A 72089-nucleotide genomic window follows, 5' to 3' on the forward strand; every position below is an offset into this window, starting at 1 on the left:
AGACACTGCTTCTATTACATTGATACATTTCAGAATAAATAAATGATATCATAGATTTGCTTCAAAATAATCCAGGGTGGGAGGAGTATATGAATAAAACAAAATTGGTCACACGCATGTAATTACTGAAGCTGAGTGATGAGAGAATAAATTCTCTCTACTTTGTTACATATTTGAATTTTCTGTAATGGAAAAATAAAGAGAGAAAGGGACTTAAATGTTTATTTCAAAAGAAGTCAGGCCAGGTAAAACAGAGGAGCAGAAATGTATAACCTTCTTACCAACCATTCTAGAATGAAGGGGGTTTCTAAGTCCTTCTTTGCTCTTTTCTACATGACCACAATATCTCTTTGGTCCTCTTATTTCATTTTAAAAGTACCTTTGGCCTGGCTTTTTACTCGTTCAAGGAGGTTATGAAAAATGATTTAAGAACAGTAAGACAAATGTTGACTCTTGGTTAACATAGGATATGTCACCATCAGTCACTTGGGCTCCTCCACTCTCTGCTTTAGGGCTTCTTGACCAATCAGATGGGACTCCTAAGACACGTTGCTAGGAAGCAACTCGTTCTTTGATATCAACTTCTCACACTGCCTGCTGTCCTCCCTGTTTTCTAGACTAACTCAACCTGAGCAATAAAGAGCACAGATGCCAGCTGATGAACAGTGGCCAGAACGTCACAAACTTAGAGCCTCAATTTTTTTAACTTCCAAATGAAGGAAAGTCCAAACTGATCTGCTCAACAGGATTATTTCAAACTACAAATTAAACAGTTAAATGTGGCAGTGACTATGGCAGCTGTTTGTAAATTCTAAAGGGATTTGTTTCAGACTGTGTTGATGGAGTTGCTCCAGGGGTCTCTGAGAGCATAGTGCTCCCTCTGGCCCACCCCAGCCTCCTCCAGAGGAGCTCTGTTTCAATCTTTTCTTGTATATGGGGCTCTGTGGAGAATTTCAATTGAAAAATTGTTCTGATGCTAACAAAGGTAAGGTTAAAAGTTGGGAGCTGCTTCCAGCTAAATAGTAGTTATGAGAAAAAAATCCCTGAAATCACGAATCTTGTCAATGGAAAAATACAATTTGATTTGACATATAGGTTCTATCTATTTGCTATTTTATAGGTACATACATGCATATATTTAACAAAAAAAAGTCTTTTAGGAATGCATCTATTAAAGAAAGCAGGGTAGGTTACAGTGTCTCAGAAGAGGGGATGCATGCAATGGAAGCAGCAGCATTCTGGAACCAGAATAAGAATCAGATAACCTGGGTTTGAATCCTGACACCACCTTTTAGTACTGGTATGATTTTGAATAAACAATTTTATGAGTTTGTTCGCAGTTTCTTCAACTGCGACCTGTTTAAAATAATGTTTGTCATGTTGCAAAGGTTACATAAAAATTTTAAATGCCTGGTACTCCTATCAGAGACTCTAAGAAAAAAAAAATCTCTGCTAGGATAACTTTGCTTCCCCTGAGAAACTGTGATACTTCTTTTTTAAGAGAAGAATTATGTAGCCATGCTTGTCTTCCATTTTGCTTCACCTGCTAAAAAATTCAGAGCCAATTTGGGGCTCAACTGTAAGAACTGGGCTGACCCTGATACTCTGTGAATGTGTGTTCTTCCTTTCCCTGGTATTGAATTTCCAGCTTCATTTAAAATTTCCCTGATCTTTATTTTAATTACCTTTTTAACATGTGTGTTCTCATCTAAGCTGTTCTCAATTCTTTGTGGAGAGAAGTAGTAGAGTTGAGAGGAAGAAGCAGGGAAGGGAGGAAGAGGAAGGAGAAGATTTGAGGAGAATGGATAAGAGAATGAATCTAATATTTTTTTCCATAAATGCTCACAGGCAGTTGTAAAAAGAAAAACATAATATTCTCTATCTAGTTGATCATAGCTTCTGGGAACTGCTGTACTGGGATGTTTAATTAATAACACTTTATATCTGCAGTATACCATTGCTTTCCCAAGTCGCTGTGTCTGTGATGTGAGAGTGTCACAGACAACACAGTCTCGTTACAGAGTGTCTTTTCTGGCAGTTTCAAGAAGGCACCAGCAAGGACTGAGAAGCACACAGTCTCTCCTCTTCTCTCTCTCTCAATCTCTCTCTCTTTTTTATTACAGTTTGGGTTAAATATAATACACCGGAGCCTTGCTATAACAACCAGTCTTTGCCACCAGCCACATAATTTTATTTATGTACCTAGAAATATTCCTGTAAAATATCTATGTACTATAGATGGATAGATAAATGGTAACTGATAGCTGAAAGAAAAATAGTCTAGACCTCAGAGGAATCTAATAATTCAAACTTACTACAGATAGCCTGAAGATAGTTAACATACATAGTATTGATTATGTCAAGATTTAGTACTCTGGAAAAACCTCATAAAACACAACATTTTGCTATCACAGGGGTTTGAGAGAGAGAGGCAATTAAAATGCAAGAAACACCGGTCTTGTTCATATGGAATTTTACAAATATTTCCAGGAATAATTTCATTGTCTCCCAAGAATAGATGTTTGGTTACAAATCTATCTTCTGAAAAACCAAAGAACACCTTTTGTTCATTAAAAAACAAAACAAAACGAAAAAAAAGGTGTCCCCTGAGAGCAGTATGCTCAGGGCTTACCCCCTCTGGTGTTTATGTTATAGCCCAAATGCATTCCCATTGAAGAAGGTGTCAGCTGTCAAGCCATGTGACACCTCTAACTGAAAGGGTGCTTTGGCATTTCTGTAGACAAATTGTTCGTACACAGAAAGATGGGATGTTACTGTGAAGCATGATGATTATAAATGGACACCACACATTCTATCAGTTTTTCGCTGCTTATTTCTCCTTACTCTATTCTGTACCTAGGTGATCTCACTTTTTTCTAACTCTTCAAATATTGCTGATCTGCTACAGCTTCCAAAGTTACAGCTTTATCCTTGATTGTTTCTCTCTTGAGCCCCCTAGAATTTCAAGGCTTCCAGAGAATACTCCATTTGGGTGTCCTGATGGCATGACAAATTAAATTTTTAGAAGACAAATTCCTCCTCCTCCTCGTCCTTCCTGTACTCCATCCCCAACTCCTCCATTAGGTAATTCATGTTCAGAAATTACTCTTCCACTCCCTGCCTCATTGCTTTCAATGAATCAGCCTGGCTGCCCTGCAGACTTGCGTATGCATGGAAGAAGTTGATGGGATGGTCAGAATTGACTCAAGATATGAGATCTCACCCTACAGCTCTCACACAGTTTTTTTTACAACCTCCTCTCTGCTTGAAAAGCCCTCTGCCCATGCCTTTATCACAGATCTTAGCTCATCAATGTGTAACTAGTTGATTTATGTCTCTCCATTTTTGGTATTTGAACACCTCAAGGGTACAGAAAATGTAATGTAATCCAGATTTTTAGAGTATGTTTCTGAATAGGCTCCACTTAATTCATTTGGAAAATAGTCATTAAGCATCTACTGTGTACTATGTGCTAAAGATACAATTGTAAAGATGATAGAACTGTCCCTCAAGCAGCTAGGGACCACAGACCAGAAGGGCAAAATGCTGTTATAGTGTAAGTTCAGATACCATATATAAAAGCACATGCAAAAGTGTTTAATCACCAGGAAGACAGAATGAAAAACAAGGCAGGGACTAAGGAGAGACAAGCTAAGTGCTTAAAGCACAACATTTAAGGAGACATAAACTCTTAGAGCCATGCAAGTGTAGGGTGAGCACCTGAGATGAGCACATCCTTAAATCTTGTTTCCTAGGCACCTCATCCTAGCCCTGGCCCTGACAGAAAACTTATAACTTGCCCATATATACTAAGAGTCATTTGTAAAACTATCCCAGTGAAGATTGGTAGAGCCTTAGGGACCAGGATCCTCTCTAATGGGAAATTAAATATTTTATGGGATGTGAACAGACTCTGTTTTATTAAAGGGAGCACTTGGGAGATTAAGCATAATTACTTTAGATAGGTTGGTAAGTAAAACCACCATAAATCCAAGAATGATAAAAATTAGAGTAAAACATGTGCTTACACAGTTCCAGTAAGGGTACACATTTGAAAGAGAGATGGTATAGAATAGTGGTTAGGGCAACGGCCTGTAGTGCTCTTTTACTAGCTACCTTTCTATTCCTTAGCAGTTTCCTCATCTGGAAAATGGCAATAATAACTCCCTATTTTATAGGTTTGCTGCAGAGATCAATTAATTAAATTTTATAGGATTGTGGCAAAGAGTTAATCTATGTAAAGAGCTTAGAAAAGTGCCAGGCACACTGTGAACATCCAATGAATGTTAACTTGTCTCATTATTCTTTCATTCCTCTAACTCTTCTTAGTGTGTACTCCTATAAAGAACAATAGTTAGAATTTTAAGGACTCTTGATTTGCTATCTGAGGGCATCTTGAGGAATTAGGTGAGATATTTATACAACTGCCCTCAGGATATCCTGCAAAGATACCTTCAACTAGCATGTTTCTCAGTTATCCTTTTCTCCTTTCTCAACCTTCCATTCTGGAGTTTCCTATCATAATGAATGACAATAAGATTTATTTGTTTTTATTTACATTACCCAGTTTTAATCCTCTACTTTGCAACTGGTATCTATTTATTATATGTGTGTGCATATGTGTGTATGTGTGAGTGTGTTTAGCAATTTGCCTCTCAATGAAAATGTAAACTCCCATGAGGTCACAGTCTTGTTCATGCTGTATTGCCCACACTTAGTACAACAGCAGGCACTCAAATATTTTTAAACAAATGATCAAATGAGTTCATGAATTTTCAACTTCTCTCATTCCTTGCCTCTTACTCTACATTAACTGATATAAATCCTGTCAATTCAATCTCCTGAATATCATTCACACTTGGTTCTGTCCACACCACCACCACTGTATCTCAAGCCATCATCATCTTCCACCGGTATTACTAGAACGATATATTGCCTGTTCCCCTTCCTCAAGTCTCCCATTTCTCCAAAACAGTCTTCTTAGTGCAATCTGAGTGCTGTAGTGCTCTTACTAACATGAAAATCAACCACATTCTTCCACTGCTTACAGCACTTCAAAGCAATCCAAAAAGCTCGTGTGCTGGATTATTCTATTTGTATAATATTCTAAAAATAAATTACAAAACTAAAAAGAATGAGAACAGATTTAGTGGATTCCAGAGGACAGAGATGGGGTGGTGCAACTGAAAGGGAGCAACCTAAAAGATTTCCTTCATGGTAATGAAATAGTTCTGCATCTTCATTGATTAGTAGTCCCATGGATGTATACAAGGAATCAAATTTCATAGAACTGCAAACACACACACACACAAACACACACACACACACACCATTAGTGATTTAAAAACAGGTCAAATAAGATCCATAGTCTAGTTAACAGCATTGTATCAATGTCAGTTTCCTGGTTTTGATATTGTGCTATAGTTACATGGGATGTCACCATTGGAGGAAGCTGGGTGAAGTTTATGGCCTCTGTGCACTATTTTTGCAATATCCTATAATTTTCTTTAATTCTAAAAAAAAAAATTTCAAAGAATCATCATTGCCCTTAAGGAAAAACAAATCCAGCTGCATCATCCTGATTCACAAGACTGAAGAGCCTGACCTCAGATTGCATCTAAAGCTTCATTGTTTGCCACTCACGTGATTTGGTTGTAAGTGGGCCAGTGAATCCTAATTCATTTTATCCTGTTGTTTTATTCATTTAAAGATCTAAAATAGTTTTAAATGAATATTTAAAAACAAAAATAAATACCATGCCTTATATTCTTGGTGGTTGCATCATCAGTTAGCTATCATAGCATAACAAACTACCCAAAACTCAGAATCTTAAAAGAACAGTCTTATATTATCACTCAGGTCATTGTGTCACCTGGGCTCGCTTATGCATCTGTGGTCAGCTGTGGATCACTCTTTGCTAGCCACTGTTCAGCTAGCTATAGGCATTTCTAAAATGGCCTTAGCTGAAACAACTAAGCCCTTCCACATGGTGTTTAATCCTCGGCAGACTATTCACACAGCTGTAGCAAGGTTCCAAGAGAAGAAGGAAGTGCTCAAAGCCAGAATGGTGTGTGGTCACTTTCACCAAGTTCTTTGGCCAAAGTATGTTAAAAAGCCAATCTATATTCAGGAGGTAGAAAAATGGAAGCCATCTCTTGGGAGGAACCACAAAATCACATTGCAAAAGATGTGGACACAGTGTGAAAAATTAGGGCAACAACTAATAAAATCCTCTAAGTCATCAAAACGTGAATAATGTACTTCCCACTATAATACAAAATGCTAAGGTTCTGAATGAAATCACAAACGTATTTCTATCCTGAATTCAATGTATTGAAAGACTGCATGATAAGGAGCAATGGAAAATTACCATCATTTACAGACAAATAAATGTTCTTCATCCTGCTAAGCTTCCGCACTTGGCAAATCTTTAAAAATCTGGTGCTTTCTTCCTTCAGCCCTCTTCTAGATTTAGTTTCTTTTTTATTTCTTGTTCAGTTTCAGTCTTACTGAAGCAGCTTAGCATTCAATCTGCAGCCACCTACTCCCAGGGAGAGCCATTGTTTAATATTAATGTTCACCTAAATTGAAGCAACGCCCTGCTGCCTTCACAGCCATTCAAGGAGAAATTCTCACCCTCAGAGAGAGGTAGGTAAGGATGACGTTGCTGTCCTCATTTTGTCCTTAGGGTGCAGCAGACCGAAGAGGGAACTGCCAGATGGAGGTGGGGAATTTGATTCTGCTGCCTGAGTCAATGTGAATTGCAAAACTCTAATCATCTGTGTGGGCAGGAAGTCACCTAGGCACTTCAGCTGGTGGGCGCCCATGTGAAAGGGAGATAATTATCAATGTCACTTCTAAGACAGAAAGGTCCTATGGAAAGAGATAGATTCTACTAGCACATTGCACGGAGCCTATTGAAGTGCAGACAGTGATTTGTAAAATGTTATGGGAGCAGTAGAGCAGGCTTAAATGAAATTCAGCGGCAGGCAATTAGTTGATAAAATAACTATTTTCTTGTGCTTTGGACTCTATGAAGTAACATGAGTTTAAATTTTGGATGACAAGTCATTTCTGTGTATTAAAATGAAAATGCTACTTTTCCCAAGTAGCATTTACTCTGTGAACTTCTTTATATCAATGTTACAGGTAAAGAGAGAAAAAGAATAAAGTGTGCCTGCTTGCTTACCCGCCTGACACGATGTTCTGGGAAAGGAAACAATGTTCTCTCCCTAAAGAGTCTCTTTCCAGGATCAACTTCAGCTGCAAATAAAGTAAGAAAAATTGTGGATTATATAAAGTCAAGTCTACTAGGACTAACGTTTGTCTTTGTTCCCATCTATATTCTTCAATGGTAATTTTTTTTTTTATCTTGACTAAAGATAGACTTGCGGCAACTAGTGCAGTTTTCATTATCTATACAATCATCAAAGCTATCAATACTGCTATATTTAAGCATATCAAAAATTTATTTATGTGGAAAACAGAAGCCATATTTTACCTTGGTATCTAGATCTCTTTTGGTAGAGGAAGAAGGTGCATTTTTTCATATCTTAATAAGATTTCAATACTCAAATCATGATAAAATCTCAACTACTACTCTTATACTTCCAAGCGTTAGTACATAAGTATTATACAAAATGCCAGGAACTCAGTAAATGGAGACATTATACAAATAAATGGATTTAGGATTATGGACTGCTTCTCAGTGTTTTGTTAGGCTTGACACATGACAGACACACCGGATTGTTCAAAGAAGGGCAGGATGTGATTTATGGGCCAGCCTATGTTGTGGCATATGGACATCTTGTTCCTGTTAAATGAGTCAAGCTAGACACAAAAATCTCTTATAAATATGAATGAGTGATGCAGCTCCTGATAAATAGTTCAACAGGATCTGAGGCAGTTTATTACCCTAAACTCTTACACTTCCAAGCGTTAGTACATAGGTATTATACAAAATGCCAGGAACTCAGTAAATGGAGACATTATACAAATAAATGGATTTAGGATTATGGACTGCTTCTCACTGTTTAGTTAGTCCAACAGGATCTGAGGCAGTTTAGGGTAATAAACTTCCTCAGATCCTGTTGGACTATTTACTGGGAGCTAGGGTAATACAATTGCACAAAAACAGCTCTATATATCATAGCAAATATCAGTAGTTTATAATTTTCTTTTTTTTTTAATTTTTTTATTATACTTTAAGTTTTAGGGTACATGTGCACATTGTGCAAGTTAGTTGCATACGTATAAATGTGCCATGCTGGTGTGCTGCACCCACTAACTCGTCATCTAGCATTAGGTATATCTCCCAATGCTATCCCTCCCCACTCCACCCACCCCACAACAGTCCCCAGAGTGTGATGTTCCCCTTCCTGTGTCCATGTGATCTCATTGTTCAATTCCCACCTATGAGTGAGAATATGCAGTGTTTGGTTTTTTGTTCTTGCGATAGTTTACTGAGAATGATGATTTCCAATTTCATCCATGTCCCTACAAAGGACATGAACTCATCATTTTTTATGGCTGCATAGTATTCCATGGTGTATATGTGCCACGTTTTCTTAATCCAGTATATCATTGTTGAACATTTGGGTTGGTTCCAAGTCTTTGCTATTGTGAATAATGCTGCAATAAACATACGTGTGCATGTGTCTTTATAGCAGCATGATTTATAGTCCTTTGGGTATATACCCAGTAATGGGATGGCTGGGTCAAATGGTATTTCTAGTTCTAGATCCCTGAGGAATTGCCACACTGACTTCCACAATGGTTGAACTAGTTTACAGTCCCACCAACAGTGTAAAAGTGTTCCTATTTCTCCACATCCTCTCCAGCACCTGTTGTTTCCTGACTTTTAATGATTGCCATTCTAACTGGTGTGAGATGGTATCTCATTGTGGTTTTGATTTGCATTTCTCTGATGGCCAGTGATGGTGAGCATTTTTTCATGTGTTTTTTCGCTGCATAAATGTCTTCTTTTGAGAAGTGTCTGTTCATGTCCTTTGCCCACTTTTTGATGGGGTTGTTTGTTTTTTTCTTGTAAATTTGTTTGAGTTCATTGTAGATTCTGGATATTAGCCCTTTGTCAGATGAGTAGGTTGCGAAAATTTTCTCCCATTTTGTAGGTTGCCTGTTCACTGTGATGGTAGTTTCTTTTGCTGTGCAGAAGCTTGTTAGTTTAATTAGATCCCATTTGTCAATTTTGTCCTTTGTTGCCATTGCTTTTGGTGTTTTAGTCATGATGTCCTTGCCCATGCCTATGTCCTGAATGGTAATGCCTAGGTTTTCTTCTAGGGTTTTTATGGTTTTAGGTCTAACGTTTAAGTCTTTAATCCATCTTGAATTGATTTTTGTATAAGGTGTAAGGAAGGGATCCAGTTTCAGCTTTCTACATATGGCTAGCCAGTTTTCCCAGCACCATTTATTAAATAGGGAATCCTTTCCCCATTGCTTGTTTTTCTCAGGTTTGTCAAAGATCAGATAGTTGTAGATATGTGGCATTATTTCTGAGGGCTCTGTTCTGTTCCATTGATCTATATCTCTGTTTTGGTACAAGTACCATGCTGTTTTGGTTACTGTAGCCTTGTAGGATTGTTTGAAATCAGGTAACGTGATGCCTCCAGCTTTGTTCTTTTGGCTTAGGATTGACTTGGCGATGCGGGCTCTTTTTTGGTTCCATATGAACTTTAAAGTAGTTTTTTCCAATTCTGTGAAGAAAGGCACTGGTAGCTTGATGGGGATGGCATTGAATCTGTAAATTACCTTGGGCAGTATGGCCATTTTCACGATATTGATTCTTCCTACCCATGAGCATGGAATGTTCTTCCATTTCTTTGTATCCTCTTTTATTTCCTTGAGCAGCGGTTTGTAGTTCTCCTCGAAGAGGTCCTTCACATCCCTTGTAAGTTGGATTCCTAGGTATTTTATTCTCTTTGAAGCAATTGTGAATGGGAGTTCACTCATGATTTGTCTCTCTGTTTGTCTGTTGTTGGTGTATAGGAATGCTTGTGATTTTTGCACATTGATTTTGTATCCTGAGACTTTGCTGAAGTTGCTTATCAGCTTAAGGAGATTTTGGGCTGAGACAATGGGGTTTTCTAGATATACAATCATGTCATCTGCAAACAGGGACAATTTGACTTCCTCTTTTCCTAATTGAATACCCTTTCTTTCCTTCTCCTGCCTGATTGCCCTGGCCAGAACTTCCAACACTATGTTGAATAGGAGTGGTGAGAGAGGGCATCCCTGTCTTGTGCCAGTTTTCAAAGGGAATGCTTCCAGTTTTTGCCCATTCAGTATGATATTGGCCGTGGGTTTGTCATAGATAGCTCTTATTATTTTGAAATATGTCCCATCAATACCTAATTTATTGAGAGTTTTTAGCATGAAGCATTGTTGAATTTTGTCAAAGGCCTCTTCTGCATCTATTGAGATAATCATGTGGTTTTTGTCTTTGGCTCTGTTTATATGCTGGATTACATTTATTGATTTGCGTATATCGAACCAGCCTTGCATCCCAGGGATGAAGCCCACTTGATCATGATGGATAAGCTTTTTGATGTGCTGCTGGATTTGGTTTGCCAGTATTTTATTGAGGATTTTTGCATCAATGTTCATCAAGGATATTGGTCTAAAATTCTCTTTTTTGGTTGTGTCTCTGCCCGGCTTTGGTATCAGAATGATGCTGGCCTCATAAAATGAGTTAGGGAGGATTCCCTCTTTTTCTATTGATTGGAATAGTTTCGGAAGGAATGGTACCAGTTCCTCCTTGTACCTCTGGTAGAATTCGGCTGTGAATCCATCTGGTCCTGGACTCTTTTTGGTTGGTAAGCTATTGATTATTGCCACAATTTCAGATCCTGTTATTGGTCTATTCAGAGATTCAACTTCTTCCTGGTTTAGTCTTGGGAGAGTGTATGTGTCAAGGAATTTATCCATTTCTTCTAGATTTTCTAGTTTATTTGCGTAGAGGTGTTTGTAGTATTCTCTGATGGTAGTTTGTATTTCTGTGGGATCGGTGGTGATATCCCCTTTATCATTTTTTATTGCCTCTATTTGATTCTTCTCTTCAAAGCATTTTTTATTAAGGTAGAAAATCTTTACAATAGCCCAGTGAGGTAGATGATGAGTTAATTGTAGGTACCTGAGGTTCAAAAGATTGAGGTTGCCCCTGCCAGACCCCTCAGTTTGCAAATAAGTGGTTAAGCCATGATCCCAAACTTGGTTTTCTTTCCAAATTTAGTTTTCTTTCTACTGATATCATCCTGGTAAAATAAGAAAAACAAAATTCAGCCCTTCCCTCCCCACCCACAACCCTCTAAGAAGCAGTTGAAAATTTAAAATGGTATTAAAATTAAATGGAATTGACTGGATTAAAAGGCAAAGTTCATTGTAACAGAAATGTTTGTCTAGTTATTTTTATTTTTATTTTGAGACGGAGTCTCACTCTGTCGCCCAGGCTGGAGTGCAGTGGTGCGATCTTGGCTCACTGCAAGCTCCGCCTCCCGGGTTCACACCATTCTCCTGCCTCAGCCTCCTGAGTAGCTGCAACTACAGGCGCCCGCCACCACACCTGGCTAATTTTTTGTATTTTTCATAGAGACAGGGTTTCACCGTATTAGCCAGGATGGTCTTGATCTCCTGACCTCGTGATCCGCCCACCTCGGCCTCCCAAAGTGCTGGGATTACAGGCGTGAGCCACCGCGCCCGGCCTGTCTAGTTATTTTTAATTGTCACTAACATCCTTTGAGGCAAGGAGGATAAGGAATATGTCCCGCATGATGAGGAAACAGTCCTGCTGGTGAAGCACTGTGACACTTTGGCGACTTTGACGCCACTCTGCTCTTCTTGCCAATTCAGAACTAGGAGGCCTATCCTGCCTTTTACCATAGAGCAAACCCCAGAGAGTGCTGGGGTGAATTTCTCTGGAAATGAGATCCCAGGACTGTGTTGTATAGGTTGTAACTCTGAAAGTGATATGTGCTGCCTAAAAGGGCCAGCTTTCAACTCTCCACTTCTAAAAATACTCCTCCTAATAGAGAAATTTAACTGAAGTCCAAACCTTCCATTCCACAATGAAAGAACCTGCAGCTAATACCTCTCTGGAGTTCATTTACCCATTGAGGTTGAGTTTCTGGCACTTTCTAGAGCTCTTTGGGTATAGGCATCTCTCCCATGTCTCACAGATTTGGGTGGAGATAAAGTGAAATAGTCAAGTGCCTGACTTTATATACTAAGATTAGGTACCCGATAAGTGTTTACTCCCTTCTCTTCCGATTCCACTCAACTGTTCCTTGCTACTCCTCTCTTGAAAATACTCTCTAGCCTGGGGGCCATTCACTGATACCTAAACTCTTCAGGAACATACCTCATAGCCTTTGCCCATGCTGGTCGATACACCTGCAATGTCCTTCTTCCTGCCCCTGCTTGGAAATGTAAGTCGTGTCTCTCACATTCTGTATGAAGTTTTTAGAAGCTTCTCCCATTATAAGCACAAACCCCCAGCCCCTAGCCTTCCTCCACTGGTCACATCCTAAGAGAAGTGCATCGTGTTGGTTAATCACATATCCGCCTGTAAAGAAGTTCTGAGCTCAATAAGTATTTATTGGATTAAATTTAGGGGAAGTCATCAAGTAGGCTAAGAGTTACCTGAGGAAAGACAAAACAAGGGAATGGTGGAAAAAACAAAAAAAAATTTCATCTACTTAAACCATTGTCTTGAGCCATGTCTAAATGCATATTTGGACCCATTTTCATAAATTTCTATAAAGTCCTTGTTTCCATGACAGAGTGAAATAGCCACACACAGTAAGAAATATGGCTTCTGTTAAGTATTTGCACGTAAGTGCTTTGACTAGGATGCTTAAAGTTATCTGGGTGGCCCAGGAAATACATTTTTATTTGATTTTGAGAAAAAATAATTTTAGGAGGGTCAATGTGTTTTATTTTCCTTTGTTTCATCTGTTGGATGTTTAGTTTTGCTGTTTGCTTTTTCTAGGCAAAGAATGGCAAACACAAATACTTCTTAGACCAACTATTCTGGATTATATTATCTCTGCTATTCTCTAAGTACTGTCATAACTACTGGCTATCAGGGACACAGAATTGAGGCAAGGCTCCTGATAAATAGTCCATCAGGATCTGAGGCAGCTTAGGGTAATGTTTAAATATATGGGCTTTGGAGCTCATACCATCTGGTTCAAAACTTAGCACAATATTTATAAAGTGTTTGACCTTGAGCCTCTTTATGCCTCAATTTTCTCATATGTAAAATGGGATGATAATGGTACCTAATTCATAAGCCCATTGTGAGGATTAAAAGAGTTATTACATGTAAAGCACATAAAACAATGTTTGGCATGTAATAAGTACCATAGAATTATTCACTATTATTAGAAAAATATAATGGTTTAAATCAGATGTCCTAGATAATGCAATACATACGGTAACCAAATCAGTTATCCATTGCTATGTAACAAACCACCCAACACTAGTGACTTAAAACAATTATTTGTTTTATTTGCATGGTTCTGGAGCTGACTAGGCTTAGCTAGGTGGTTCTTGCTAAAGTTCCCCCATGTGGTTGCAGTCAGACACTGGATGATACTGGAGTCATCTCAACGGCTCCCTCACTAACAGGTCATGCAGAAAATCCATGTCAGCTAGGACTTCTGCTGGGGCTGAACACCTATGTGTGGCTTTTCCATGTGGCCTGAGCCACCTCATAGTATGGTGACCAAATTCCAAGGGCAAGCCTCCTGAGAGAGCCAGAGGAATGCCATCTTGCTTTTTTTTTTTTTTTGGTCCAATTATTATTATTGTTATTATTATTATTATTATTTTATTATACTTTAAGTTCTAGGTTACATGTGCACAATGTGCAGGTTTGTTACATAAGTATACATGTGCCGTGTTGGTTTGCTGCATCCATTAACTGGTCATTTACATTAGGTATATCTCCTAATGCTATCCCTCCCCCCTCCCCCCACCCCACAACAGGCCCCAGTGTGTGATGTTCCCCACCCTGTGTCTAAGTGTTCTCATTGTTCACTTCCCACCTATGAGTGAGAACATTCAGTGTTTGATTTTCTGTCCTTGTGATAGTTTGCTCAGAATGTTGGCTTCCAGCTTCATCCATGTCACTACAAAGGACATGAACTCATCCATTTTTATGGCTGCATAGTATTCCATGGTGTATATCTGCCACATTTTCTTAATCTAGTCTATCATTGATGGACATTTGGGTTGGTTCCCAGTCTTTGCTATTGTGAATAGTGCCGCAATAAACATATGTGTGCATGTGTCTTTGTAGTAGCATGATTTATAATCCTTTGGGTATATACCCAGTAATCGGATCGCTGGGTCAAATGATATTTCTATGCTGTAGTCTCAGAAAGTCAGATGGTGTTACTTCCACCAGATTCTATTGAGCCAGGCAGTCCCATCTTAAGGGAAGGTGACATAGACTCCAGCTGTTAATAGGGGATGGCAAGGTCACATTGTAAGAAGATTGGGTGGGATGGAAAGTATTGTTTGGCCATCTTTTGGAACTACAACCTGCCACAGTCAACTATGCACATAGTAAGCATTCGTCAAGTACTGTGGAATGGCAAAGACTACAGAGTCTTTGGTAAGATTTTTTTTACTGTAAGACAAAGAAAACAGCTCAAACTAGTTAAACAAACCAAAAAGTAATTTTTAGAAATTTTTCTGTGTCTTCTCACAGAACCCTGGGGAAGTTAGGTCTCTTGAGGGACAGTTTCCAGGAACTGTATCTCACCACCTCCACAACTATCATTTTCATCCTAGCCACCATCATCTTTTACCTGGGTTGTTGCCATGTCCTAACAACTCTCCCCATTTCTTCCCTCTGGTCCCTACAGTCTATTCTCCACATGGCTACTTGGGGTCCCTTCAATTTGTAAGTTGGATTCTATCACCTATTTGCTCCAAACCTCCAAACCTTGCAGAATGCTCCCATCAAATTCAGACAAACCTCCAAAGACCTTACCTTGGCCCTCAAGGCCCTCTATGATCTTTCTTTTGGTGTCTGTTTGCCACCATCACCTGCCATGCTTGTCTTTGAATCCCCTACTCTCACCTCTTCCTTGAACATCCAAGCATGTCCCACCTTGAGGCCTTTGCTATTGCTGTTCACTCTGCCTGGATCACCATTTTTTCCCCGATGTCAGCATGGGTCTCTGTGTTAGTCCATTCTCACACTGCTATAAAGAAATACCTGAGACTGAGTAATTTATAAAGAAAAGAGGTTTAATTGGCTCATGGTTCTGTGGCTGTACATGAAACATGATGCTAGCATCTGCTCAGCTTTAGGGGAAGCCTCAGAAAACTTACAACCATGGCGAAAGGCAAAGAGGGAGCCAGCACCTCACAGGCTGGTCCAGGAGGAAGCGAGAGAACAGGGGAGGTGCTGCACACTTTCCAACAACCAGATCTCATGAGAACTCACTCACTATCACAAGGACAGTACGAAGAGGGACGGAGCTAAACCATTCATGAGAAATCTTCTCCTATGATCCAGTCACCTCCCATCAGATCCCATCTGCAGCCTTGGGGATTACAATTTAACAAGAGATTTGGTGGGAACACAGATCCAAACCATATCAGTTCCCCCCTTTATTCTTTCCAGACTTTATTCAGGTATCTCCTCTCAGGGAGAGTTTCTCTGACCCATCATTTCCAAAGTAGCATGTATCTCAACACCTCCTGAAAGACAGACTTGTTTTATAGCCCCAATAATGAATTCCAAAAGGAAGGAAACTGACTGGCTCATCAGAGCTTGAGTATCCATCACGGTCCATCCGTTACATCTTGGTTGGGATGTTAGGGTTGTCACACAGTAAAAGGACAGACCTGCTAAAACTAAGTCTTACGCAGGGAACAGTTCTCAAGGACAAGGGGCACTGGGAACTGTGAAATTATGCCAGCAAGTCTAATGGAGTTGAGAAAGAGGCGATCATAGCTCTGCTACTAACTCCTCGGGTGACCTTAGGCAAGTTAAAAGTATGGGACTCAGCTTCTCCTATCAAATGATGATAGTATTATCTGCTACAATTACTTGCAAGGAGATCACTAAAATGAAAAGATAAGTCAGGATAAGGTCTTAGATGTGCTTTAAAATATTTCAGTCCCAAACAAAAGATAGATGATGCAAGTGTGAAAAATCCGGATTACCTGAGTGATAGGTATATGCTGTTCATTATACTGTTTTCTGAACTTTTGTATTTGTTCAAAAACTTGCATAATAAAAAATACGAACTACTTCATAAAGATAAGGAATAAATACCACAGTAATAAGTAGAATCTATATACTGATGGTCCCATGATTTAGCCTTTTTATTTGCTTTTGTTTATTGGGATTATATTATAGTTGTCTTCTTTTAATCTGTTTCTAAAATAACCCAAATTTGAAAATTACTTGCCACCATTATCATGACAACAATAGTGCTTTTAAAATGTAAATTATGTGGGGTTTTTTTTTTTTTTGAAGATTTTGGTATGATTGGAAACTGCACAACATTCTGAAAATAACTTTAAATAAAATCTTAAGGAATAGGGACGCAATTTATGGGCATTTCCATGGTAAAGGTCCAGGCTACATCTCAGCTCTCATTTCTACTTTGTGTCACATTCCTTTGGTGGCTGTCACATCACCAATTCTATCATCAAGAGTGGCTCTGAAAAAAAATAAACAAATAACTTTTCATCACTCCTCCTCAAAACTAACATATCCAGACCTTTACATTCCAATGATTTCACTGCTGATCATCAGAGGAAATACATAAGATGACAAACATAACCAAAATAAATTACAAACATTACAGTATCTTACTAATTCATGGTCCACAGATTGATTGCTGAGATGATTAATAAGATCTCCATTGAATTTCCACCCACAGCTTTCATGCCTGACAATGAAACTCACAAAACCTGTCTTTTCTTCTTCCTCTCAACTTCCAGGCCAAAGATTCTGCTCCCTGAAAGAACCCAGTGCATTAGTCTCAATGTTTCTTTGCATCTCTCAAGACCTCCAGATCTACTTAGAGCAGCTTCCCTGGGCTTTTGCCCTACAAAGCAACCCCTTTAAAGAATTCTCAAAACAGATTATATAATTATCAAAATCTGTCCTGGACATTTTACACATCTATCTAAACCCCTTGATTCTGCCCAATTTATTTAAAGTGCAGAAATTTTCATTTTAAAGTACCTAAAAAGTTTTATTATTTTCAGTTTTAAACCAGTAAGTATTATCCAAATTTGAGAATTCAGGATATCATCAAGTATAAACATAAGAAAGCTTGCACATGAGTGATGTTCAACAAAACCTTGGAGCAGACAGGGTTGGGGACAGGATTCTGCTATAGGATTTCCAGGGCTGACTAACAAGTCACCTCTAATAACTGGCTGTGAACAGTATGCCTGGTTGCTGGTCAACAGAAAGTACTTGTTGCACTGCAGAACACTGAAAATATAGGACGTATTCAGTGACAATTCCTCAAAGGACAACATTGTTAAAAACCAGGATGTGGTCCCAAATCAGGTTTTACAGGCGTCCCCCTGGAGTTTTCATGAACCACAATAACCCATTAAACCTTGGAAGTCAATAGGCCCCTTGGAACTAGTTTAATTATATAGTAACAGATTGTAAAATTAAGTGTTCTATTCCCAGCACTTTCCCATTTAACTTAAATGCATTCCTCAGGGAGGGAGGGGGGAAACAAAGATCTATAAATGGAATGGAAGTGGGGGATTTGTAAAATCATTTTATAGCTTGAGAGAAATATCAACTCCAATAATCCCTCCGCATATTCAGTCGTAGTTGACACGTACGGAAAAGCAAAGGGCAGAATTCTCTATCTTTTCACCTGAGTAAATCTACCTTTTTAGAATATGGAGAGTAATTACTGTAGCTCCTCTGATGATTTACAATCATCTGATGATTACAACAATAATTTCAATTTTGTTCAATTCTACTTTTTCTGTTTGCCACCACTAAAGTGGGGGTACTCTGCCTTACCTCTGGTAGAAATGAATAATGTCAGTGGCTACTATAGAAATGCTGAGTGGTAGATTTTTAAATGGCATAAATTAATACTAAGCTTCTATTTGTTAATCTGATTTAGAAAACTGTCAAATCCAGAAGTGCTCTTTTTCCCTATTGTTTTACAAGTCTGTACCCAGGTGTTTGGATGAGATCATGATGTCACATCACTCAAGAGAACTGACTGGCACTGCCATCTGGCTGCTCCTGGATTAGTCATGTCTCACCAAGCAGGTCACAATTTCATTTGTTTTATAACTGAAATAAAAGTCATTAACATTTGAGCAGAACATGTATATATATATATATATAATGTATATATGTATAATATAAATGTATATATATTTATGCATTTTATATACATACTTATATGTGTATATATACATATATACCTAATGTGTATGTATATGTGTATATATATACCTAATGTGTATATATGTATATATACATATATACCTAATGTGTATATATATGTATATATACACATATAAGTATATACATAAAATGCAGAAATATAGGTGTATATGTAACCTGTAATGTATCCATCAGAACCCAAGGAAAGCTTTCATTAAGAAAAAGATTTGGGAGATAGTTAGTTACAATTGGACACACTTAAATTGTTTCTCTTAGAAATATGTATTCCTTGTTTTTTTTTTAATCTTCTTACTTTCAGTGTGTTTTACTCTCCTAAAAATCTAATTATCTAGTGTGTTTCACTTTCACAGAAAAAAAGCAAATATTCTGACCCCCCATCTCAGGAAACCAGAGCAGGGGCTGGTGGTTTCGGGGTTTTTTACTCCCTTGAGTTTACAAGAAGGGATAATGAAGACATAATGCACATAAGGCAGGCCTCAGGGAGGCTCTGCAATAACACCAAACTTGCCACTGAAAATCTTTAAAAGTTTGTGGCCAGTATCAGATACCCAAGATGAAATTAACCAAGAGTATTTTATTCCCTTCCATCCTGTAAAATTTATTAAGCATCTAGATCTAATATGTGCCAGCCACTCTGCCAGGCTCTGTCACATAAAATAGCTCATTTAATCTTCACAACATATTATAAGTGGTATTATTAACGTTACAAGGTGAGCAAAGAGATTCTTCAAGGTTAGGAGGCTTGCCCAAAATCACACAGTAATGGTTCAGGCATTTACCTCAAGGCTACTGTTATGAAAGCCAGTGTTCTTTCCTTTCTTTTAGAATTGATTGACCATAGAATAATCTAACAGCATCAGGGTTGATACAAAAAGAATGGCCTATCCATGGACAGGAAGAAAATATTTGCAATAAACATATCTAACAAAGAACTCATATGGAGAATATAAAAAGAGCTTCTATAAATCAAGCAAGTCATATGGAGAATATATAAGGAGCTTCTACAAATCAATAGGACAAAGATACACAAGAAAATAAAAGAATGGATGAAAGATTTGGATGAGTACTTCACAGAACAGAATATCCAAATGTTTAATAAGCATATATAAAAGCATTCATTCATTAGTCATCATGGAAATGCAAATGAAGACTGTGATGAAATAATATACACACACCAGAGTAGCTAACATAAAGAAGACTAAGTGGGTGAGGGTACACAGCAGTAACTCACTGCTGGTAGAGTGTAAATTGGTATAACACCTATGGAAAACCATTTGGCAGTAGCTACTAAAAGTAAACATGTAAAAGGCCTATGACTTAGCAAATCTATGCCTAAGTATAAAACCAAGGGAAATGTGTAGATACGTGTACCAAAAGATATGTTCAAGTGCATTCATAGCAGCACGATTTGTAATAGCCAAAAATTAAAAACTGTCTAAAAGCCCAGAACATTTGGTCCATTGAATTAAGTGGTGTGCTTTACTGAATATTACCTACACATACATTAACTAAAACATGTCTTTAGTTTATTTATCCTGAATAATCTGCCTACAATTTATTTTCAAATGATATAAAATTCACTTCCCTAAAACAGAGGTTTGTTGTGTCTAAGTTTTAATATTCGTGTGTGTATAATACATATGTGTATATGCATATGTTCAATTACACACACTCATATATACACATGTATTATATATACACGTGTATATGTATGTCTATGTGTGTGTAATTGAACACACACATATATGTATTATTCCCACAAATATTACATTGAACATACACACATATATACACATATGTATTCACACAGAGACACACGTGTGTGTGTGCATGTGTGTATGTAATTGAACATAAGTATGTATATACATACAACTCAGGAAATAAGAAGAAAAATATAATTTAATTTTGTGCAACGAAATTTTGTGTAAGGTTTTGTGCAAAAAAATTAATTCAAAAACTCACATTTTATATAATAAAGATCTAAAAAGAAATCACAGTGCTTGTATTTTTAAACCAAGGGGGCTACTGACTTGACGTTTTTAAAATAAAGGAGCAGTTGTTCCAGATTGGAATTTTTATAGTTAATATGTAGGCAGTTAATATGTAGGCTGAAAAAAAATCTTTTTAGAAATTCCATTCTTGTCGATTCCACTAAGATGAAGGAAGAAACTGTTTTCTATCATTTCTTTTTGAAAAAAAATGAAAAGAACAGTTTGATTATTTTCTTCTGTAATCTCTAGAGAAGGCTTGCATAGAACAGGCATTAATTAAACCATGATAATGTGGCTCAAAACAAAATGCTTGCTATTTAATAGTAAGAGCTGTTTTCATAATTACATATGTGGACTAGTTTATCTATATCCTCATTACCTCACAGTTAGTTAATTTTAGCTCGACTGGAGTGCCAGGTAAGGTGGTTCATAGTTCTGAATACTAAAGAAGTACCAGAACACATTATCTTCCAATCATCCCAGTGAGCATCAGACATTACAATTTTAATACTACTTTCGAGTAACCAAAAAGACTAAGATTTGTGAATAAATAATTCCTAATTGATCTCTCTAGTCTGGGTCTGTGGTATACTGTAACAAAAAGAATATTGATCTAAATGTCAGGTCGGGGGAGGTGGCTCATGCCTGTAATCCCAGAACTTTGGGAGGCCAAGTTGGTCGGCTCACCTGAGGTCAGGAGTTCGAGACCAGCCTGGCCAACATGGCGGAACCCCCATCTCCACTAAAAATACAAAAACTAGCCAGGTGTGGTGGTGCACACCTGTAGTCCCAGCTACTCAGGGGGCTGAGGCAGGAGAATCACTCAGGAGGCAGAGGTTGAAGTGATCCCAGATGGCGCCACTGCACTCCAGCCTGGGTGATAGAGTGGGACTTTGTCTAAAAAAAAAAAAAAAAAAAAAGGAACCTGATTTCAAACTGGCTGTAGCCAAGACAATTTATCTGAGTCTCCATTTCCTTACCTATCAATAAAGGACCCAGAAGACATTGGGTCTCTGGAAGCAACACAATTGTGTTTTGCTTTTCTGACCAGTTCAGCACTGGTCAGACAAGAAGAAAGCCTTAGGTACCCTTGATTCTTTCATCTGCATAGGTCTAGCAGCCCTGAGTCCTCTACTTACCTAGCTCAGTGGATTAACCTTTTGTGTTGTCAAACACAGTGATGTCTGCAGCTGCTAAATGATTGCCCCTTGTGAGCTACGACACTCCTGATGACTTCTACTCATCTAGTGGGTTTACACTTACTTGTGTTTGTTCCCAAACTTAATTATGCAGGTTTTATACATAATTGTAATTATGTTATTGAATTAAATAGTATGTAAACAAATAATATGAGCATGTAAGGAAAATAATTGTTACTATGACTAAGTTGAATGCTCTGAGGGAATTAGTAAAAGTGAGTCTCTAAAATTGCTCTGTATTTAGATGTGGCAACACAAGTGTAAAATAGTGTTTAAAATCTGAAAACATTATGCACTCAGCCTTGCATTCTATATTTAGGTTCTCAATCCATTTAAAGAAACTCAAGAATCTCAAGGTTTGAGAGGTTGTGCAGTACTCAATGGGCATACACATTCCAATTAATACAACTGTAGAATATATTTAATAATTGAACAATTGTATTAATAACAAAAAAAATTTTTCTTTCCATTTATGTGTATGATTTTTTTCTGAAGAAGCTACTCAGTTGTTAGAACATATATCTTTATTAAGTTTGGGAGCCAAACTACGTAATCAACAGTGCTGTTAGCTATTTCTTTTGGCTTAGGAGCACTGTGAAAAAAAGTACTAGGGGACAACAAGCATTCTGTGAACTGAGAATGTTTGGGAACTTCTCCACTGCAGGATGGCAGAGGTACAAGACAGAAGGAACCCATCTAACACCTGTATTGGCGGTTCTGGAAATTTTTTGTTATAGCAGCTAATGTCACCTTAGCAGCTAATGTTGCCTACAGCAGCTAATGTTACCTGTAGCAGCTAATGTCACTAATACAATGATTTAAATTAATACAATAAATTGAATTTCTATTCGAAGGCAATCCTTAGGATGGAGCTGTGATTAAAGATGATCAATTACGAATTACAATTTATTCACAAATCTTAGTCTTTTTGGTTACTTGAAGGTAGTATTAAAGTTGTAATTTCTGATGCTTGCTGGGATATTTGGAAAATAATGTGTGACATAGTGCAGAACCAGAGGATGGGAGCTCAGGATTAGGAAGCAGTTGCTCCAAGGATGTGACTAAGTCTCAAGCCTGTCTCTCACTAGCTCTAAAATCCATACAGATCACTTCGCACTACTGAGCACTGATTTACATATTTGCAAAAGAAGGCATTCATCTATTGCTAGTATCTCTTCCAGGCCTAACACTGTACGTATCTAAACATAAATTGAGCCTGCACCCTGCTTCCCAAGGCTCTCACATGACTTCTTTCTAATCTGGCTCCTATTTCTTCCCTCTCACTTCTTCACAAGAGTCACCTTGCTTTTCTTTTCCTTACAGCTGGTACAACTACTGTATTTCTTAAGTTTCTGTCCAACCAAAACTAGGTATAGAATGGAAAGCCACCCCTAGTACTCTACATTTATGTGATCCAGGAAACTAAGTACACATTTTGAGAGATTTTGTACTAACATCATTGGAATTTAAATCAGGGATAAACCAAAGCAACAAAGAAAATTCACAATGTTTTCAAATACTATATTACAAATTGTAAAACAATATGGTTTTTGTTACTTTGCCATAAATCCCATTCCTTACCGGCCATTCTTCACTATTACCCTGGAGAAGGGAACAGTGAGAAAAGTAGATGTCGCATCTGGAGAAAAGAAGACATAATGTGGAAAAGCTCTTGAAGAAAGTCAGCTGAAGAAGAAAGTCCATACTTCTGGCCCCCAGAGAAGCATAGAGGGGAGGAGAAAAGTCATAAGGAGGCACAGGTGAAAAGATGTGTGTGTTTTGACTTTCCCTCTGGGCTAAGGGCTGAGCGAAAGGAGAGAGCATATGGGATAGGCTAAGGGACAAAACAGAAATAGGAGGAGCTTTTGCTCTACTTTACAGGGCTCTGAAAGGAGACTGCATTATGGATTGACATCAACCAGGGTGGCTGTAGCAGAGGACCACAGGTGAAGTGGCAAGGGTGGGCAAGAGAGGATCTTAGAGCCTTCACTGGTGCTCAAGTATCCAGAAAGAGATGCAAAACATCCTACATATCTCTTGAACAATGTGGAAAGGACTTTATAGGACTAGCTTTCCAGATGTTCTCTGGGCAAGAAGACCCTGTAACCCCAGGCTGATGGGAGGCATCAAAGCCAGGCCTCAGAGCTGACATGGGCTTAGTTAGTGGTGGTGAAGCCTCAGGTTTGATGCCTAAAGAGCAACAAATGAGTTCACCAGTCACAGATGTGAACACCAGAAAAAGATCATCTCTTCAGAGGCCAGAGAATTCAGAGGACATTACAAAATAATAGCTCCTTTGCCTGCTACCTGAAGTCTTACAAGCCATTCTCTCCCAGTAAGATGTTACCTTGGAAAAATGCAAAGGGAGGAGAAAATCCTTTTAAAATGAGGTTTTATTTAACAAGTGACAGAAAGACAAATATTTAACAACATTATTTAAGTAAACAAATCAGATTCGATGTATTGGATTTGACCAATACTTTTTCTCCCTTACTCCATTACTACCTCCATAAGGAACACTAGACCAGTTATGAAAAATAAAGATGGTATTTTTTTTGCACATCTGAACATAGCATACAATATTTTAACTATCCTACACTGACACTAATCAACATGCTGTGCCAGATACTATGCTAAGTACTTTGATTAGGGTCCTTTTCTTTTTTTTTCTTTTTTTTTTTGAGACAGAGTCTTGCTCTGTCACCCATGCTGGAGTGCAATGGTGCAATCTCGGCTCACTGCACCCTCTGCCTCCCAGGTTCAAGCAATTCTTCTGCCTCAGCCTCCTGAGTAGCTGGGACTACAGGTGCATGCCACCACTCCCAGCTAATTTTTGTATTTTTACTAGAGACAGGGTTTCACCATATTGGCCAGGCTGGTCTCAAACTCCCGATCTCGTGATCTGCCTGCCTCTGTCTCCCAAAGTGCTGGAATTACAGGTGTGAGCCACCACGCCTGGCCTATTAGGGTCCTTTTCTTAATCAATGGAAGTCCAATGGCCTTTAATCTCCTCTTCCTTGAAATCAAGCCTCCTCTCTCCCCATCCTCTGGTTCTGCACTATGTCACACAGGAACCCTCTTCCATGGAGGTTCCATTCTCTAATACAATGTTTTCCCAACTTCACTGGTGATAAAAAGTCTTCTCTGATGCTTCTTAAAACTAGGGCTTCTTAGACCACTCAGTGACAGACCCTGACTCAGAGTGCCTGGAATGGGGTCCAGGTATTTTTAACAAGTACCCCAAGTGACCCATCACCAGAGAAATTTAGAAAAACCTTGTTCTATCATCTAATCCATAAATTGCAATCTGTCCTTACAATCATCTACATTTCAGTAAGATGGTGCCACCGTTGATCCTGATGCATAAGCCAAAGTCTTAGAAATGCTGCATTCTCCCTCGCTCCTATATACAATGCACTACCCACATCTTTGATCCTGTCATCAATTTATATCTCAAATAATCAATTTCTTGCCTTCTACTCTGTTAACGCCATCATCTTCTAGCCAAAATTTCGACAACTCTTGACAATGTGTATGCTTCTACTCTTCTGCTTTTTCACTATATTCCATATTTAGTAGCCAGAGTCATCTTCTTAAAACATAAATCAAATTTTGTCAAGCTCATGTTACACTTCTGATTAAATCTTTTAAGGGATTATACTTCAGGTAGAACTCAAACCTCTTTCTCGTGGTTCACAGATCCTGCATGTTCTGGCCTTGACTGCCTCACCAGCTTCCCTCAAGCCCTTTTTCCTCCCCACTCATCATCCCATCCACACTGGTTTTCTTTGAGGGTTCCCAACACAACAGGCTCTTGCTTGACTCATGGCTTTTTGTACAAACTCCTTTTTCCCCTACATATGGCATTGTTTGGATGACTAGTTGCTGCTCATCCTTTGGCTCTCACCTTCAATTTCACTTCCTAGGGGAAGACTGCCCTGCCACCCTATAAAAAGCAGACTGTTATCTATCTATCACCTTATAAATAGTAGAATTGTCTTCTCAATCTCAGGCTATTGTTCTTGTTCTTCATAACACTTATCACAATTTATAAATATTTATGTTTGTTTAGTCTTATGTGCATTCATTTATTCACTTTTTGCTTTCCAACTAAAATGGGAACTTATGAATATAAAGCGTGCATCATTTGTGCACAATATAGCACATGGCTCTCAGTAAATATCTGTTGAATTAATGAATAAATAAATAAAACCTGGAATCATTAGACCTTTGAGCTGTCTTTATGTTTGTGAGAAATGGAATCTCTTTTCAAACTTCTCCCTGGAAAACATAATTTGTAGAATTTTCTCACAGACATGATAGAAAAAAAAAAGTATAAATATACCAATTCTCCAAAGTGAATAAAATCAGAATAAAGGGGAGGTGGGCAGAACAAAAGGAATCTAGGTAACTTTCTAGAAAAAGCAATATTCTGGCTCCTTAAAAACTTGCAAGATAATCCACATTCTGTTCTCAAATTCTAATTACCACCATACATGAAGATTCTAATCCATAGAATTATGTCTATAGGTCTATTTCATAACAATTGAGTTAAAACACACAAACCCCCATTTGCTATTCTTTTCCTCTGTTCTCTGAGAGATGCACCACAAAAGGGAATTGTTTTATGTTCATATCTATGTATCAATAATTCTATGGTAAGTTGCTTCATCTAGAATTTTGAAAAGTCATATTTATTCCCCCCTTAGGAAAACTGTCATAATTGAACATCACTTTCAGGAGTTTGTGACCATCCATGATGGTCTTTATACTCAGACTTTATTTTTACTGCTTCTGAGCACATATCATGGTTGGTCTTCTGAGTTCCATAAGATTCTTTTTCTGTCACTGTTTAAATTCACTACCATAAGGCTTTTTATTAATTTTTGTGGCTTTGCCTTTTTCATGCTTCTTAAAATTAAATTGTTTAGTACCATTTTATATACAACTTGAAAGCTTAAGTGAATTACTTTCAAAGAGTTCATGGACTTTTTGAAACACTTGGACTATACAAGGAACAATCTTATTTCACACATTTAAAGGGTCATATTCGAGAAAGAGTAAATTACATCCTCTCTTAGTGTCAAAAGATAATTGGAAAAATCTCTTCATTTCCATTTTTTGATCATGAATTTTCTCTTTCTCTGCCAATGAAGAATTCTGAAATTCTCCTATCACCACGATGGTTGGTTGATGGCTATTTCCAGATTCCTTCTTTGACATTAATGAATGTGCCGTAGTTCTTCAAAATGCTGTTATTTATGATTTACCGTGTGGTGTTAAATCCTTTCTAACCTGACACCTCTAGGACATATATTATTCCTCCAGCTGTATTTACTTTCTAAAATGAGATTTGGGATGAGTTACTGATCTTCACAATCCAATGAAATGACTTCATCTACTGAAATTTTATTCAACTGAACTGACAAAGGAGTTGGGCTTTCACTAACTGAAGAGTGGTCTTTAAATGACACTAGTATCTAACGGCACTAGTGGTATCCACTGAAAATTGACATTCAAAAGAGGATCATTTTAATAGCGTTTACAATTTACAAATTTGAGGATATGATTCATTTCATAAAATGTACACTTGAGAAAAATAAAACCTCATTAAGGAGTAAATGCTGGTCAATTAGCCTTACTCGCTACTTAGATTTTTCCACATACTTAGAGTCAAAGACCTGCCAGTTAGGAAAAGTGGAAAATAGTCATTTTCATATATTTATAGATGCCAAAGGAAAATATTTAAATACATTTGGTGACTTTGTTGATAACAGGTATCAAAAATGATATATTTTTGCTTACTCTTCACACCAACGATTCCAAAGATGTCAAAGTGGACTTCCAAGAAAAGATTTCACTATGTGAATGTTTACTCCCACTTAAAATAGTGAAAAATCAGTAACCTCTTTACTAAGCAAAAAACAGGAATTTAGCTAAATAAATCACAATACATCCATGGTATGGAAAACTATGAAGTCATCAAAAAGATGTGGTGGAATATGCAATGATACAGAAAGATCTTAACATAGTTATTCAGGAAGTATGTTATGTTCTAGACACTGTGTTTAGTATGTTCTAGACACTGTGCTGTGCTGGGTCCTAGATTCTCAATGATGATGAAGACAGAACTCCTGACCTGGAGATTAAAAAAAATACAAGAAATACAAGAAAAAGGCATCTGTTTAGTAAATTTTAATTTTTTATATCCTTTTATATAAATACACACTGTTAAACAAAAGTATGGGAGGCCATTGTTTTGGACACAGCTCCTACACTAGGCCCCTACAGATCAGACCAAACCAAAATGGAACACTCATGCTAAACGCCACGTAATCAAACTGAAACTTTAAGAAAGCAGATAGATTCCCAAACAGCACAGGTTTTCCGGATAAACAGGAGATTCCAGTCTACCTGGGTCAGTGTAATAAGAAAGTCCTCTCTGCTTTAACATCCTCCCTCAAAAAAAAAAAAAAAAAAAAAAAAAGCAACTGAAGTAACCTAACATTAACCAATTTGCTTTTTTTTCTATTGCTCTGTTTCCTTGCTTCCACCTTACAAAACCCACGGCTCTCCATTGCCCAGTCATATCTCTCATTCAGTTTTGTAGAATGAAGCTTGCTCCAATTCATGAATCACAAATAGAAGCCAATTAGATTTAAAACTAAATTTGTTGTAATTTTGTCTTTTGACAACACATAAAAACACTGGTGAACACATTATTCTCGATGATAGAACTGCAAAATTTTTCTTCCTTTTGCTACATTTGCTAAAATAATGATGCTTTTTTTTTTTTTTGAGACAGAGTTTCACTATTGTTGCCCAGGCTGGAGTGCAATGGCATGATCTCGGCTCACCGCAACCTCCGACTCCCAGATTCAAACGATTCTCCTGCCTCAGCCTCCCGAGTAGCTGGGATTACAGGCATGCCCCACCACACCTGGCTAATTTTGTATTTTTAGTAGAAACAGGTTTCTCCATGTTGGTCAGGCTGGTCTCGAACTCCCAACCTCAGATGATTCACCCACCTCGGTCTCCCAAAGTGTTGGGATTACAGGCATGAGCCACCGCAGCCGGCCGCTTTACTTTTATTAAAAGGACACAATTTTCAGCAAAATGTAACGAGTCTATATATCATGGTCATTGTATCACTTGAGAATGTTGAAACTATAAATGCTAAATAAGTAGATGCCAAGATATTCACAGCATCTAAGGCATAATGTGATTAAAAACAAGAAAAGTGTTCACTTCTCTTCAGCCAGTCATCTACCTTCATTGAGTGCTTGTATGCAAAGCATCAGATAAAATACTATCGTTTACTTTCTAGCTTATTCTCCCTTTTATAAAATGCTTTGAATGTGAAGCAAAAATTGGGAGATAGTGCATGATCATAACTTAAGCTGAAGGGCATATATAAGCAGTAATTTTAATTATCTTCTAATGATGAATACACTTGCTCACACCCCATAAAAATATTTGGCCACCAACCGATGTGACTTCAGGGTAAGTTGATGTTCGCTTCACTCCCACATGGATTTTATTAAGATTCATTAAGGTATCTTGTTAACTACACCTTCTCATTTACTGGGAGATCTATTTTTTTCCTTTCATAAATCCGAAGTGAATTCAAATGAATAAAATAATGTAAATTAAAGAGCTTGGATGTTTAGTAAAACCTAAGGGAGATTATATTTATTGTGTGGCATAACGCTGACTATAATGAAGACAAGACTTTCTCCCTAGTGTTCATTTTGTGTGTTAAATGTTTTAATCATTTTGAGCATAAGGGCTTTCCTTCATTATTATTGCAATGCAGGGAAGGTCTAAGGTTGTGTTTCTTATACAATCAATGATAAGAGCAATTTACATTTAGAAAATGATTTGTATTCAGATGTTTCCAAAGCTCTTTGTATGCAATTTTTGGTTGCTCTTGCCTATTTGTTTATTATAAACTTCTTCCACCTGACAATTTAAATAAAGGTCACAGTTTTATGAACCCCACTGGCTGGCTGTTTTAGATTTTTAAATATCAGGACTCAGTGTGTAGGTTGGGATGAGGCTGGGAGGTTGGGAAAAGTATGCTTAAGCTGTAGTTTAATGTTGCATTTTTTGTTTTTATTCTTTTGTGTTCCAAGAAATATTTATGAAGTTTTTTGCTTCAGTAAAGATTGTTGTTTAAAGCTTTTTAATTCTTCATTTATTTGTTTAAATCCACTCTAACTTTGGGGGCACAGTAGTTTTAAAAAGCCTGAAGGCACATTGAGTTTGGTTTAAATCCTAACTCTTTGATCTTGAGCAAGTTATTTAATCCAGGTCTAGATTTTTCATGGCTAACAGAGGAACTGAATACCTACTTCACTGGGTTGTCATTTGGAATGAATGAGACAATGCACAGAAAGTGTCTGGTGTTTAATTAATGATAGTTATTGGCAGCATCACCCATTGCTTAGTGTGAAATCATGCTATTATAGAAATAAAGACAATGGCAGACAGTATCAATCTATTTTCAATGATTATTTTATTACCTCACTGAATCTGAATTTCACCCTAAAACTTAAAAAAATACATTCTCCAGAGAGAAAAAATAAACTTAGTAATCCCAGCCTGTGCTTGCTTTGGGGACAACCAATAACGGGGTAACAAGTGATTCTTGGTGATCATTCCTTATGAAACTTTATGTCAACCAAAAATGATATGCTAGGCAAGGGAGTCTAGCCAGCCTGCACCATCTCACCCAGTATGACTCCCACTCTGCTCGGGGATGGAGGATTAGAAAATACAAAACAGAATATTCTGAGATTTCTTCCAGTGATGAACATATATTGCTCTTGAAATAAGAAAACAATCGTTTTTAAAAACTAAGATAATCTTCCAAAAAAAAAAAAAAAAAAACTAGAGTCCCATCTATGCAAGCTCTTTTCCAAGCAGAAAATTAACTATGAATCAAAAATAGCAAAAACAATAATAATAGCTGTCAGTTTAATAGAACACTAACTATACGTCAGCAATGTTTGTTCTGCTCAATTCCTGACCTAGATTATCTCAACTGACCTTCACTGTAAGTGTGAGTTAGAGACCATAATTATACCCATGTTACAGATGGAAAAACAGAATTTGAGAGGTAAAGTACCCAAGTCTTCTTATTCCAGAACTCCTGTATCTTTCTTATAGACCCTCAGCTGTCTTGGCAGAGCCAACATGTTGAGGATAAAGTATTCAACTTGACAAATTCCCCAGTACCAGATCCAGAGGAGTACAATGAACCCCATGTACTTCTCATCCATCTGTAAGGATAAGGATTCTAATGTAAAGTCCTGTCCAGGACCATCTTATGACCCACAATCAGTAGCACCTCCGGAAAAAGGAATTCAGTATTTATTACTTAGTTGAATATTCTAAGTACTTTATTTGCCTTATGTCCTGTATTTCTAAAAAAAAATCTATAAAACATGAATTATTATTATTATCTTCATTGGAGGAAACTAAGATTTAGAAAGATTAAGTAACTTGCCCAAGGTGACATAGCTAATGAGAGATGAGATGGAGCGGGCTTTCAAATACAACCCCTCATGCCAAAGTCAGTGCTTCACAACAGCACATCCTGCAAATACCTGTATATTGGTGATACTTAAGTGCAAGACCTGTTTTGTTTTTGTTTTGTTTTGTTTTGAGATGGAGTCACGCTCTGTTGCCAGGCTGGAGTGCAGTGGTGCGATCTCGGCTCACTGCCACCTCCACCTCCCAGGTTCAAGCAATCCTCCTGCCTTAGCTTCCTGAGTAGCTAGGACTACAGGTGCTCACCACCACACCCAGCTAATTTTTGTATTTTTAGTAGAGACAGTGTTTCACCATGTTGGCCAGGATGGTCTTGATCTCTTGACATCGTGATCCACCCACCTCGGCCTCCCAAGGGACCTGTGTTTTTAATGTTTGTATCCCTAGATCCTATAACAGGGCCAGACATAGAGTCAGTATCAATAATAATTGTAGGCACCTTAAAAATGCTTACTTTGGGCCAGGCACTCAAAGCACTTTATACATATACAAAGTGCTGTCAAGTTATTTAATCCAGGCAATAACCCTATAAGGATGATACTGTTATTATCTCTCACTTTCAGATGAAAAAACTGATACATGAGTAAGAAATGGAAGAAGAGAAGGAAGAAAGGGATGGAGGGAGGGGAGAGAGAAGGAGGAAAGGAAGACTATTTCAGAATATAGAATTTGGCCTCTTTGAAAAGATTCCTTTTGTGACCCTTCTTGTCTGTGAAGCCCAAACATGTGCCATACAAAATAGATCCCATTGCTTCAGCTCTGCCTGGTGCAGAGACAATTAATGATTTTGTATGATTCAGACTTTACATCCCACTTGCATCATTAGTCACTGTTCTGATTTAAAATGTCACCAAAACTCGATGGCTTCTCTGGGCATATAGGCACAGCTGTGCCATTCTGTTTCTGTGATTTTTGAGGTTGTTTATATGACATGCTGCACAGTCACTCTGTAGGTAAAATTTCAACAAAGCTGTCTGAATGTCATCTCTAAAAAAGACCAAAGTTGGCAGCTGTAATGACACAAGGGACAGCATTCTAGAGACAAGCAGGCAACAAGTACTGGAAGCAAAAGAGCAGAGACAACCAGGGAGCAGAATCCATCCAGGTGGAAGCTTGGGTCCCAGCAAGTCAGAGAACCTTGAAAAGGGATTAGACAGGAAGGTTGAACTAAAAAGTTTGCCAAGCAGGCTGTGGTTCCCCAGTCGTAGAGCGGCTGTTCAGGGTAAGATCTGCAGTCCTTGGGAGTCAGGAAAAACTGGAAGGCGAAGTGGGAAGTTGGCCCCAAGTACAGGCAGGAACCCAGATCCTCATTTTGGAGTACAAAATCAAGCCAAAATTGTCCATAATCTCCATTTGATCTTAGTCACTTAAACTAATGAGCTAAGTGGGGCTCCTCAAATTCTTCTAACTATGAGATTAGTCCCAGAAGGTAGTGTAGGCTGGATTTTTGATGTGCATGTTTACTTTGGGTTCAGGTATCTTATTTATGTCTACTTGCTTTTCAGTTGATTCTCATGGCTCTTTCAGTTAGCATATGGCATCTTTTGCAAATGATAATCATGCTGTCTCCACTTTCCCAATTATTATAACCTCCTTTCCTCCTCTTCTTTGCATTGTATAGAACTTCAAGAACAGACAGAGCCACGTTCCCTCACTCAAAACTCTTGGGACCAGATATGTTTTCGAATTAAGAATTTTTAAAATTTTAAATGTGTTAATACTATTTCTCATATAAGGTATAAAGCAGGGCTCCTTAACCAAAGATATTAACATTTCTTTAATAAAAATAAAATGAATGTTCTAGGGATGAATAAACACTCTATAGCACCTCATACCAATTTAGGGCAGGTTTTGCTGCCAAATCAGTTATTGAAAAAAAAATTCTGGTTTTCAGAGCATTGAGATTTCATAATTGCAGATAGGCAACTGTGAATACAACAAAGGAAGAAACAGTGGCTATAATGGGCATCTTTTTTGAAAAGAGAAAAACAGATGATACTGGAGACTGTTTACATGTAGAGGAAGGAAACGCTAAAAGAGAATGAAATTGTATGGACAAGGGAGAAGGGAAGCCTGAGGCAGCATTTCCCAAAAGGGTGGAAACACACAGACCCCCAGAGCCCACACATTCTGGACAAATGAAAGAGGAGTCCTAGCTTTGTGTTAAAATGACAAATTATAGGTGTATATATGTATGAGGTACATATGTTATGATTTTTTATTACAATCTTCAATGGTTAAATCAAGCTAATGAACATATTCCCCACCTCAAATATTTTACATTTTTATACCAACATTGAAATTATTCTTTTAGTGAAATTTAAATGCACAGTGCTCAATTGTTAATTATATTCACCATGCTGTGTATTAATCTCAAAAAAGGAAAACTGTAAAAATCAAACTTATTTTGAACCTGAGGCTTTGTACACTTTGGCCATCATGCCCCCATTCTCCCCACCCCCAGCCTCTGGTAATAACCTTTCTACTCTCTGTTTTTGTGAATTCCACTGTTTCAGATTCCACATATAAATGAGAACACGAGGTGTTTGTCATTGTGTGTTTGGCTTTTTTCACTTCGTATGATGTTTGCCAATTCCATCCATGTTGTCACACATGACAGAATTCCATCATTTTTAAAGATGGAATAGTATTTCATTGTGTATATCTACATTTTCTTTATTCATTCATCCCTTTATGGATACTTAGGTTACTTTTGTATCTTGGCTATTGTGAATGGTGCTGCAATGAACATGGGAGTGCAGACATCTGTTTGACATACTGATTTCAAACCTTTTGGGTAAATACCCAGAAGTAGGATTTCTGGGCCATACAGTAATTCTATTTTTAGTTTTCTCGGGAACCTCCATATTGTTTTCCATAATGATTGTACTAATTTACATTCACACTACAGTCTTTTCTTACATCCAAGCCAACATTTGTTTTCTTTTGTATTTTTGATAACCATTCTAACACATGTGAGGTGATATCTCATAGTGGTTTTAATTTGTATCTCCCTAATCATTAGTAGTGTTTAATATTTTTTCATATTTGTATGTCTTCTTTTGAGAAATGTCTATTAGGTCCCTTTCCCATTTCTTATTTTTTTATTTCTTTTATTTTAGATCCAAGAGGTATATTTGTAGGTTTGTTACATGAGTATATTGCATGACACTGAGGTTTGGGCTTCTAACAGTCCCATAGGCCAAGTAGTGAAAATAGTACCCAATAGGTAGTTTTTCAACCCTTACCCCCTTCATTCTCCCCTTTTGGAGTCCCCAGTGTCTATTTTTCCCATATTTTTGTCTGTGTGTACTCAATGTTTAGCTCCCACTTATAAGTGAGAACATGCAGTATTTGGTTTTCTATTTCGGTGTTAATTCACCTAGGATACTGTCTTGCCCATTTCTTAATCAGGTTGTTTTCTTTCTATAGAGTTGTTTGAGTTCCGTATATGTTTAGATATTAGTCTCTTACACTAATTGGGATGTAGGAGTTGCAAATATTTTCTCCCAATTGGTAGGCTGTCTCTCCACTCTGTTAATTGTTTTCTTTGATGTAGAGAAGTATTTTATTTTGATGTAATCCCATTTGTCTAGCTTTGCTTTTGTTGCTTACATTTTTGTGGCTGAAGCTAAAAAAATCATTGTCCAAACCAATGTTGTGTAGGTTTTCCCTTGTTTTCTCCTAGTAGGTTTACAGTTTCAGGTCTTATGTTGAAGTTTTTAACTCATTTTGAATTGATGTTTATATATGTAGTGTGAGATAAGAGTCCAATTTCATTCTTTTGTATATGGATATTGAGTTTTCCCAACACCATTCATTCAAGAGACTGTCCTTTTTCCATTATATATTCTTTGTCCCTTTGATCAATTGACTGTAGATACTTGGGTTCTTTTCTGAGCTTTCTATTCTGTCCCATTGGTTGCTGTGTCTATTTTTATGCCAGTACCATGCTGTTTTAACCAATTCTTCACAAACGATTCCAAAATATCTAAGACAGTGAAACAATTCCAAACTCTTTTTATCAGGCCAGCATTACCAAAGCCAGGCAAGAACGTCACAGAAAAACTAAAACTATGGACCAATATCCCTAATGAACATAGATGCAAAAATTCTCAACAAAATACTAGCGAACAGAATTAAACAATACATTTAAAGGATCATTCACCATGATCAAGTGGGATTTACCCCTAGGACACAAGGATGGTTCAATATTTGTAAATCAATAAACATGATATTCTATATTAACACAATGAAGGACAAAAATTATATGATTATACTATTAGATGCAGAAAAAGTATTTGACAAAATATTAAAAGTAAATGACAAAAACAACAATTACTTTTGCACCAACCTAATATAATATACTTTCATGATTAAAAACTCTCTCAACAAATTAGTTATAGAATAAATGTACCTCAAACAATAAAGGCTATATATGACAAATCCATAGCCAACATCATACTCAACAGGGAAAAGTTGAAAGCTTTTCCTCTAAGATCTGGAACAAGACAACAATGCTCACTCTCACCACTCCTATTCAAGACTGTGCTACAGGTCCTAGCCAGAGCAATAGGCAGGAGACAGAAACAAGAGTCATTCCAACAGAAAAGGTATAAGTTAAATGTCCTTGTTTGCTGAGGACATGAGCTTATATACAGAAAACCCTAAAGATTCCACCAAAAGACTGTTAGAACTGATAAATTTAGTAAAGTTGCAGGATACAAAATCAACACACAAAAATCAATCAGTGTTTTTCTAAAATACCAATGAACTTTCTAAAAAGAAATCAAGAGAACAATTCCATTTACAATAGCTACAAAAAAATACTTAGGGAGGCCAAGGTGGGCAGATCACGAGGTCAGGAGATCGAGACCATCTTGGCTAACACGGTGAAACCCAGTCTCTACTAAAAATACAAAAAATTAGCCTTGCGCAGTGGTGGGCGCCTGTAATCCCAGCTACTCAGGAGGCTGAGGCAGGAGAATGGCATGAACCCGGGAAGCGGAGCTTGCAGTGAGCCGAGATAGCACCACTGCAGTCCGGCCTGGGCGACAGAGCGAAACTCCATCTCAAAAAAAAAAAAAAAAAAAAAAAACTTGGGAAAATAAATTTAACCAAGGAGGTGAAAGACCTGTGCACTGAAAACTATAAAACATTTATAAAAGAAATTGAAGAAGGCACAAATAAATGAAATGATATTTTATAGTCATGGTTTGGAAGAATTAATATTGTTAACATGTCCATTCTACCCAAAGAAATCTACAGATTTAATGCAATCCCTGTCAAAATTTCAATGTTATTTTTCACAGATATCGGAAAAAACAATCCTAAAATTCATACAGGACCTTAAAAAACTTGAATACCTAGGATAATGAGCAAAAGGAACATGAGATGGAGGCATCATACTATCTGATTTCAACTATGTTACAAAGAGCCCTCTCATTAGATGTATTTGTAAACCTTTAATTCCTATGACCAGAGAATGCTGAAGTAAACCATACCATAGCACTTATCACACCTATTTGATTTTCATCCTAGGCATAAACTCTACCAGGCCTATATTACAGCTTTATTATATTTGCATCCATGAAAACCCCTAGCATATGATCTATATTTATGCCTGCTTAATAAATCAACTTTCACGGAATTCTTTTGCATATGCACAAGATATTGAGCAGAGAAAGGAGAAAATATTTTCCAGAAGGCAGCAACTTTGTTCATATCATATGCAGCATGGATCAACAATTTCTATGATAGCATTAGCTAATGGAGATGTCTGAAGAGTCAAGGCAGCCTGGAAAGAGTCTATAAAAGATGGAGTATGCCTCTGTTAGTCAACCTAACTACTGAGAGAGAATAAACACTCGATCTCATTGGTTTATAGGGCCACCACAGAGGAGACTGCTCCTGGAATAAGTGGGCTTTCTCATAAAATAGCACCAGGTCCTCTGAATTCCACGTTTAAACACCATTGTAAAATTGCTCCTGTGCAACCCGCTCAGCAGCAATCCCATAACAACAGTTAGCCCTTTATTCTTCTCCAGGTTTCTCTCTCCAGTTCAACAATACACTCACAATCATCCCTTTCTCCTTCTCCTTTTATTTTGCCAATCCTCACTCCTGCTCGGCTTCCACTGCCAATATCCTAGTATCTTCACAGGCAACTTCTCTCCTGCTGGATATACACATCTAGCTTATGTCTAATTAATCCTCACGGTCAATGCGCCCCAAACCAAACTCATGGCATTATCACAATCCCACTCCTCTTCCTGACTTCTAATGTTTATAAACTGTATCACTATTTTTCCAGGAACAAACATAAAAATTACCACATTTTCAAACAAACTCAGATTCTAAATACCTCTTCATTTCCATTTATGTTCTCCGAATGCTCTACCCAGACTATTTTAATAGTTTCTGCACGATTGCCTTTTCTCCAATTCATCTATCACATCAATAACAATCTTAACCAGTTAGGAATTGCATTCGGCTGTAAGTAATAAACCTCTGAAAAATAGTGGCTGAAATAAGATTGGTGTTTATTTTTCTTTCTCTTTGGCTCAGGTTCCTTCTAACTTTGTTCTCCACCATATTTAGATAGGGGCTCGTCTCCTTAAACTTTAAAGATGTCTTCTGGAATTCAAACGATTATGTTCATTTCTAGGAAGTAAGAAGAAAGACCTAAGGAAAACGAGGACAAAGAGCTTTCATCTTAGGGAGCTTCCCTAGAAAACCCTCAAGTTACTTCAGTTTAGAATATAGTCTCATGGCCCTCTCACCCACAAAGAAAACTAGCAAATACAGTTTTTAGCTATCATTTGCATTCCCCTACAATTAAGATTGAGGTAGTAAGAAAGGTGAGAAGAATATTGAGTAGGCAATAGTAGATGACCAGTCTAGTATTTCTGAAATAAATTTGTGATAGAAACAAAACATTCAATATAGCCCCATTACCTACCAAATTCATTTCAAATGTGTAGCAAAACGTTCAAGTCTTTCTATAATCTAACCCCAACTAAAATTACAAGCCCTTTCTACTACTGTTCCTCAGAGTAACAGTTCTCAGATTTTAAAAGTATATGAGTCCCTAGAATAGCAAGGTTCTTGAGCAGTGGTTCTAAAATAGGGCCCATTTTGCCCCTCAGGAGACATTTGATAATGTCTGGAGAATTTTTATCTATTATAACATGGGCAGTTGGGGAGCTGGAAGGTGGGTGCTTCTGGCATCTAGTGGGTAGAGGCCCACGATGCTGCTTAATGTCCTACAATGGACAGAATAGCCTCCTACATCAAAGAATTATCCAATTAAAAATATCAGTATGAATGAGGTGGAGAAATCCTGTTCAACAGGTAGCCTATGCTCCAGAAAAATTGGATTAGGTGTTATTCCAGTATGCCCTGCATTTTCCTATCTTTGCTATGGTACAATTAGTTCTGATCCTTCCTCTCTATCAACCGGCTTCTCAGTCATGTATCGAAGCCCTGATGATGTACCAGCTGCCATGAATGCAGCCTAGATCCCCTTCCCATAGGCTCTGTCCCTCCTCCAAATTGCCCTATATGTACTTCTCTTCCCATACACCCTGCCTCCATTTATATTCCAGAAAGAGACTGTTAACTGACCAAGGTGGATACCATTACTTCATTACCTTAGTCATCTCCATGGTAGCTAACATAGTGCCTGCACACTATTGAATAAGCTCTCTTTTCTATTTCTATAGCATATATAGATATTTACAATAATTATTGAAAACATATGTATAATATGATAACATATATAAATTCATATTAGGCCTTTTAAAAGTTGCCCTAGTGCAATTAACCATGGCTCTCTCTTTCCTAGTCTCTTCCTTATGCCAAACTCCAAAGCAGATTATAACACCTTCCAGTCCTCATAAAACCCAAATGTGATTTCCACAGACAGATTTTAAATGCAGAAAAAAAAAAAGCTTGAAACCTCTCATTTAGGGCCACCGTCTGGCTTTCATTAAGCCTTCTCTCATTTTTTTCATAGCCGGGGTTCATGGACCAGTGCCGATCTACCTGGTTGGCTGAGATTAAAATGAGTAATAGATCCTCCTTGCCATCAGGATGGCTCCTAATGCATTTTTCATTAAATTGAACTCCCACTTGGGTCCTCTTTCTGAGGTTCAGACAGAGGTAAGAGAGGTATGTGCTTGCTTGTTTACTAGCATTTAAACAGGGTTGCTCTCTTCTCATAAACCATAACAATTTTGTGCTTAAGATGATTTCTGGGAAGGTAGAAACATTGTGTTTATTTGACCATCTGTTAAGAGAGTACTGGTTCATTACAATATACTTCCAACTGATTATTTCAGAACTGTAATAAAATATTTTAGGCAAAGTTCAGACAGATAACCTACTTTCCATAAAAAATACACATATACGTACATACCCATCACCCATTCACATACATATATACATGCATATACTTACACATATGCATATTTATATACCAACACACACCCATAATGCAGAAACACATGCATGTATATACATGTACATATACACATCCATAGCCCCCACACACATGCATATACACATGCATATATACACACACATGCATATATACACACCCATGGCCCACATGCATGCACATACACCCATCACACATACGCATATATACACCTACACTCACATGTTTACATATGCTCACACATGCATACACACACATACCAATCACACATATACCTGTACATACTCACATATGTACACCTCCATATGCCCCCATACACACATATGCACATAAACATAGACACCTATAGTGGGCTGAAAAATGCAACCCCCCCAAAGATATCAGGTCCTAACCCCTGGTACCTGTTACCTTACTTGGAAAAGGGGTCTTTGCTAACATTACTAATAACCTGATGAGGGGGAAATTATCCTGGATTATCCAGATAGGCCCTAAATGGCATCACAAGTCAAGTGTCTTCAGAAGAGAGAGACAGGAAGAGATTTCCCACATACACACAGAAAAGACAAGGCCATGTGAAGACAGAGGCAGAGACAGGAGTGATGTGGCCACAACTCAAGGACTGCCCACAGTCCCCGGAAGCTGGAAGAGCAAGGATTAGATTCTCCCCTGGAGCCTCTACATGGAGTGCTGCCCTGCCAACACCTTGATTGCAACCCAGTGACACTGATCTCAGGCTTCGGCCTCCAGCGTTGTGAGAGAATAAATTTCTGTTGCTTTAAGCCACCAACTTTGTGGTAATTTGTTATAGCAAACTTATACAACATCTATCAGTTTATACACACTTATACAACATCTATCAGTATATACACACGGAAAACTTATACAACATCTATCAGTATATACACACAGGTTCATACACTCACAGATTTACACACTCATCCAACCATGCACACACACCCAGAGCCATCACTCATTTACACAATCATGAACATGCAGTCACACTTACACACACAAGGATCCATTTATGCACTAGCAGTTAAGTTGGTTATCACCAAAGTATCTTTAAGGAAACAAAAATCTCGAATCACACCCTTCTCAAATAAATATATAAGAAAATAAGATGTCAACATATTAATAACAATTGGAAGAGAAGACAATAAGTGAATTTTCTCCATATTTAGTTTTATACATAAATAATTATAACTAACACTAGATGAAAGTCTTTTCTGTGCCAAGCCACTGTGCCAATTGTTTTCTAGGTATAATCACACCAATAGTATACACATGAGAAACTGAGGAGCAGTGAGGATGCATAACGTGCCCAAGGTCAGAGTGATAAAGCTGAGATGTGAACTCGGGCATTGAGTAGGATTCTGGAGGCTACATTTTAATCAATAAGGAAAGCCTTTTGGAAAAGCCTCACACGATTGGGGCGAGCCTTAAAAGCCTTTTTTAAAAGCCTTTTAAAATCTCAACATTTTTCTTTAATAAAAACCTATGTATTTCATTATGCAACATTTCACCAGTGCCACTTCCTACTTTATTTCAGTCATAGCATCTGTGCACATGCTGGAATCAAGGCTAATTGGGTCATCTTCATCTGAAATCCGCTCTCCATCTGGTAAGAGCCTTTTCTTTACTCTGTGGAGCAACCCCCCCAACCCGCTGTGTGCCCCCCACACAGTATGAGGCCTTCTGCCGCTGGAGGCAAGACATGGCCATGTGCACTGTGCACACAAGGCGTGAGCCCACACCAATGGCATCGTGACTCAGCTTTCCAGGTGCCACACTGAGTCTTGAAGCTCTTTCTTGCGACTGTGATTCTGGAAATAATATTATTCTCTTTTATGCTCCATATATAGGTCACATATTCTGATGTACCAAATCAAAAACCATGCTAGATAAACATGTTTTCTTTTTTAGGACCAGAATATTACAAACTGAGGCTTCCTGAAAATAAGAAATGGTCATTATACCTACATCCCATCTCATAGCGTAGCCATGAATAGCAAACTATTTTCAGGCTAGATATTCTGATTATAGCACAAACTGTTTCACCAGAGGCATGGGGGAAAATATAGCATATTTTTACATAAAAATAGGCCATTCTAAGAGAGTAATTAAAATACTGCTTTATTCATCTGAGTCCTCACTTAGGGACTCCTTATTTTAAGTCACTCTGGACAATCACCTGATTCTGTTTCTACAGTAGTTCTGTAAGTCCCCAAATCATCTCTTTTCAGCTATCAGTCCTGGCTGAGTGTCCACTCAATAATCTTGGCATTCACAATATCATTTGTCCAGATTCCCTCTCCTACCTTCTCCCAGGTTGAACTGCTTCCTTCCTTGCCTAGGGCACCCTGTGAACAGTTTTTGTCCTGGTTTCTGTGTCTACACTCCACTCTGCATGGGTAGGTGGATAGTTATTTTAAGGTAGCCTTTTATACTCACCAAAATACTTGGATCCTGCCTTTTCCACATTGTTGTTCTTACAATTGTGTTTCTTCCTTGAGCCTGTGAGCTTATCCTCACCATGAAGGCACTTGCTTGTAAGGCACCTCTCTTCACACCACACGCAGGAGGGCAGGAAGGTGGCTTCTTTCTCTAACTTCCCTGACAAGAGAAGAACTGGCCAGCATGGGCCAGGAGGCTTGCAACAGGCAGGGCACTGAAACAGATGGGATACCTGAGAGGAGGCAGGAGCCCACCACTTGAGGAGTCACAAGAGAGGTGAGAAAAGTCCAGCCCCACCTGCGGCTAAGAGGAAGGGCTAGAGCAGCCTCAGGAGCAGTGAACCAATTTCCTCTGTCTTTTCTGGGCATCGAGGGACCAACAAAGACAACATCCATGCTCAGAGGCTATAAGTAGCTCTGGCACAGGGCTTCAGAGCAGTTATATTAGTGGAGACAATCAAAGGTTTAATTTTTTTTTAATATCATATAAATAAATGAGGAATCTGGCCTTCTCCTCCAACATCTTCCTTGGTGTCTCCCCCTTACATGTTCTCATTTGTTCTGGGAAGGACATCAAGCAGAGGTGACAACCCTTATCAGGGACAGGGTGGGGGTCATACCAGCAAATTGAGATGCCACCTTCACCCAGACCTTGGAGGAGAAAATACAATTGCTGCCTCTCACAGGAGGACATCAGCCGGGAAGTACCAGTTCCCTGAGACAGAAGCAAAAAGCCTTCCCTGTCTTAGAATCCCTGTGAATCCTCCTGGATTTCCTCATTCCCAGAGGGCAGAGCAATGACAGTAAAATTAAAATAAGAGAAAATGGAGAAGGGATTGGCTAAAGGGGTGGTGGTGTCCTGCATGGGGAGGAGGTGTGTCTACAATCCTTGCATGTGCTTCTGTACATTTTTCCCCTTTTCCTAAAGCAGAATGACGTACAGCACTTGGACGAAACTTCCCTGTAGATAAAATGACACCCAGTGGTCCTGTTGGAATGCTGTCTGCTATCTCTCAGATTTAAAGCAGGGTTCTCTGCTCTCCAGGTTTGTGCTTCTCTTGATTTAAAATAGTTACAGTGCTGGGCTGCAGGTGTTTGATCTCATGGTATTTTGACTCTGTAAATATGTCTTGAATTTGAAGGGAAAAAATCCACACAATATTTACCTAATATTTAAAATGAGAAGTGAATAAAAATTAAAATAATTTGAGGTGGGAGCCCAGCAGAAAGCTTTCCTTTGTGTTATGTCTATTCTTTCTCCCTCCTTCCTTCCTTCATTCCTACCTTACTTTATTTCTTCCTTAATTGTTTATTAGCTGAACAACAATTTGTTTAATTTTTATTCACTTCTCATTTTAAAGATAGAAATAGCAAGTCTAGAATAGCAACCTGGATAGCTTGCTGCTGTTTTGAGAGTAAATATATTTCAATTAAGAAACATATTAAAAAGGTAAAGAAAATTCCTCTTTTACAAAAAAACAAATTAAAACTGGGATTTAATTTGCTTTTCTTTTTCAGCAAACTTACAGTTGTCTGTTTCTGCAAAGTATATTATTAATAGTGAAACTGTTTTTAAATCCAATTTATATTGTATTTAATATAATTACCACTTCATAGCTAGAGTTTTAAATCCGAAAATATCTGTATTCAGCTTGATGTTTGATTTTAATACTTGTCCATTTATAGTCAATTCTCATTATTTATGGTAGTTATGTTCTATAAAGTTGTCACCAACACTGAATTAGTGAATACTGAAGCTTTGCTCCAAGGGGAAAATAGGGTTAGGTTCCTGTTGGTCTCTGGGCGTGACATTTTTGTCAAGCAATCTCAGCTCTGGCTGCTCTCACTGCAATTGGGGACCCATCTGCCTGTGCAGACATCTGCTGGGAAGCACACCTGTCTGAACGACCAGGGCAGTCTTCTAGACTCAGGACCTTGGTCAGTGTTCCCATACAGCCCCAGTACCCTCTTTGCATCTTCCTCGAGTCCACCTGAGCAGAAAGTCACATCAACCCCAGAGCCTTCTCAAGGCTCTCAGCAAGGCTGGGCAAGGGGTATCCTCTAGTGCTGTGATGACTGCAATAATGATCTTGGCCTCAGGAAACACAAATCAGTCTGATTAGAATCCCTGGAGGCCCTCTGAACAAGGACAGGCACAAAGACAAACCATGAAGACTCAAATAAATACCTAATCCTTCAACGTGTAGACATTGTCACATGTCCACGAGTCTCAAGAACATTCAGGGAAATGTGACCTCACCAGATGGGCAATAACGCACTAAAGCGCTATCCTACAATAATGGAGATGTGTGATCACTCAAAGAATTGAAGACAACTGTTTTAAGAAACCTCAGCAAACTTCAAGAAAACCATTTACTGTGGGGCCTTTTACTGACTTTCCTAGAAAGAAAAGAGCCTAGTCCCTGTGGTGTTGCTGCAAGATGCTCATTTTTCCCTCCCATTCTCTTTCTCTGAAGTAACTCAGTTACCCATTTTGTTCAATATTATTTTTAAAATAAGAATTTCCCAAATACTATTATCTATCTCTCTTGGTCTCCTTCTCTCTTTCTGTCTTATAAGATGACACATTTGGTTTTCTAAATAACATCTCTACTTTAATGTCTTGTCCATTCATTTTGTTATCAGATACAAAGGTTTTGTCAGGACCCAGCCCAATGTCCCCATGAGCATCACGATTAGATCACAAACATAAAACTTCATTACATCGTTATTCTTCTTCATGGTCATGGGCTATGTCACATACTTACCTTTCTTTCCTTTCTTTCTTTCTTTCTTTCTTTCTTTTTTCCTTCCTTCCTTCCTTCCTTCCTTTCTTTCTTTCTTTCCTTCTTTCTTTTTTCTTAATGGGGTCTTGCTCTATTGCCAGGCTGGAGTGCAATGGCACGATCTTGGCTCACTGCAACCTCTGCCTCCTGGGTTCAAGTGATTCTCCCACCTCAGCCTCCTGAGTAGCTGGGACTACAGGGCACGCCACCAAGCCCAGCTAATTTTTGTATTTTTAGTAGAGACAAGGTTTCACCATGTTGGCCAGGATGGTCTCGATCTCTTGACCTCTTGATCCACCTGCCTCAGCCTCCCAAAGTGCTGGGATTACAGGCGTGAGCCACCACGCCCAGCCTATTTCTTTTCCTTTTCAGTATTATATACGTAATTGTATTTCAACACTCAAACTTTCTGCCTGTCAGTGTTTACTCATTTTCAGGACTTTTTTCTCAGCTAAGAAATGATCGAGAACTCCTTCTTACCAACAATAACTGGCAACATCAAAACTGTCTACCAGCTTGCTCACTTTCATTGTGAGCTAACATACCTTTCTCTCTATCCTAAAGTCCTTTCCCTCCTTCAACGTCAGGCGCTCCTTCTCTTGAATAAAGATGCAAACACTTAACATGACTTAAAATTGACCTCTTCAATAGAGTCTTTCCAGATAAACTGCATCTCACTCAAGATCTCATAATAACTTCAACAATTGTTTGGTGGAGGACACAACCCCCAAATTATTGTGTGTACATTTTTCTGGTGATATGCTTATGTATGTGTTCCTACTAGAAAAATATCTCCAGATAAGGAACATCTTTATTTATTTTGCTATTGGTACCATGTACAATGTTCTCTTTGATTTTGTTTTTGAGATAGGGTCTCACTTTGTTGCCCAGGCTGGAGGGCAGTGGTATAGTCACAACTCACTGCACCCTTCACCTCCTGGGCACAAGCAATCCTCTTGCCTCAGCCTCCCAAGTAGCTGTGACTATAGGCAGGCACCAAAATGCCCGATTTTTAAAATTTTTTGTAGAGATGAGGTCTTCCTATGTTGCCTAGTGTAGTCGTGAACTCCTGGGCTTAAGCAATCCTCCCACCTCAGCCTCCCAAATTGCTGGGATTACACTGCACCCGGCCCCCTAAAACTGCTAAAAGAAGATTAGCAGTATCTTCTTTTTAGAGATGAAATAATGTGACACAAACACTTTGTGCAGGAATAGCAAGTGGTTACTATGTTCTGTCCAACCTCCTGAGCCACTTTGGCCTGTGTGATGCTGGTGCTCTATCCCTGCATTAATGGGAACATTATCTTCATGGGAAAGTACCATCTACCTGAATCTGTAGTACAAATTACCTTGGGTTGAGAATCATCAGAGTATACAATTATTAAGACAATTTATGTAAACTTGATAAAAATTCAGGGTTTAAATAAACATGGATGTATAATCTATCATTTTTAGATGATAGATACATGACAGGAAGGTAGGTAGGTAAGTATATACAGACAGAAAGATACACAGACAGACAGACAGAGGGGCAGACAATCCTACTGAATTTTAAGAAAAATAAAGTACAATATAGATACATAAAATAAACCTAGAAAAGGGTGTATTGCATTTCTGTCACCATCTAAGCCAAGGAAATATAAATTTAGTTTTGTAAGCTTAAGTGAAGAATGAATCAGGCTTCATCATACAATGTTTGTTGATTTTCTTAAGTACACATTTTGTGCCAGATACTACGTATGCTGAGAGACAGTCCTCCATGCCTCTAAGGCACACACTGTCTAGCAGGCGATAAAACAAACTATAATACAATGTGTCAAGTGCTTTAAGTCATAGAGTCAGAAACTTGATTGCAGGTTAATGGTTGATTGGGAAGAGACAAAGTGAGTCTAGACCATTTTTTTCAATGTGTTTGGTGAAGACCAAAAGGTGTAAAATGAAGTAGTAGAATAGAGAGAAAGGAATGTTCTTTTTTTCTTGATTTTTAAGTGAGGTAAATGAGATGGTTTGTAGGCTGCATGGGAGGAGGTAGTGAAAGAAGGGATGGAGAAGTTGTAGGAGTGGGGAAATGGGTGGAGAGTGACACAGTTGTTGGAGGAAGGAACAAACAAAGGAATGAGCTAACTGGATGGAGAGGGGAAGGAAAATGCATCTAATTTGTATCTCTGAATATCAGCAAGAACAAAACACAAACCACTTCAAAACATTATTCCGCTTTACATGGAGGCAGAATAACTCATTTCTTCCTGCTATTTGCTTAATTCATATTCACAAAACACCATAATGCTTTAATTGCCAAGGCATATCCTGCTGCTTCTTGCTTTTGTGCCTTTCTCGCCACTACTTTCCTTGCCTAAATATTCTCCCATCTACCCTTCAAGCATGCATGCCACTTCTCAGGTAACCTTCACAAAAGCAGAAGAAATGAGCATGGGTATCTAATCACCACACCCTCCCCAAGAGAACCAAACATATAAAATAAAGAAAAACTTCTATTAAGCCTTCAGACTACATTCTTTTAGTTGTAACAAAATCTTATCTCAAGAAATTATGTCAAGAAAATAAACGAACAAATGTGTAAGTAAAGTAAATAAATTAAAAATAAATGCTTATATTAAGCATTTTCATGGTGTTGGACCGTAATGACACCAGTAACTGAGACAACGCTATTAACCTTACTTGTTCTACCTTCTACACAGGTGGCAAGTTCTCTCTCGTGCAGTATGACCTTTAGTTACCAACTGGTGTCCTCTACTTACTCTTACATTCTGTTTCCTCTTTACTTAGTCTGTAAGGCACCACATCAAAACTGATAGAATTCTGATTCTTCTTTATGAATTTTCAACCAACTATTGCAAGGCTATCTGGATTATTTACTTAGATTTTCTTAGTTCATACTTGCAAAACAGATAAATTGGCTCAACTCATTTTATTTTTCATGCCACCACATAGATTGGTATTCAGTCTATAAATTTATGAGTTAGTTTCAGACACCTCTAGTCCAAACAGTTATGGCAATGGGACCAAAGTCATACGATAAAAAATACAATAACATGTAGATTGCTAAAAGAAAAAAAAAAGATTCTATGCTATTCCCATTGAGCTACCATTGAATTTCTTCACAGAACTCGAAAAAACTACTTTAAATTTCACATAGAACCAAAAAAAGAGCCCATATAGCCAAGAAAATCCTAAGCAGAAAGAACAAAGCTAGATGCATCACACTACTTGACTTCATACTATACTACAAGGCTACAGTAAGCAAAACAGCATGGTACTGGTACCAAAACAGATACATAGACCAATGGAAGAGAACAGAGGCCTCAGAAATAACACCACACATCTGCAACCATCTGATCTTTGACAAACCTGACAAAAACAAGCACAGATTCCTTATTTAACAAATGGTCCTGGGAAAACTGGCTAGCCATATGTAGAAAACTGAAACTGGACCGCTTACTTACACCTTATACAAAAATTAAATCAAGGTAAATTAAAGACTTAAACATAAAACATAAAACCATAAAAACCCTAGAAGAAAACCTAGGCAATACCATTCAGAACATAGGCATAGGAAAAGACTCCATGACTAAAACACCAAAAGCAATTGCAACAAAAGCCAAAATTGACAAATGGGATCTAATTAAACTAAAGAGCTTCTCCACAGCAAAAGAAACTATCATCAGAGTGAACAGGCAACCTACAGAATGGGAGAAAATTCTTGTAATCTATTCATCTGACAAAGGGCTAATATCCAGAATCTATAACAAACTTAAACAAATTTACGAGAAAAAAACAAACAACCCCATCAAAAAGTGGGCAAAGAATATGAACAGATATTTCTCAAAGGAAGACATTTACACGGCCAACAAACATATGAAAAAAAGCTCATCATCACTGGTCATTAGAGAAATGCAAATCAAAACCACAATGAGATACCATCTTACGCCAGTCAGAATGGCAATCATTAAAAAGTCAGAAAACAACAGATGCTGGAGAGGATGTGGAGAAATAGGCATACTTTTACTCTGTTGTTGGGAGTGTAAATTAGTTCAACCATTGTGGAAGACAGTGTGGCCATTCCCAATGATCTAGAACCAGAAATAGTATTTGAACCAGCAATCCCATTACTAGGTATATATCCAAAGGATTATAAATCATTCTATTATAAAGACACATGCACATGTATGTTTATTGCAGCACTATTCACAATAGCAAAGACTTGGAACCAACCCAAATGCCTATCAATGACAGACTGGATAAAGATAATGTGGCACATATACACCATGGAATACTATGCAGCCGTAATAAAGGATGAGTTCATATCCTTTGCAGGGACATGGATGAAGCTGGAAACCATCATTCTCAGCAAACTAACACAGGAACAGAAAACCAAACACTGCATGTTCTCACACATAAGTGGGAGTTGAACAATGACAATACATAGACACAGGGAAGGGAACATCACACACAGGGGCCTGTTGCAGGGTAGGGGACAAGGGGAGGGAGAGCATTAGGACAAATACCTAATGCATGTGGGGCTTAAAACTTAGATGACAGGTTGATGGGTGCAGCAAACTACCGTGGCACATGTATACCTATGTAACAAATCAGCACGTTCTGCACATGTATCCCAGAACTTAAAGTTTAATAAATTTTTTTAAAAAGAAAAGCTTTTAAAGTATACATTTTGAAATCCAATCGAAAATTTTAGAAAACAAAACCACACTGTACTAAATAATTCCTAGGGCAAAGAAGAAAACAAAACTAAAATTCCAAACTATTTAGAAAAATAAGGATAATGGGTAACCTCTGGTTCCCAACAGACAAAGAACTAGCTTGGACTGTTGAATTCTTCTGAAAATGTTTTAATTATGAAGCAAATAGTATTGAAAGGAAAAACCTTGAATCCAAAGTACTAATCTATGAGAATCTCTTACAGGAAAACAAAAGAGTAATCTTCTGGAAACTTCCACCTGTACAAAAAGAAAGAGCGCATCTCTGTTTTTTTTTTTTTTCCTTAAACTCACCAAAAGACGTACAAGCTAGCACTTAGGTTCACCACACCTCCTTACATATTACAGAAAGTATAGTTATAGCCTCAGGGGAAGCTGAGCTCATAGGCAAAAATAGCTAGACAATAAGGAATATGTGAACAATTGTGTTTTACAAAGATGCACACACCTATATATTTATGCATTCCCATATGCTCATCTTACAATGTAATTGACATCCCTCCCACCAAGATATGTGGTCTATGTTCTTTCCTCTTGAATTTGGGCAGACTCCTGCCTACATCAAACAATGGAGTAGAACAAAAGTGAGGCTATGTGACTTGCAAGGCTAGGTCAAGACAAGAACACAGGTACAGGTCTATAGACTACAATCCCAACTACATAGGCGGAGGTTGGGGGCATAATGGGAGGATCAGTTGAGGACAGGAGTTCCAGACCAGCCTGGGCAACATAGCATAGCAATAGCCTGTTTCTTTAAGAAAAAAAAAAAAAGGAATACAATTCTGCCGGGTTCGTTCCTTCTCTCTCTCTCTCTTTCTCTCTCTCTCGTTCTCTCTCTTTCCCTCAACAAATCACACCATACGCCCATCCATGGAGTCTCACCGTGTTGTGAGGAATCTGAAGCCACATAGAGAGGTCACATGTGGATTCTTGTAAACAGCCCCAGCTAGGCCTCCAGGTAACACCTGTACCAACCACCAGAAATGCAAGTGAATGCAATTCACATGATTTTAGTCCCCAAGCTTCAAGCCTTCCAGCTGGGGTCTCCAACAAGGTGGAGTAGAAACAAGTTATCTCCCTGTACAGTGTCTGAATTCCTGACCCACAGAAATCATGAAAAGGAAAAAAAAATTACTGTTTCTTAAACCCACTAAATTTTAAGATAATTTGTCATTAATTTGTTTGTAGCAATGTATAACTAATACCAAGTGCATTTACTATAAAGAAGAGCTTTATTACATAATGTAAGAATAAGAATAAGAATTAAATTCTCAAACTAATAGAACAGGTTAGTGGTCATATGAAACAGGAACTCAAAGCCAAAAAGAAAAGCCAAGTAGAAATACTGAATATCGAATATTCATCTCTTATCCCGTCTTAGACTGAATACGATAGCTGAAAACATAATGCAATAAATGAATAAATTCCAGAATCTATAAACAATATGTTGATGCCAACATATACACAATAGAAATCCCAGAAATAACAAAGAAATAGATGAGAGAAATACTTGAAGGTAATTATGACATATTTCCCTGAATGACAGAGTGATTAAAGACCTTAAATTCAAAAATCTATACAATTAAAAATGGAATAGTTAAGAAAAGAAAATTCACTCTATATATGTAACAGCAAAATTTAAGAATATCAAAACTGTAAATAATGGATGATTTTTGCTTCTTGTGTTCTTCATTGGTTTACTGCATTAGGTTTGTGATTAGAAAAAATATTTGGAAAGGTTAGGAGTCACCTTTCCCAGAATCCGTCCCTAGTCAGCTCCTTCTGAGGACACATGAAATGTCCCTACTTGGGATTCCCTAATATCCTTTCCACATCTCAGAAATTGTTTTTACCACGCTGTGTCTCTCCACACCTATTAGTGGTGGTGATTGGTGATTATTAACCAGAGTGACACATCAAAACCTCAGGGAAGCTGTTTCTATTATGAGTGATGTGTTTCTTACTCTACTTTCCCAGTTCGCACTGCAGGGCTACTGAATCTGAATCCTAGAAGTGTATACGATTTTTTAAAAATACACCATGATTTACCTTGGTTAAAACCACCAAAATAGAGGGACGGTACTATGTATTCCTTTGTATCCCTAGGACTTACGCAGTGCCTGCCATAAAGAACGTGATCAGAAAAATGTTTGTTGAATGAAAGAATGATATATATATGTACATTATTTCTAACATGTACAAGCTAATGACATTTGTGTCTCCAAAAATCACAGCAATTTGGTTTGCAGTCTGATAATTCAACATCATTTATTAATCCTAACATAGTCATCTGTGTGTTCTAACACTGTTATACATTATTCAGTTAAGAATCAAGCTTTATATTTTTAGTAGAAAATAGCTGGACGTGGTGGCATGTGCCTGTAGTCCCAGCTACTTGGGAGGCTGAGGCAGGAGAATCGCTTGAACCCGGGAGGTGGAGGTTGCAATGAGCCAAGATCGTGCCACTGCACTCCAGTCTGGCTAACAGAGTGAGATTCCGTCTCAAAAAAAAAAAAAAAAGGAATCAAGCTTTATTCATTATTGACATACTGTCTAGGAATTTGGTCTAAATTTTTACTCTCTAATGCTAGGTATTGGGAAACTTAAACTGCAATGTCTCCTGTACATCTGCATTCAGAGTTAGCTAAAATGACAATTTTTTAAGTCTATGAACTCGATTTCTCACTTTTCCCGTAATATGATAGAAGTTTCTTGTTAAAAAGGTCACTAAAGTTGGGATCTCATAAAGTGAAAACAGATTAAAATTGCTTAATGTATCAAGAAACTAATAACTTGTTGTTTCATAAAATTTCAAATGACAGTAGTGAATAATGTCATCATATGTGGAAGATTCTCTAAAACAACTGCTACCTTTTGACTATCTTTTTTGGGAAGAATCTACTTATGAGTCTCCACCCACAGTGATGCTTTTACTTTTAAAATGGTTAGAGTTTACAGAGTACTTTCCCATATATTATCTCATTGGGACATTACAGCAACCTCATGAGGTTTATACAGCTAGTATTACCATTTTTTCTACTTTACAGATAAAGAGCTTCAAATTCTAACCTGGTAAGTGTTTGTCTCAGAGACTCCCTGATGAGCTGGGATAGAGAGCAGGTCATCTGACTCCCCATATGGTGCTTTCTCCATCACTCCATAGTGTTTCCAGAGGATTCTGCTCAAAGTAGCAATGGAACATAGGCAGTTACATATCTCATTGTCCTATACTCTCAAGTTCACTACACACTCCTTTCAACTGAAATTTTTGGGAAGTCACTGATCATGTGAAATGGTGAAAGACAATAGACAAATAATACAATATAATATTGAGAAAAGAGATGGCCAGGCACGGTGGCTCACACTTGTAATCCCAGCACTTTGGGAGGCTGAGGTGGGCGGATCACGAGGTCAGGTGTTCCAGACCAGCTTTGCCAATATGGTGAAACCCCATCTCTACTAAGAATACAAAAATTAGCCGGGCATGGTGGTACATGCCTGTAGTCCCAGCTACTCAGGAGGCTGAGGCAGGAGAATCACTTGAACTTGGGAGGTGGAGGTTGCAGTGAGTCAAGATTGCACCACTGCATTCCAGCCTGGGCAACAGAGTGAGACTCCATCTCAAAAAAAAAAAAACAAAACAAAAAAAACTATTCATATTGTTGCAATGTCCTTTCTATGTATTATATTCAAATGAAGAAATTTCTTCTTTTCACATGAACTGAATATGTCCCTTCAAAATATATATATTGAAATCCAAATCTTCAATGTAATGGTAATTTGGAGGTGGGGCCCTTAGTGGGTACACAGATCATGAGGGTAAAGCTCTCATGAATGGGACTAATGCCCCTAGAAAAAGATACTCAAGAGCTTGCTCCAGCTCTCTGCTCTCTATTCTGTAAGGATACAAGGAATCAGCCATCTGCACACCAGGACACCAGATCTTCTGGCACCTTGATCTTAGACTTCCCAGCCTCCAGAACCATGAAAAATAAATTTCTGTTGCTGAAGCCACCCACTCCATGGTATTGGGTTATAGCAGCCTGAATTAAGACATTATAATTTTAAAAATACTTAAAACTTAAAAACCCAATTAACATCTTTAGAAAGCACAGCCAGCTCTAGACCATTAGTATTGGCATTTCTGATGAACATTTATATGAAACACTTAGCATGTGCCAGGAACTTTGATGTTTTCTATAAATCCCACTTAATCTTCATATCAGTCTTATGATTATATGTCATTTACATTATTCCAGCTTTTGCAAGAGGTAAATGCAGTGCACATGTCTAACCGTCATGCTCTGTGCCAGCAATAATCATGCAAATATGTTAATCATGACCCCATGCCAAAACCAGTTTTTCATAAAAAGTGAACTGTCCATGATTCAGGTAGAGAGAAGAAGAGGGAGGTGGAGTGCACAGCTAATGGATACTTAGCTTCCAAGCCCAGAGGGTGAATGTGGAAATTCATAGAGGAGTTCATCATAGGACTTTGTGTTGTACAAGTGGAAGAAAAATATTTTCCACTTACCTAACTCACAGGATGTAACAGAGATTAATGAGTGTCAATGAAACATTGAACCACTTAGATGAGAACAATAGATCTCTTCAAAAAAGAAAAACTGTAAGTTAAAGATTCATCTATATTCCAAATTCTTTCATAAAATCTATGTAACTAACTAGATATGCAAGAGGGACAGATTAATGATCCTTTAAGAGCTTTTCTATTTCTTGCTTTGAGTTTCTGAATTATATGAATTCAGGCTTAATTTCCATTTTTAAGATAAATTCCAATAGAGGAGGAATGAACAGCTGATTCATTCTGGTTCAGTGGGTTACTTTTCCATTAGATTTTATATTTTTCTGGCAGCCATTAAGAGTGTTCCAGGATTGTGATGTCAGATAACATATGCCACGCAGATTCAACACCACATCAGTGGGCCAGCAATTCTTACTGTTCCCTACTCTCATACAGCTGAGCCCAAAATGTAGCTTCCATCAACCTCAAAACCTCCCACTGATTCATTCTTGGATTTTCTCTATGAAACTACAGAGCAGAACAAGAAATGCCTTGGGCTCAGAAATCTGCACACCCATTTCAAACCAGCTCATACACCTGGGTCTCCATAGATTCTAGGCCTATGCACAGAACAGAAAAGCTCCTGTGAGAATCAGCAGAACTCCCATATTAAACTACTTTCCCCTCCTTTTATATCCAAGATGAATCCAATAACAATATCAAGGGTTTCTACTTTAGCCTGCTGCTTTGACTTCACTTAGAGCTCTTTGGCAAATATACTGGGAAGATCCAGATTGAAAATGCCTCTCCCCACCCTAACCTCCGGAGCAGTGAGTCTCAATGCAATTTACATGCAATTTCAATATTGGAAACAGAATTGAAGAAGTAGGACAAATTCATTCAATATTCATTTCTTGAGTACATACCATGGGCCAGGCACTTGGCTCATGTTAAGTATTTTATAGATTTCCATCAATAACTTGAAGGTTAAATTGCTTCAACCGCAGGAGAGACATTAAATCATGCACGTGTAGTTGAGGTGCAACAAGAATGATTCAGCATACTTAAAACATTGCCATTCTAGGCCACGTGCAGTGACTTACGCCTGTAATACCACCACTTTGGGAGGCCGAATCAAGAGGATTGCTTAAGCTCAGGAGTCCAAGACTGGCCTGGGAAACATGATGAAACCCCATATCTGATATATATATATATATACATATATATACACACAAAAAAAATTAGCCAGGCATGGTGGTGCCAGCCTGTAGTACCAGCTAGTAGGAAGGCTGAGGCGGGAGGACAACTTGAGCCCAGGAGTTCAAGGCTGCAGTGCGTCGTGATCAAACCACCACACTCCAACCTTAGTGACAGAGACTACGTCTCAAGAAAACAAACTAAAAAAAAAAAATTGCCGTTTTGAAAATGACCATCTAATTGTAAATGGTATGGCTGTTATATCATGAAATAGAGGGAAGAAAGCAAGAGGAGGCATGCTGTTTGCTGCCACTGTTGATTCATTCAAATTCTCTCTCATCAAAGGGTAATCATTCACAATTTGATATTTCAAACAAGTTAAAACTTTATAAAGTAATAGATAATCTCTAAATGCTGAGACTTTAAATTCCTCCTTCCAAGACTTACACAGGCTTATCTTTTTCCCAGCGTGCAGCCAGATGGTCAATTAACAGAAGCCATGACTCCTAACCATGGAAGAGTTAAGATAATATATTTTTGTTTGTTAAAACCAGGCTGACTTAAAAGAAGATAGGACTTCCACAGTTAAACCAAAAAAAGATAAACTTGAAAATAGTTATGAATAAATATAGAGATTAAGAAGTGAGCAAGTCTAAGATCTTCATCTATCATACATCTTCCTCCAGCATGAGTGATTTCATTTGCTTCTTAAATAGATAAATACAAAAACGGCATTTTCCCTTGGCAAGAAAGTAACTGTTTTGTATTATTTACCTACAATGCATCTGTGTTTCTAAAAAGAACAGTAAATACATTTCTGGAGCAAGACATGTTTCTGTGATAATGTGAGTAATGCTTCTTAAACACTTTGGAGATTATTAGAATGCTTTCCAGAAGCTGATATTGAACTCAGTCAGTTTAGCAAGAACACAAGATAAAGATAAAGAGATGCTCTCGGCATTTTTCACTAAACTATTTGTAGAGTGCTGCAATTGGATGTCTTTCAGAACAGTAACCACCAGAAGGAGAAGGGCCAGGACTCGTTCCAATCCACACTGAAAGATATTCAGGCCAGACTGCTTTCTTCAGGAGGGCCCTTTAAATAAACAACCCAGTTTGAGTGACATCTGCCACCCCAAATACTGGGTTAATTTTCAGACTGCCCTGAGAAATTCACAATATGGCTGTTGCAGCATCTTCTAATTGGTGTTTAAACCTTAACTGGGCAAGCACTTCACAACAATGACAGAAATAAAATAGCTAATGATTAGGTCTTGTACATACCTTCTTCTAAGCCAAGCCAGATCTGAGAGAATCATGGCTTAAAGCAACAGTCTTCTCAGATCTCTCAGATCACATAGAACTAAGTGGGGTGGTGGTAGCATATACGTATTTATCTTTCTAAATCATGATTCATTCATTCATTCAACAAATATTTGTTAAGCTGCTATGGCATGCCTTCATGGAACTGATATTCTTATGTAGGGAGGTGAGAGAAGCAGTCCCATAAGTGACAAATTAATTCATACTCAAATATGGTAATTTGGTTGATTTAATATAAGTGCTATAAATGTTATGAAGAGAATAAGAGAGTGGTGCTAATTTGAATGTGGTGGTCAGAGATCTTGCTAAACAAGCACCACTTAAGAGGTGCTTAAGCAGAAAGAATAACACATAGCAAAGAACAGGGGAGAAGAGAGAATGAGCTTGACATTTTCAAAAAGTAGAAAGCAGGTGTTATGTTAGCTTAGAATGCTGTAACAAAATACCAGAAAACGGTATGGTTTAAATAACAGGAATTTATTTCTCACCATTCTGGAGGCTGGAAACCCCAAGATCAAGGTACCAGCCAGCCTTTTGGTTCCCCCTTGAGGGCTCTCTTCTTGGTTTGCTCATGGTTGCCTTCTTGCTGTGTACTCACTTGACAGAGAGAAAGAGAGGAAGTAAGCTTTCTGGTGTCTCTTCTTATAAGGGCACTAATCCCATCATGAGCACTCCACCCTGGTAACTTCATCCAAATCTAATCCTTCCCAATGGCCGCATCTCCAAGTACCATCACATTAAAGGTTAGGGCTTCTACATTTAAATTTTGAGGGTGACACAATTGAGTTCATAGCAGTGAGTATGTCTAGAACCTGGGAATCCAGGGAGATAGTGGCAGGAGATGAAGCTAAGAAGTAGGGGGAAAACTGTATGTTCTATGGAAAGAGTTCTGCTGAGTTTTTGTTTTTTGTTTTTGTTTGTTTTGTTTTGAGACAGAGTCTTACTTTGTCACCCAGGCTGCAATTCAGTGTGCTACAACCTCCACCTCCCAGATTCAAGTGATTCTCATGCCTCAGCTTCCCAAGTAGTTGGGACTACAGGCATGTCCCATCACCCCAGCTAATTTTTGTATTTTTAGTAGAGACAGGTATTTGCCATGTTGGCCAGGCTGGTCTCAACCTCCTGGCCATAAGTGATCCACTAGCCTCAGCCTCCCAAAGTGTTGGGACTCCAGGTGTGAGCCACTGCACCCAGCAAAGTTTTGACTTTTTTCCAAGTGCCATAGAATGCTGTAATATTTTGAATTTTCCAGGAAGCAGATTCCAAGATAAAGTTCAGTATATAAGAGGATTATTAGGGGATGTCCTTGGGATTAATACCTGTGGGAAGCAGCGAGGGAGGCAAAATTGGGCTAAGTGAGAAGTTGGACTGCAAGATCCAACATCTTCAGCCAACCCCACAGGGAGCTAACACAGCCAGTAAGAGTGGCCACATGCTGAGCAGATATAGCTAGGCCTTTATACTCCTACCTCCATCAGTCAGTGGATGTGGGCTACTCTGAAAGGGGAATTATCTTGGCATATGGGGTCTCTTTGCAACTATGAAGTCCCCAGATGGACAGACAGTTGCAGACTGTCCTCTGAGCACTTCTAGGAGCTGGGCAGCAAAGCCTTCCTTTATAGAAGATCAGACTGGGAAATCACAGTGCTCAGCACACAATCAACTGGGGAGGTGATTTGGTTTGGCTGTGTCCCCACAGAAATCTCATCTTGAATTTCCATCTGTTGTTGGAGGGACCCAGTGAGAGATAATTGAATCATGGGGGCAGGTCTTTCCCATTCTGTTCTCATGATAGTAAATAAATTTCATGAGATCTGATGGTTTTTAAAATGGGAGTTTCTCTTCACAAATTCTCTCTCTCTTTGCCTGCTGCCATCCACGTAAGATGTGACTTGCTCCTCCTAGCCTTCTACCATGATTGTGAGGCCTCCCCAGTCACATGGAACTATAAGTCCATTAAACCTCTTTCTTTTGTAAATTGCCCAGTCTTAGGTATGTGTTTATCAGCAGCCTGAAAACAGACTAATAGAGTAAATTGGTACCAGCAGAGTGGCGCACTGCTGAGAATATATCCAAAAATGTGGAAACAACTTTGGAACTGGGTAACAGGCAGAGGTTGGAACAGTTTGGAGGGCTCAGAAGAAGAAAGAAAAATGTGGGAAAGTTTGGAACTCCCTAGAGACTTGTTGAATGGCTTCGACCAAAATGCTGGTAATGATATGGACAATTAAATCCAGGCTGAGGTGGTCTCAGATGGAGATGAAGAACTTGTTGGGAAATGGAGCAAAGTAACTCTTGTTATGTTTTAGCAAAGAGACTGGTGGCATTTTGCCCCTACCCTAGAGATTTGTGGAAATTTGACCTTGAGAGAGATGATTTAGGGTATCTTGCAGAAGAAATTTCTAAGCAGTAAAGCAGTCAAGAGGTGAATTGGTTGCTGTTAAAGGCATTCAGTTTTAAAAGGGAAAGTTTTAAAAGGGAGCACAAGGTTTGCAAAATTTGCAGCCTGACAATGCAATAGAAAATAAAATCCCATTTTCTGAGGAGAAATTCAAACTGGCTGCAGAAATTTGGATAAGTAATGAGAAGCTGAATGTTAATCACCAAGATAAGGAAGAAAATGTCTTCAGGGCATGTCAGAGGTCTTCACAGCAGCACCCCCCCATTACAGTCCTGGAGGTCTAGGAGGAAAAGATGGTTTTATGGACCAGGCCCAGGGTCCCTCTGCTGTATGCAGCCTAGGGACTTGGTACCCTTTGTCCCAGCCACTCCAGCCATGACTAAAATGGGCCAAGGTACAGCTCAGGGTGTGGCTTCAGAGGTGCAAGCCCCAAACTTTGGCAGCTCCCACGTGGTGTTGAGAATTGAGGTTTGGGAACCTCTGCCTAGGTTTCAGAGGATGTATGGAAATACCCAGATGTCCAGGCAGAAGTTTGCTGTAGGGGTGGGGCACTCATGGAGAACCTCTGCTAGGGCAGTGCAAAAGAGAAATGCGGGGTTGGAGCCCCCACACAGAGTCCCCACTGGGGTGCTGCCTAGTGGAGCTGCGAGAAGAGGGCCACCATCCCCCAGACCCCAGAATTGTAGACCCATGAACAGCTTGCACTGTGCACCTGGAAAAGCTGAAAACACTCAATGCCAGCCTGTGAAAGCAGCTAGGAGTGAGGCTGTACCCTGCAAAGCCACAGGGGTGGAGCTGCCCAAGACCATAGGAATCCACTTTTTGCATCAGTGTGACCTGGATGTGACATGGAGTCAAAAGAGATTACTTTGGAGCTTTAAGATTTGATTGCCCCACTGGATTTTGGACTCATATGGAGCCTGTAGCCCTTTTGTTTTGGCCAATGTCTCCCCTTTGGAATGGCTGTATTTACCCAATGCCTGCACCCTCATTGTATCTAGGAAGTAACTAACTTGCTTTTGATTTTACAGGCTCAAAGGTGGAAGGGATTTGCCTTGTCTCAGATGAGACTTCAGACTATAGACTTAGGGTGAATTAATGCCCATATGATTTAAGACTTTGGGGGACTGTGGGAAGGTATGATTGGTTTTAAAATATGAGGACATGAGATTTGGGAGAGGACAGGAGCAGAATGATATGGTTTGGCTGTGTCCCCACTGAAATCTCATCTTGAATTCCCAGGTATTGTGGGAGGGACAAGTTGGGGGTAATTGAATCGTGGCGGCAGGTCTTTCCCATGCTGTTCTCATGATAGTAAATAAGTCTCAAGAGATCTAATGGTTTTATAAGGAGGGGTTTCCCTGCACAAGCTCTCTCTTTGCCTGCTGTCATCCATGTAAGATGTTACTTGCTCCTCCTTGCCTTCCACCATGATTGTGAGGCTTCCCCAGTCACGTGGAACTGTAAGTCCATTAAACCTCTTTCTTTTGTAAATTGCCCAGTCTTTGGTATCTTTTTATCAGCAGCATGAAAACAGATTAATACAGGAGGTTTAAGCACAGGAGTCATCCAAATAATTTACTTTGTTTCATCAATTCTACAATGAATACTTCTTTCTAAATTTTAATATTTCTAAAATTGGAATGTATCTTACAATTATTGATATCATGTGAGGGTCAAGCAGTCATCATTGCCTCTGTATGTGCAAATATTAATAGTGCATGGATTAAAACTTATAGAATAGGTTTCAGCAGTATACAAGCAAAACCTGGACACAATAAGAGCACCACTCATTTTATACCCAAGAACCAAATGGATGTGGGAAGGAGTTAGAAGGTGGTGCATCAGACAAGTTTAGCAGCATTCCAAAATTCCTAAATGAAGAGTCCAAAGTAGATTAACTACATATAGTAATTCCAAAGCCAGGTTAAATGCCAGCACCATTTGGTTTTAGTTCTATGACTTTCTTTAAGATACACTGCATCACCATATTATTGATAACTGGAAGGACCATACTGTGTATATCAGAGACTGAATTGAAAACTGATCAGGAGACTTGGCCTTGAATATGAAGAAGGCTTAGAAATACTTTGTTTTGCCTTTTTTAAAACAATAGATAATTGATATTACATAAATTATAAAGTAATTTGCACAATTGAAGTCTATTTTCAAATACCACTATATTGCTTCATGGGTAGTAAGAGTATCTTATAATAAAGTATTCCCAATTCTCCCTCACATCCCTTAGAACATTGGTGTCATTCATTTCACTTATCCATAAGCTATAGTCACCCTATATATTGTTGTTATTGTTTTAAACAAATGTTATCAGTTAGATCAATTTAAAAAAATACAAGATTCTATTTCATTTTAATTTATTCCTTTTCTGACACTCTTTCTTTATGCAGATAAAATATTCTGACCTATGTTATTTTCCTTTCCCTAAAATACTAATATATCTTGTAAGGCATGTCTATTAGTAAAAATTTCCCCAATTTTGGTTTGAGAAAATCTTTATCTTTACCTTTGCTGAAGTCAGAATTCTAGGTTGTCTTTTTTCCTTTCAACACTTTAAATATTTCACTCTACTCTTTTCTTGCTTAAATGGTTTCTGAAGAGAAGTCTGATAAAATTTTTATCCTTGTTCCTTTCTAGGTAAGATGTCTTCTCTTCTGCCTTTTATCAGATTTTCTTCAGTTTGAATATGATATGCCTAATATCCTAGATTTTCCTCAGTTTGAATATTATATACCTAAATATAGTTTATTCGTATTTATGCTGCTTGATGTTCATGATTTGAGCTTCATGAGCTTGAATTTCATGGACCTTTGGTTAACTGTCTGTCATTAAGTTTGGAAAATTCTCAGTCATTACTATTTCAAATATTTCTTCTTCTTTCCCTTTCTTCCTTCTCCTCTGGTAATGCCATTACTTATATGTTACACCTCTTGTAGTTGTCTCACACTTCTTGAATATTCTCTTCCATCATTTTCCTTATTTTTTTCTCATTGCATTTCAGTTCTGAAAATTTCTATGAGCATATTTTCAAGCTCACTGATTCTTTTTCCATAGAAATATCCAGTCTACTCATGAGCCCATTAAAGGCATTCTTCATTTCTGTTACACTGTTGTTTATTGCTAGCATTTTCTTTTGATTATTTCTTAGAGTTTCCATTTCTCAGCTTATGTTACCCATCTGTTCTCACATGTTGTCCATATTTTCCATTTTGATCTCCCAGTATAATTCCAAAATCTCCACCATATCTAAATTGGGTTCTGTTGTTTGGTTTGTCTGTTTGGACTGTGTTTTCTTTGTTGTTTTTTGTTTTGCTTTGTTTTTGCCTTTTAGTATATCTTGTAATTTTTTTAAATTTTTTAAAGTTTTTTTTAAATTATACTTTAAGTTTTAGGGCACATGTGCACAATGTGCAGGTTAGTTACATACGTATACATGTGACATGCTGGTGTGCTGCACCCACTAACTCGTCATTTAGCATTAGGTATATTTCCTAATGCTATCCCTCCCCCCTCCCCCCACCCCACAACAGTCCCCAGAGTGTGATGTTCCCCTTCCTGTGTCCATGTGTTCTCATTGTTCAATTCCCACCTATGACTGAGAACATGCGGTGTTTGGTTTTTTGTCCTTGCGATAGTTTACTGAGAATGATGATTTCCAACTTCATCCATGTCCCTACAAAGGACATGAACTCACAATTTTTTATGGCTGCATAAAATTCTATGGTGTATATGTGCCACATTTTCTTAATCCAGTCTATCATTGTTGGACATTTGGGTTGGTTCCAAGTCTTTGCTATTGTGAATAGTGCCGCAATAAACATACGTGTGCATGTGTCTTTATAGCAGCATGATTTATAGTCCTTTGGGTATATACCCAGTAATGGGATGGCTGGGTCAAATGGTATTTCTAGTCCTATATCCCTGAGGAATCACCACACTGACTTCCATGATGGTTGAACTAGTTTACAGTCCCACCAACAGTGTAAACGTGTTCCTATTTCTCCACATCCTCTCCAGCACCTGTTGTTTCCTGACTTTTGAATGATTGCCATTCTAACTGGTGTGAGATGGTATCTCATTGTGGTTTTGATTTGCATTTCTCTGATGGCCAGTAATGGCGAGCATTTTTTCATGTGTTTTTTGGCTGCATAAATGTCTTCTTTTGAGAAGTGTCTGTTCATGTCCTTCACCCACTTTTTGATGGGGTTGTTTGTTTTTTTCTTGTAAATTTGTTTGAGTTCATTGTAGATTCTGGATATTAGCCCTTTGTCAGATGAGTAGGTTGCAGAAATTTTCTCCCATTTTGTAGGTTGCCTGTTCACTCTGATGGTAATTTCTTTTGCTGTGCAGAAGCTCTTTAGTTTAATTAGATCCCATTTGTCAATTTTGGCTTTTGTTGCCATTGCTTTTGGTGTTTTAGACATGAAGTCCTTGCCCATGCCTATGTCCTGAATGGTAATGCCTAGGTTTTCTTCTAGAGTTTTTATGGTTTTAGGTCTAACGTTTAAGTCTTTAACCCATCTGGAATTCATTTTTGTATAAGGTGTAAGGAAGGGATCCAGTTTCAGCTTTCTACATATGGCTAGCCAGTTTTCCCAGCACCATTTATTAAATAGGGAATCCTTTCCCCGTTGCTTATTTTTCTCAGGTGTGTCAAAGATCAGACAGTTGTAGATATGCGGCATTATTTCTGAGGGCTCTGTTCTGTTCCATTGATCTATATCTCTGTTTTGGTACCAGTACCATGCTGTTTTGGTTACTGTAGACTTGTAGTATAGTTTGAAGTCAGGTAGCATGATGCCTCCAGCTTTGTTCTTTTGGCTTAGGATTGACTTGGTGATGTGGGCTCTTTTTTAGTTCCATATGAACTTTAAAGTAGTTTTTTCCAATTCTGTGAAGAAAGTCATTGGTAGCTTGATGGGGATGGCATTGAATCTATAAATTACCTTGTAATTTTTTTTAACAGCCAGACATTGTATCAGATTGAAGGAACTGAGGCATATGGCCTTTTAGAGTGAGGTTTTACGTTTATCTGGATAGGAATTAGACTGTGTTTACTATTCGCTGTACCTATAGGTATTAGAGGCTAACATTTACTCTAGTGTCCTTGTTTCTCTCTTCCTTGTTGTCTTTGGGCTTCTCTAGAGACTCCTTCTTAAATAGAGTTTGTGCTCTGAAATTGCTCTCAGCTGTAACTTGGGTTATACAGGATCCCTATTGATATAGTGTGGGTGGAGGGAAGGAAGTACTCTACAATCTTATTACCAGGTCTTAGTGGTTTAGTGAGACTATGACCCTAGACTATGATCTTTACAAATACTTTCTAGCTTTTTTCTCCCTTACATGAGAAAAGAAGGCTAGAGGGTGCAGGAGTTGGGTATTTACTTTCCCTTATGGGTTTGTTAAGCTCTGGTAAAACTCACATTGGTTAGAAGCTGATAAAATAGTTTCCTTTGAGGGTACAGAACACTCTAGGTATATTTCAAAATAGTTACTCTTCCCTTCTTGGTATCAGAAGCATGAGGTAATTTTCCTCTGACCTTGACCCTGAGAGCTTGATGAAGCTCCTGGAGGTAAAACTCATAAAAACATGGGTATTGCCCTCCAAAACCTGGCTCCCAGGGGTTTTTAATCTTTCAGACTTCAGCAATTATTCAATTACCTTTTAAGTGTTTAAATTTAAGTCTCCAGATATGGCTTGTGCTCCCAGTAAGCTCTCTGATCTCTGTATCTGCCAATCTCTCTAGTTGTTAGGGTGGCAGTTTGTCCTATGTCAATAATTTTATGCGGGATTAAAAAGAAGTTGTTGATTTTCAGTTTGTTGAGCTTTTCTTTTCTTTTCTTTTCTTTTTTTTTCAAGACAGAGTCTCACTCTGTTGCCCAGGCTGGAGTGCAATGACACAATCTTGGCTTACTGCCAAGATTCCTCCACTTCCTGTGTTCAAGTGATTTTCCTGCCTCAGCCTCCCAAGTAGCTGGGATTACAGGCATGCACCACCACGCCTGGCCAATTTTTTGTATTTAGTAGAGATGGTGGTTCACCATGTTGGTCAGGCTGGTCTTGAACTCCTGACCTCAGGTGACCCACCCACCTTGGCCTCCCAAAGTGCTGGGATTACAGGCATGAGCCACTGTGCCCAGCCTGTTCAGCTTTTTCTTGTAAGAATAACAACTTCCAAACTGTTTACATGTCAGACCAGAAACCTTGCCTATTTCTTTAATCTTATGAATCTATAGTGATACATGATGTAACCCTATGTCTCATTAAATTTAAAAGATATTTTCATAGAAAACAGAAATTAAAGTGCTAAAAATTGGGTCATTATATTAATGGCTAAACTTCTTTCTTAGTAGTGAATAAAATAATTGTACCATCTAAAAATCAACCCTGTCTCTGATTTGTATAAATACAACAGGACAATCAAATCACTGTTATTAAAAATAGATTATGTCTACAGAGACAAGACTGGAAACAAGCAAACCAATCAGGAGCTTGTTTTGATATTTTAGGAATGAAAGGGTAAATGGTAGATTCAGTGCAGTTAAGTTTAGGAGCCTTGATTCACAACTGAAATTAGTTGAATGAAGCTTTTCTCAGCCTGTCAACCATGTTGCTACAAGGAAAACATCTTGGGTGAGATCTTAGAAGGTAAGACCTGCATGTTTATAGGCTAGAATGGTCAGCCTGTGGAGCTGTCAAGAGGTCCAGAATGAGGCATCCTGAGACTCAAAAAGATACTTAAGAGAACTTATAATTCATGACTGAAGAAAAGTTTATTAAGACTGAAAGTGTAAGAATGCAAGGTTGGTTCAACATACGCAAATCAATAAATCTGATTTATGACATAAACAGAACTAAAGACAAAAATCACATGGTGCAGAAAAAGCTTTTAATAAAATTCAACATTCACTCTTGTTAAAAATTCAATAAACTAGGTATTGAAGGAACATACCCCAAAATAATAAGAGCCACATATGACAAACTCACAGCCAACATCATACTGAATGGGCAAAAGCTGGAAGCGTTCCCCTTGAAAACTTACACAAGACAAGGATGCCCTCTTTCACTGCTCCTATTCAACATAGTATTGGAAGTTCTGGCCAGAGCAATTAAGCAAGAGAAACAAATAAAGCACAGCCAAATAAGAAAAGAGGAAGTCAAACTATCCGTTTGCAGACTATATGATCCTATATCTAGAAAACCCCACAGTCTCAGCCCAAAAGCTTCTTAAACTGATAAACAACTTCAGCAAAGTCTCAGGATACAAAATCAATGTGCAGTAATCACTAGCATTCCTGTACACCAACGACTAGCAAGCAGAGAGCCAAATCATGAACTCCCATTCGCAATTGCTACAAAAATGAATAAGATACTTAGGAATACAGCTAACAAGGGAAGTGAAGGACCTCTTCAAGGAGAACTACAAACCACTGCTCAAATAAATCAGAGATGACACAAACAAATGGAATAACACTCCATGCTCATGGATAGGAGAATCAATATTGTTAAAATGGCCATACTGCTCAAAGCAATTTATAGATTCAGTGCTGTTTCTAACACACTGTCATTGACCTTCTACTCAGAACTAGAGAGAACTATTTTAACATTCACATGGAACCGAAAAGAGCCTTAATAGCCAAGACAATCCTAAGCGAAAAGAACAATGCTGGCAGCATCACACTACCTGACTTCAAATTATACTACAGGACTATAGTAACCAAAACAGCATGGTACTGGTGCAAAAACAGACACATAGACCAATGGAACAGAATAGAGAACCCAGAAGTAAGACCACACACCTACAACAACCATCTGATCTTCAACAAACCTGAAAAAGACAAGCAATGGGGAAAGAATTCTCTATTGAATAAATGGTGCTGGGATAACTGGCAAGCCATATGCAGAAGATTGAAATTGGAACCCTTCCTTACACTGTATACAAAAATTAACTCAAGGTGGATTAAAGACTTAAATGTAAAACCCAAAACTATAAAAACCCTAGAAGAAAGTCTAGGCAATACCATTCAGGACATAGGCACAGTCAAAGATTTCATGACAAGGATGCCAAAAGTAATTGCAACAAAAGCAAAAATTGTCAAATGGGATCTAATTAAACTAAAGAGCTTCTGCACAGCAAAAGAAACTATCAACAGAGTAAACAGACAACCTACAGATGGGAGAAAATTTTTGCAACCTATGCATCTGAAAAGGTCTAATATCCAGCATCTGTAAGAAACACTTAAAAATTTACAAGAAAAAACAACCCCATAAAAAAGTGGGCAAAGGACATGAACAGACAGTTTTCAAAAGAAGACATATATGCAGCCAACAATCATAGGAAAAAAACACTCAACATTACTGATCACTGGAGAAATACAAATCAAAAACACAAGATACCATTTAACACCAGCCAAATGGCTATTAATAAAAAGTCAAAAAATAGCACATGCTGGCAAGGTTATGGAGAAAAAGAAATGCTTATACACTGCTGGTGGCAGCATAAATTAGTTCAGCCATTGTGGAAGACAGTGTGGCAATTCCTCAGAGACCTAAAGACAGAAATATCATTCAAGCCAGCAATCTCATTACTGGTTATATACCCAAAGGAATAGAAATCATTCTGTTATAAAGACACATGCACACATATGTTTATTGCAGCACTATTCACAATAGAAAAGGCATGAAATCAACTGAAATGCCAATCAATGATAGACTGGATAAAGAAAATGTGGTACATATATACCATGGAATACTATGCAGCCATAAAGAAAAATGAGATTATGTCCTTTGCAGGGACATGGTTGAAGCTGGACGCCATTATCCTTAGCAAACTAATGCAGGAACAGAAAACTAAACACCACATGTTCTCACTTATAAGTGGGAGCTAAATGATGAGAACACATGGACTCATAGAAGGGAATAACATTCACTGGGTATTGGAGGGTGGAGGGTAGGAGGAGGGAGAGGATCAGGAAAAATAACTAAACGGTACTAGGTTTAATACGTGAGTCATGAAATAATCTATACAATGACCCCTCATGACATGAGTTTCCCTATGTAACAAACCTGCACATGTACGACTGAATTTAAAAGTTAAAAAATAAAAATAAATAAATAATCAAAAAAAGAGACAAAGATGCAAGAAACATAAAATAAGAGATTTTAGGAGGAAAACCCTGTAACATTAAAATTAAACTTAAAATGGAAATATCAACATAAATTCATAATTTTTAAGATTATATTTTCTAATGTCATAAATAACAAGGCCTAGAAATACCTAGAGCTTAGATCTTAATTTCTAAATACTAATTCCCATTCAAGGAACCAAGGCTTTTTGAGGAAACCTTTTCTTTTATGTATTTTGAATAAATAAAAATCAGGGAGCCTACAGTGACATAAAAAAGAAAATTTTAAAAGAGAGGAAAACAAGAGGCTCCTCTTTATGGAAGAATGAATGTCAACTAAAAATGCAGAAGCAATAATTTTAGAATTTCATCATACAAAAAAATTGACAGTGAGTATAATTGCAGTCAAGAACTGTGAAGTATCTGACATATTACGCTGCTTGCAGGCTGTTAACCTGCCAATTTAATGGGTACTGGAAAAGACACAAAACTCCTAGGTCAGAGTGAAATAACTATTATTCAGCACAGCAGGAAACATTAGCTTACTGTTTGCATTTATTTTCCTTTGTTCCCCATAGTGTTCAGATTAATCCAGGTGCATGCTATACACACAGTGGGTTTGATTCTTGGGCTAGGAAAAAGGGGCTCCTAGCAAACCTACTCAACTTTTGCCTTGGAAGGAGATATTATCTTTCTTATCTTGGACAGGAAATAAATCTGCCTTTTGTTCCAGAAGGGGATATTGTCTCAATCTTCCAACGCAGTTTGCTATACAAATATCTTTGAAAAGACAGCCCAGAGTGAAAACAATCAATCCTCTGCTTGCATAATGTGCAGAAAGAGAAGAGTCCTATGAAGAATGGCCTCCTAACATGTATCACTCCACAGATTGCTTAATGATTGCTGAAAGAAAATACCAGCTTTACAATGGAATGGCCTAATGTTCAGCCCCTTAACTGAGTGACAGAATTTCACATCATGAATAGAGAGACAATTTGATACTATATCCCTCCTGATGTGTTACAATATGAAGTATTCTACATCAACTATGAAGTGTCATAATTTTTAACCTGAACCTCATCAAGCTTCTAGACTTAATGAGCTACCTTCCAGTTTATTAGTAGTCAATATAGAGCTAGAGGAACAAATTAAAGGACATCATGAAGAAACCATCAGAAAAATTCTGAAAATTCTACAAGTTTTAAATTACTCAAAAAATTAAGACCATTAAAACAACAAAGCAAGTGAAAGAATTGCTCCAGATGAAAAGTTATGAAAAAGCACAAAAAAATGTAATATATAAAATCAAATTGGGTCCTTGCTTTAGAAAAGAAATTAGCCATGAAAACATTCCTGGGACAAATGGGGAGATTTAGGTACAAATTGTGTATGAGATGACACTATGCATCTCAATTTTCTACTCTTCTTCATGCTTATCTCTTCCTAGGAAATCCTCTACAATGTACCTTACCTTGCTGTGATACTTTCTGAATTAACTCTTATACCTTCTTTATGACTTATACCAGGCCTCATGTTCTACAAAAGAGCTTTCCCATTCATACCTCCCCTACAGACTGTGTGATTTGCTCCTTTTCCTCAATAGCCCCCACACACATTTATCGTGACATTTATCACATTTCAATTAACAATTTAGATGTCTTTCCTTGCCATAAGACTAAATCCCATGAGAACAGGGACTATGCCCTATTCATCTATGTATCTTTATTATCTATTATTTAGTAACTACCTGTGAGCTGGGTATCTAGATGGATAGATGGATTAATAGAAGATCCTAGGGCCAATATAGGGACTTAATGGCCTCCAGATGGAAACCTAAAAGAAAAGACAGCACTCCCAAGCTTCAGGGACAAAAGAGCACCCCAGAGAAAGAAGATAACCAAAGAGGCATTAACTTGGTGACAAAACCTAGGCTGTTTGAGTGTGATTTTATTCAGCAAGGAAGTATGTACTTTGATGTCCTTTCTCTTTATAAACACTTACTGTTGGTCTTCCCCATACTGGCTTCAACCAGCATATCTGAACTAATGATTTCTACCTCTCCAATTCTAGCTTTAAGCCTTCTCTGAAAATCCAAACCAGAAATGCCATCTGATTATTGGTAATCATCAAGGGAATTTCCTCCTTTTATTCTAAAATCAGTTTCTAAAACTGAGTATCCTGTCTCTGCTTCCTAAACCCACCTTCCTTTCTCCTTCAGTCTGCGCCATTATTAATGGAGCCACTCACTCGGGCTAGCACCTTCAGTCATATCTGAGTTCCATTTCCTGAACTCTATCAAGTCAACCATCAATTCCTCAGGCATCTATTGTCTTCTTATCCATCCTCACAGCCAAAGTCTAGATTCGGCATCAGTTTATAAGAATAATTATAGAAAAGTGAGGCAGAGGCGCCATTCTATTAAACATAGTTTAAACTTGTTACTTCTCTGTTCCACAATCTATCTAATTAAAGATTAAGATGAAAGAACACAGCTTGTATTCACTACCTACTTTGCTAACATTATCTTCCAACAAAATGCTAGTACATTACAATTAGCTTATAATGAGCAGTGACGACAACCAGAAGTTACTTCCATTGCCATCTTGAATGTGGTAGGTTTCGACCAGCTTCTATACTGCATCCTGTTTTATTAGCAGGGTATTTATGATCTGTATCTTGTTATAACAGTCCTGCCAACCACCTATCTCATCCTGTGACTAAGAATGTCTGACCTCCTGAGAATGCAACCCAGTAGGTATTAGCCTTATTTTACCCAACCCTTGTTCAAGATGGAATTGCTCCAGTTTGAATGCCTCTGACAGTTTACTCCAGAGCAGGAATATTTTTCTGTACACTGTACTGCTCCAAACTCTCATCCATGTTTCCATTGGAATTATCAAGCTCCATTTGGAGTTATATTGAGCTTGAGCCGAGGGCCATGCCCTCTTTACCTTTGTATCTGTCATCTGTCTTGGTATAAAGTAGTCAAAGTTGGGATTTAATTAATACTGGCACTGAATTCAGTACTGACAGAAATAAATAACCAAAAGAATAGCAAGCAAAAGAGGAAAAGTAGATGAGAAAAAAGAGAGGAACTTATAAGCCTAATTTTTTTAAATTTCAGTATATAGAATAATCTCATACACTATTAGTTACAGAATCAGATATGATCAATTGCTACCTAAATCTCACCTACAAAGTAAGATATTGTGCAGCTTGCAATTTTGCAAACATTTTTAAATTTCACAATTCAATACTGCATGCTGCCCATACCCACCTCCAAATCTCTTCATTCACTCATTCATTTGTCAAAAAAAAAGGACTATGAAATAGAGGTTTTCAAATGTATGGAATGTTAGCATTTTGAGTTCCAGTAATTCAGGTCTCCAAATAATTTTTTATAAGTCATCACATCATAAGAGATACATCTTAAAACTTTGACATTACACATACTTAGGAATTTCATTCATTTTTTTCTTCAGTTCTTGTTAAAAGAACTGTTAAAATGTTAAAATTGAGCCCGTTCACTCAATGAGCCCTTCCACAATCCCTTCCAGACTGCCCACTTAAAGACTTTTCTAAGAACCCTTTTTTAGTTCACTTTATATGTCAATTTGACTGGGCCATGGGATGCCTCAATATCTGATTAAACATTATCTCTGGGTATGTCTGCGAAGGTGTTTCTGGAAGATATTATTAGCATTTGCATTGGTGGGCTGAATAAAGCGGATGGTCCTCCTTAGCATGAAGGCCTGCATAAAACAAAAAAGCAGAGGAAAGTTGGATTCCCTCTCCCTCTGCCTTACTGCATACACTGAACATCAATCTGCTACTGTGCTCACCATTCCTGGTTCTCAGGAATGGTAGAACCTTAAGACTAGAACTGTAATCTACACCAAC

General features: G+C 38.0%; 1 long non-coding RNA gene across 2 annotated transcripts; it reads left to right on the forward strand.

Moving 5' to 3' along the window:
• Positions 1–6480: 6480 nt before the first annotated feature.
• Positions 6481–29652, forward strand: LOC117975621 (uncharacterized). 2 transcript variants are annotated; one of them, XR_008620650.1, is made up of 3 exons: positions 6481–6648; positions 7150–7274; positions 28438–29652. It is a non-coding gene; the product is annotated as an uncharacterized LOC117975621 (long non-coding RNA). The 2 variants fall into 2 exon arrangements; XR_004665952.2 differs by lacking the exon at positions 28438–29652 and adding an exon at positions 18197–18346.
• Positions 29653–72089: the final 42437 nt, after the last annotated feature.

Source organism: Pan paniscus, chromosome 14, assembly GCF_029289425.2.
Source record: "Pan paniscus chromosome 14, NHGRI_mPanPan1-v2.0_pri, whole genome shotgun sequence".
Classification (NCBI taxonomy): Eukaryota; Metazoa; Chordata; class Mammalia; order Primates; family Hominidae; genus Pan; species Pan paniscus.